Consider the following 72089-nt stretch of genomic DNA (forward strand, 5'->3'; position numbering starts at 1 on the left):
TGTTACTCTGGGATAAAGAGGTATGCACAAGGGAGGAAGTCTTAGCTGGTCACAAGAAATTCATTAGAAAGTCAGAAGATTACTCAATCGTTCCCCTCCTCTTTCAGATTTAATTCTGTGTACAATGTAATCCAATGAAAATTAGTAACTTAGTCGCTTCCTGCCTGTCACCAAGAGGTAGCCTAATGTATTTAAGAAAAAAGCTTTTCATTGATTCATTAATGTTTTATGAGGCACTGATTGTATGCTTCGTGTATAGCTTGCTCCCTTTTGATACAGATAGCCCGAGGATGGCGTGTAAATGGCCAAAATCGATAGTCCAAATAAATTCATATACGGCTGTGTTTTACGATGCAGTTTCTAACATTTATGAGAGGTGTAAAGCAATGCCTAGACAAAGTATTTACAAAATAGCAATACAACCAAGTTCCACGCAAATAGACATAGGGACAGGGGTCTAGTGTAGACACAGTGTGACCCTTCTTAAACTTCCCTTGTGTAGCTGTATGTAAGGTTTTCAACATCCAGCCAAACGATGCCTGATGTTCTTAATTAAATATGCAAACGTTTATACCCATGGGAATTTAGCGAGAGTGGGTGTTAGCTTACATTTTTGAACATTTACCATGTAACCTAAAGCCGTCGTCACATGAGCCGTGACACTGAACATGCAACAAGCTGAGTTGATCTCCACCGTGCTGCAAAAGGCTCAGACTCGACCCCGTAAGGTACTTTTTGCCTCAACGTGGTATACGCGATCGCAGCGCGCTCCAGCGGCAGTTATCGGCTGTATCAGGCTATCAAATCGCACGACTTGTTTACGAAATGGACAGGAGTCAAATTCCTAAATTAGCACAATAAAAACGCACATATGCTCTCTTGTCCATATGCCAGACATTTCGTTCCGGCTGTAGTGTACATAAGTAAATACTTCAATATAAGCCGAAGATTTAAGTTCTTTCTACAGTTAGTAAGAACATCAGCTTATAAAACTTCCTTTATACATAATGCAATACAAATTTACAACAGCTTTTCACATAAAATATAAATTATTTCACGATTCTCACTTTTTAATAAACCTCTAGTGTCACTGTTACTTGATTACTCTTTCAGCTCTGTAGCAGAATATTCAGAATAAGTGAAAATCAAGACTTTAAACAAAAAAGTGCAAAATATTTTACTCCAAGTAGTGCAAGCACTCGTGCATATAAAACCAGTCGAACAAACACATTCACGAAGGAAAGTGCAGTTTATTTTTAATACCATCGAATATTATAGATTATACTTACTATAAATTAATAAGGAAGTATCTGAACCCACTGGAAAATGCGAAAGTGAGTAAAAAAATTAGATATATAGAAACAAGATTTAATTAGATGTAGTGAGACACAAATCACCTAAGCATCACACAACACTTTGCAGCGCTACGTCTTTATTCATTACATTGTGGTGAACTGCTATTATGTGTGACTTGTACGTTACTATCTTTTAAAGGCTTTAATCGCCAATACGGTATTGTCATTAAATTACAGCAAATAGTGGTGAGAACACTTTGGGTCTAATGAATCTTCAATGTGCCTTTGCCTTGAAACGGCACGCTTTCATAACTTACAAGCTACAGTCCAAGGCTTCTTTAATCACTAAAATGTTTTTTCCGTCATTTTATTACAAGAAATTGTACCAATAAACGACTGGCTTACGACAGATCCATCACTTGCTAGCGTTTTGAAGCGGCATATATTCATAGGTCTTAAGATATAATATAAACCCAGCAAAATATGGGCTTCAAGTGAAAGCGAATATGGCGTCTCCCGACTCTGTACTGAAAAGAGATGGTGTTCATAATAACATATGTGCTTAGTTCGTTAATTAGATGTTCCGTAGATCATTTGAAAGATTATTTTATCGAAATGATGTGGAACGAGTCGCTTTACAGTATTCGTTTAAGTAGAAATTCGTCAATGTACTAGAAGGAAATGCCCAGGAGAAATGATTCCAAGTTAGATTTAAGACTTGCTTTACTCTTTGTCAAACATTTTATGTTATTGTGCAAATAATCAAAGATGTTTGTTGCTGCCTATTGAACTCCTTTGCGAGAGACTGGCAGCTTTAATAACGGGCAATAAAGATAATGTTTTCCTCTAGTGCTCCAGGTAACGACATCACTGTTCTTAAAACTGTGATGTTTTATTTATGGCGAATTTCATTAGCAAATTTTGCATTGTAACGGCACAGTTAAAAAGCCCAACTTCTTGAAGAACATGACGTTCTTGGATGAACACCACATATTACTCTTACTGCTCGGTTCTGTGCAGGTCAGTACTTTCTTCCTAAGTGATGAATTACTCCTGAAAATAATTCCACAAGACCTTGTTGAATGAAACTGTGCAACATGTGTAAGGAGGTTGATTCACTCGTTTCCAAGATTACCAAGTACAAGAACTGTAAAATTAGCTGAACTTAATTGATTGAGAAGCTCAGTAATATGTTACTTCCAGTTACAATTTTCATCAATATATACAACCAAAAATTTGGAACTTTTTCACCATTTACTGATTCCTGATCATGTGGTACATCACTTGTTGCCATGACTCTATATGTTGTATAGAACTGAACATAGCTCGTATTTCCAAAATATTGGGAGAGTCCATTTTCTGAGAACCATTTTATAATTTTTCGGAAAATATTGTTCTACATCTCTTCTGTTGCTTTCTCTCTAATAGGATTTATTATAACACTTGCATCGTCTGCAAAAAGTAGCAATTCTTCTTACTGAATGTTAATTTCAAAGTCATTGACACATATAAGCAGTAGGAGTATACCAAAAATTGAGCCCTTTCGGTCTCCTTTTGTGATTTCTCCCCACTCACTAAAACTTTCTACCCTTCCAACATTCTTTGAATTATTCGGTAAAAGCTTTTGAGTTCTGTTTGCTCTGAATAGTGATCACTTTCATGAGTTTCTCTAAGAGAGTAACACGACCCGCTCAATCATACGCGTAGGAAAGATGATAAAATATACTAACTGGTATGATTTTATTATTTAAGGCGCGTACTATTTGGTGAGTGAATGTATAAATAAAAATCTCAGGCGAGCAACCTTTGTAGAATCCATACTGTGATACGCTACATTATGCTACATAAATTGCTTTCTATTAATGTGAGAGAATACTCTTGTCTGAATTACTATTTCCAATATTTCAGAAAAAGATGTCGGTAAAGGGAGCGGACAATAATTATTTACGTTAAATGTGTTCGAAATTGCAAATGTGGACAAGCATCACCTACAGAATGGAATGACGGCAGTGAAAATTTTAGCAGGATCGGGACAACCCGAATTTCCCGTTTTTCGCGAGTGGTCACCTTACAATTTTTTTTTCTATTTTGTTCAGTATTGGTCCTTGTTTGGTCTTGGCGGACGTAACATGACATCCGTCCAAGTTGATCGTTGATTCCTTTACTGAGTTTTTTTTTTTTTTATTACAAAGAGTCAGCGCCTCTCTGACCGAGCACGCTGAGCTACAGTGCCGGCACCATTTGGCTATCAGCGGACGAATCACAAACCAGCCTCAAACCTCCATATGTCGTCAACCCTGAGTCTGCAGTCTGTACCCATACATCCGTTATATACAGAGAGGAGAAGAATTGTGTCACGAATCTTAACCCGGGTATCTGATGCCAGTAGGAACCAAAATTACTAATGTTGTGTAGGTCGACAATGCACCATTTCTAAACTACTGGAACTTGGCGCCACGCGCTCCGATTGGCCGTGGGATTGCTCTGTTGCTCTGTCCGGCAATTGGGCACTCCGGCGACCAATCATAACGCGTGGCACCAAGTTTCAAAAAATGGCTGTAAGCAGTATGGGACTTAACATCTGAGGTCATCAGTCCCCTAGGCTCAGAACTACTTAAACCTAACTAACCTAAGGACATCACACACATCCATAACCGAGGCAGGATTCGAACCTGCGACCATAGCAGCAGCGCGGTTCCGGACTGAAGCGCCTAGAACCACTCGGTCACAGTTGCCGGCGGCGCCAAGTTTCCGTAGTTAAAAAAATACGTTATCGCCCTACACAACATAAGCAATTTTGGTAACTACTGGCATCAGCTATCCAGGGTTGAAATTTCGTGACATAATTTTTCTCCACCTTGTATATTCCTGTATAGGGGAGAGATTTTACTTGTCGCTTGCCTGGTATTGGCTGATAAATACATGTGCAGTCGCTGTGTCATTCTGAATTAGGGTGTAAGGTTCCTTTGGACATGCGACGACTGCAGCCATTATGAAATACATTAAATGCATTCGCAATTCCGCCGACACCTGGCAAGCAACTTTCTAGTAAAATGTCTCCCCTGTACAGGAATACACACAATGAATGTACAGGGACAGGATGTAGATACATAACTGAAGACATGTGGAGCCTTGGGTCTAGCCATGAGTCGTGCACGAATACACCAATGGTAATGTGGCCGCTCACTACTGAGAAATCCAGGTTCTAATCCTAAGCCGGCACAAATTTTCACTGTTGTCATCCCACTACACAGTTGATGATTGTCCGTATTCGCAATTGCGATTACATTACTGTTTTTCATAACGGCTATAGTCGCCGCAGACCCTGTCCCTTTGGACATGCATGTGTGTTTCACCTACATCTACACCTACATTTATACTCCGCAAGCCACCCAACGGTGTGTGGCGGAGGACACTTCACGTGCCACTGTCGTTACCTCCCTTTCCCGTTCCAGTCGCGTATGGTTCGCGGGAAGAACGCCTGCCGGAAAGCCTCCGAGCGCCCTGGAATCTCTAATTTTACATTCGTGATCTCGGGAGGTATAAGTAGGGGGAAGCAATATATTCGATACCTCATCCAGAAACGCACCCTCTCGAACCTGGACAGCAAGCTACACCGCGATGCAGAGCGCCTCTATTGCAGAGTCTGCCACTTGAGTTTGCTAAACATCTACTACACAGTTGATGATTGTCCGTATTCGCAATCGCGATTACATTACTGTTTTTCATAACGGCTATAGTCGCCGCAGACCCTGTCCCTTTGGACATGCATGTGTGTTTCATCTACATCTACATCTACATCTACATTTATACTCCGCAAGCCACCCAACGGTGTGTGGCGGAGGACACTTTACGTGCCACTGTCATTACCTCCCTTTCCTGTTCCAGACGCGTATGGTTCGCGGGAAGAACGTCTGCCGGAAAGCCTCCGTGCACCCTGGAATCTCTAATTTTACATTCGCGATCTCCTCGGGAGGTATAAGTAGGGGGAAGCAATATATTCGATACCTCATCCAGAAACGCACCCTCTCGAAACCTGGCGAGCAAGCTACACCGCGAAGCAGAGCGCCTCTATTGCAGAGTCTGCCACTTGAGTTTGCTAAACATCTCCGTAACGCTATCACGCCTACCAAATAACACTGTGACGAAACGCGCCGCTCTTCTTTGGATCTTATCTATCTCCTCTGTCAACCCGATCTGGTACGGATCCCACACTGATGAGCAATACTCAAGTATAGGTCGAACGAGTGTTTTGTAAGCCACCTCCTTTGTTGATGGATTACATTTTCTAAGGACTCTCCCAATGACTCTCAACCTGGCACCCGCCATACCAACAATTAATTTTATATGATCATTCCACTTCAAATCGTTCCGTACGCATACTCCCAGATATTTTACAGAAGTAACTGCTACCAGTGTTTATTCCGCTATCATATAATCACACAATAAAGGATCCTTCTTTCTATGTATTCGCAATACATTACATTTGTCTATGTTAAGGGTCAGTTGCCACTCCCTGCACCAAGTACCTGTCCTCTGCAGATGTTCCTGCATTTCGCTGCAATTTTCTAATGCTGCAACTTCTCTGTACACTACAGCATCATCCGCGAAAAGCTGCATGGCCGGCCGAAGTGGCCGTGCGGTTAAAGGCGCTGCAGTCTGGAACCGCAAGACCGCTACGGTCGCAGGTTCGAATCCTGCCTCGGGCATGGATGTTTGTGATGTCCTTAGGTTAGTTAGGTTTAACTAGTTCTACGTTCTAGGGGACTAATGACCTCAGCAGTTGAGTCCCATAGTGCTCAGAGCCATTTGAACCATTTTTGAAAAGCTGCATGGAACTTCCGACACTGTCTACTAGGTCATTTATATATATTGTGAAAAGCAATGGTCCCACAACAATCCCCTGTGGCACGCGAGAGGTTACTTTAACGTCTGTAGACGTCTCTCCATTGAGAACAACATGCTGTGTTCTGTTTGGTAAAAACTCTTCAATCCAGCCATACACCTGGTCGGATATTCTGTAGGCTCTTACGTTGTTTATCAGGCGACAGTGCGGAACTGTATCGAACGCCTTCCGGAAGTCAAGGAAAATGGCATCTACCTGGGAGTCTGTATCTAATATTTTCTGGGTCTCATGAACAAATAAAGCGAGTTGGGTCTCACACGATCGCTGTTTCCGGAATCCATGTTGATTCCTACAGAGTAGATTCTGGGTTTCCAGAAATGACATGATACGCGAGCAAAAAACATGTTCTAAAATTCTACAACAGATCGATGTCAGAGATATAGGCGTATAGTTTTGTGTATCTGCTCGACGACCCTTCTTGAAAACTGGAACTACCTGTGCTCTTCTCCAGTCATTTGGAACCTCTAGAGACTTGCGGTACACGGCTGTTAGAAGGGGGGCAAGTTCTTCTGCATACTCTGTGTAGAATCGGCCGTCAGGTCCAGTGGACTTTGCTCTGTTGAGTGATTTCAGTTGCTTTTCTATTCCTTGGACACTTATTTCGATGTCAGCCAATCTTTTGTTCGTGCGAGGATTTAGAGAAGGAACTGCAGCGCGGTCTTCCTCTGTGAAACAGCTTTGGATAAAAGTGTTTAGTATTTCAGCTTTACGCGTGTCATCCTCTGTTTCAAAGCCATTATCATCCCAGAGTGTCTGGATTCGCTGTTTCGATCCAATTATTGATTTAGTGCAAGACCAGAACTTCCTAGGATTTTCTGTCAAGTCGGTACAAAGAATTTTACTTTCGAATTCACTGAATGCTTCACGCATAGCCCTCCTTACGCTAACTGTGACATCGTATATCTTCTGTTTGTCTGAGAGGTTTTGGCTGCGTTTATATTTGCAGAGAAGCTCTCTTTGCTTTCGCAGTAGTTTCCTAACTTTGTTGTTGAACCACAGTGAGTTTTTCCCGTCCCTCACAGTTTTACTCGGCTCGTACCTGTCTAAAACGCACTTTACAGTTGCCTTGAACTTTTTCCATAAACACTCAACATTGTCAGTGTCGGAACAGAAATTTTCGTTTTGATCTGTTAGGTAGTCTGAAATCTGCCTCTTATTACTCTTGCTAAACAGATAAACCTTCCTCCCTTTTTTTATATTCCTATTTACTTCCATATTCAGGGATGCTGCAACGGCCTTATGATCACTGATTCCCTATTCTGCGCTTACAGAGTCGAAAAGTTCAGGTCTGTTTGTTATCAGTAGGTCCAAGATGCTATCTTGTTTAAGTTTGACTTGTCGCTCTACAGTCTCATTGATCTACGTTCCAATGCACGTTTCAAATACCTGCCATGGTCTGCACTACACGTTCACGTTCGGAGGGACCCTTCAACGTACTTTTTGCACATTCTGACTTCGGAAACCCGGCACGCTTAACGCTGACGTTCGAATGCGCGGTCCATGTGTCGACGGCTTTACTCTTGATCGCGTGGCAAGTGCCGCGGCACTGGGTGTCGAATCGGTAACGTTGTTCGGGTTCCAGGACGAGATGACAGCAGCCACGGTGGCTGCTAAACCGCATCTGAAGAAGCGCTGATAGCGCAGGCGGGGAAGGGGGGCGGTGGCTGGGGTGGCGGAGCGTGAAACGAGGTTCCGCTGCCACCTCCGCCTCCACCTCCGCCCCGCCGCCGACACGGTGTGCAGGTGCGGCCGTGCCGCGGGCCACAGTAGCCAGTTACCGGCAGCCCTGCTACCGGCGCGTCGATACCGCACCTGCGATCCACTACTGTTTCGTAAATTCCTGCATCTACCTCCATACTTTGCTAACCACCTACGAGCGCATGGGAGAGGATTCTTCCTATTCTAAACATATTATGGTCTCTTACCATTCCATTCTTTAAGAGACAACTGCAGGAATAATTATTACTTAAGTACGAAGGGAAATTAACATAAGTAGAAAGATTTTTCTGTTCAGCAAAAGAGACAAAGAGCAGTTGTGTCAGATCCCAACGAGGAACTTAAAACATTCAGATCAGAGCAATAACTTGTACAGGAACTGTGGCTCAAGCAAGGAATAGGAGACCAAGCTCTGGATACATGTTAACAGCTACCATGTCTTGTGAAACACTGACTGAATGTTAAAGAGATGTTCTGATGAATTTGATGAAGTATAACCTTGACTTTTCTACCAAATTTTCAAATATGAAACCCTTGATTTGCAACCTGACTCTTAGAACCACGAGGGGCGTTCAATGAATAATGGAACGCATTTTTTTCTGCTTCAGTTCCGTTTAAAAAAAATCTGAAATTTATTGTGGAACGCCGTGGAAAATTCTCGCTTGAGACCCTATAGTTTCCTGAAATTTCGGTAGGTGATGGCGCTAAATGTGGCCGTCAAGATGGCGTCTGTAACGGAGGTGCGTTCCAAGGAGAGAGTTTTCTTCGAGGTTTTTTTTTACGAGAAACCGGATCATCGCAGATATTCATAGGTGCTTGCAGAATGCCTATCGAGACCTGGCAGTGAAAAAAAGCACGATGAGCCGTCGGATGAGGTTTCTGTCATCATAACGATAACATTGCGCAAATCTATCCGATCTTCCGCTTCCCGGCTGGCCGGACACAGCTGTGGCTACAATGCAATCGTGTTCGGGGCAATTGATTTCTCCTCTGCTCCGATACTCTTAGTGCCTTACAATCATTTCAGAATCTTTACGCAACTGAAGAGATGGTCCAGCTGATATATTACCAACTGTACTTGCTCCAACGGCGGGGTAAGGAGGTGTCCTTCTGCCGGGTGCCTGGTCATGTTAAATATGGGGCAATGAATAGGCCGATCGGGCTGCCTAGGAAGCCTGCAGAGAGCAGGATGTGGTCCATTGTCCTATTCTCTTGCAGTCTGTCATTTCTGCACTCCACAAGAAGTGCATGGAGTTGTGGGAGGAAGAATTGCTGGCGGTGACGGCCAGTAAACTGCGGTTGGTGAAATCAACAACACGGCCGTGGCGTTCCTCCTGCCGGTTGCTCAGGTGGAAAGAAGTGACCCTCACGTGTCTTCGGATTGGGCACTGTTCTCTCACACATAGCTTTCTATTACGGCGGGAGGATCCCCCGTTTTGTGATGCTTGTGGCGTTCACATATCTGTCGGCCACATTTTAACAGACTGCATTTTATGCCGTGATGCAATGGCACAAGCACAAGTTGATGGGGTTCTGCCCTGTGCTTGAGCTAATGATGAGACGTGTGTGTCTAGGATTTTAAAGTTTTGTGATGTGTCTGCACTCTGGCCAAAACTTTTAGGCTGGAGGTTTTAGTGTATTGCACAGTGGCTGGCTCCCTCCTCTTTCCTTGCGGTCAGCCAGCCACTTCCATCTGCTATTTTGTTTTAGCTCCCTCTACCACTTTCTTTTTGTGTTGTCCATGTTTTAGTGCTGACGGCATGCTTCGTTCCACGTTTCGTTGTAGGTAGGCACATATTTTTCCATCCTTGTTACCTATGTTTTACGTTCTGTTTTAACTTACTGTTCTGAGTCTTTTCTTGACACCCGTCTCAATCTGTTACTGAGCGGGAGCTGAAGACCTTGCCGTCGTGCACCCATACAAACCTCCCCATCATCCATCATCATCTTATAATGGAACGTGCAGGCACTCTCATTCGAGGTGATCGACGGATCACGGTCAGACTCCTCATTGCACAGCTGGACGTATCTGTCGGTAGTACTATCACACTCGTCCACCGGTTAGTGTACACAAAGGTGTGTGCCCGATGGGCTTCTCGCAGTCTAACAGAAGACCATAAAGAACAACGAAGGACCACCTGTGTGGAGTTACTCGCAAGTCACAAGGCTGATCGTGACAATTTTTTGTCGATTTTCGTCGCAGGCGACGAAACATGACTTCATAACTTCGAACCGGAACCATGAAATGGCGTCACACCACCTCTCCTCCGAAGAAAAAGTCAAAGACGCACCTTCAGTTGGTAAGTTATGACGAGGTCTTCTGGGACTCTGAAGCGGTTATTCCGTTTGATGTTCTACCTCATGGCGAAATGATCAACTCTGGCCTGTATTGTGCTACCATGAGGAAAGTGATGAGTCGACTTCAGCGTGCTCGTCGCAACAAAAATGGGAACGAACTACTCCATGACAACGCACACATATCCATACACCCGAGATGCGCTCGCAAAACTTCATTGTATTACTGTTCCTCAACCACCCTACAGCCCGGATGTCGCCGCACCTTCCGACTTCCATCATTTTCCTCAATAAAGATTCTACTCCGGGTGAATCAGTTCGTGAATGATGCGAAGGTTACCGATGCAGGCGTTGGCACAGACTTCGACGAGTGGAGTGGTACCGTGCAGCCATACAGGTCCTCCAAATAAGGTGGCTTAAGGCTGTCGCATTCAACGAAGACTAGACTGAGGGAAAAACAAAAGATTTTGTAGCCAGAAGAGTGGGAAAATATATCGTTTTGGAATCCTGAATAAAACTAAAACTGCTTTCAGAAAAGAGAAATGTGTTGAGTTACTTGTTGAACACCTCTCGTAGGTACTGACGTGGTGAGAATCTTTGCAAGAGCAGCAGGGATTTACCCCAAAGCATTTCTATCAGGCACAATTTCAATATTACTTACAAACGCTGTCCAAACAGAAACTAAACCTATTATTTTTTGCCTTATAGGGCCAGATCGTCAAGGACAAATTTACAGGCTTATTCTAAATGATGGACCCATTTTCCAAACTTCGTATTTATTAAAGTACAAATCCAGAATGAACAAGTTTTATACCAATCAGAGGAGGAAGTTTCAAATCTTTTCCATAATGTTTGATATATATTTAATAAATTTAATAATTTGTAATTATTACTTTTAATAATTATTTAATAATTAGAAATGTGATAAATGTTCGATGTGGCCACAGCTGGCAGCACGGCAAACACTGGGTCCACTGGGGACCGACCCGCACAATATCTCTGGATTCGGTGTGGAGCGGCGGTGGGATGAGTGAACGGCTGTAGCCTGTTGTGGGGTTGTGTACCACTGTGGGCTACGGTGGGGACGATGCCTGTCCGTCGTTTCTAGGTCCCGAGATCCATACAATACAATACATGGCTTGTGGAGTGGCGTTAAGGTATCTTCCACTGGCTTATAGGCTCACAGTGCTCGATACACAAATGTTAAATGTAATGTGTTTGGGGTTAAAAGTCCTATGTGTGAGGCCTTCAACGACTACCACTGCAGAATTTTGCAGAAAGAACTCGTAAAATAACGAAATAAATTCTGGTCAAATGTAGAGGCTCCCAGTGGCCCCTAAGTTGTGTCGATACACTCATGGATTACACAGGAAATAAAATTGTGGGCAGCAAAGCGAAAGCATAACCCATGAATTTCCTTTTAAAATGTTCCATTACAAAGGAGAACCCATGAGTATTGCCCCAGTTTAATTTACATACCACTACAAACATGTATAAGAAAGAGCATAGTGCCAGTGACGTTGATAAACAGCTGAAATTGCTAAAACTGAACTGAACCCCAAGGCCAGATGAAATTCTTGTCGGTTCTTTGAGGCTGACCTAACCCCCTTCCCTCCCACTCTACTTTTAACCATAATCTGATATGTCAAACGGAAAATTGTGCCTAGTAGTTGGAAGAAAGCAGAGGTCACAAATGTCTACAATATAGATAGCGCAACGAAGCTACAAAACTACAGTCCAGTACCTTTGACACCCATCTGTTTAGACCCTTGGAACATATTCTGAGCTCAAACGTAGTGGGGTGTGATGAACAGGATGCCAGTCAGCATTGCTTGCAAAGTAGTTGGTGATGTGAAACCCGACACATCATTACTCAAACATTCTGAAAGCCAAGAATCTCTACAGCTACACGTTTTGTTGGAAGTACGGTAGTATGGGATATCAAGCGAAAACTGAGACTGGATTGAGGGTTTCCTCATAGGAAAGACACAGATACTACCTTGAATGGAGATTCCCCGATAAAAATAGATATAACTTAAGGCGTGTCCAAGGTATGTTGGGACTTATACTTTCATGTTTTGTGTTAATGACGTGCCAGACTATATTAACAGGTACCGTACTGATAGGAGGTCGTGTTGAAAAGTAATGCCTCCGATTTTTTCTGTGAAAATTCTTAACGTATTTTTAAATAACACAAACGTTATTAACATTGTACATCTTTATTCTACAGGTCTTCAGATTTATATCTCGACATAGTGATCCTGGCGACGAACACTTTGTCCCAACGAGAGACCAGTTTGTTGATATCTTCACCGTAGAATGTTTTAGTTTGTTGACGGAGCTACAACCTCACCTCTGCTTCCACTGCTTCATCACGGTCATAGTGAAGTCCTCGATAATGTTCTTTAAGTTTTGGGAACAGATGAAAATTGGATGGGGCCAAGTCGGGGCTGTACGAAGGATGATCGGTAACAGTGAACATAAGGTGACGAAATATTGCAGATGTCGCAGCGCTCGTGAGTGGTTTCGTATTGTCACGCTGGAGGACATGTGTGGACGAACTCTTCTAATTAGAAACACAATTACAGTATGCTCTTTCTCATGCGACGATGGACTTACGTTACACACCGCCATGATTCACGCTAAAATTCGGAGTGCTTTGGTGGCAGAGACTGCAAATACACTGACGGAAAGAGTCCCAACAACAACAAAGTAATTAATTTAGAGTAATGAAATTTCAGAAATATATATATATCTAAGTAAAGTGTTTACGTGATTAACACTGTAATATCATAGGTTGATGTAAGCGCGACATAAACCATTGCAAATCTGAAAGGGTGAAACATTAATAACTGGTGTATCCGCCAGAAAGTTTAATGCAAACAGGACATTTGAAACGTAATACAATGAAAAAAAACGTGTATTTCCTATGGTATCTGACTGTTTAATAATTTTAATTCTTACAAAAATTATTATATTTATGATTATCGACGAGAAAACGATCAAACGCTTAAATTTTTTCCAGAAAATATGTACCTATCATGATTTGAGAAATCCCTTATACCTCCAATCGGATAGGCCGGCCGGTGTGGCCGTGCGGTTAAAGGGGCTTCAGTCCGGAACCGCGAGCCCGCTACGGTCGCAGGTTCGAATCCTGCCTCGGGCATGGATGTGTGTGATGTCCTTAGGTTAGTTAGCTTTAAGTAGTTCTGCGTTCTAGGGGACTGATGACCACAGATGTTAAGTCCCATAGTGCTCAGAGCCATTTGAACTATTTGAATCCAATCGGATAAGACATCCGGAACAGCTTTGCACCTGGACGCTTTGACCTGCACAAACTGGATTCACGAGCGAGGAACAAGCTTGGAAAGCCCAAGACAAATTTCGAGAAACAAAGGTGTAAATAACTTTATTCAGTAACGCAATGATTACAGTATGCCTGAAATAGCCATCGGATGTGCTTTCGAGAACGAATACTGTAAGTGTGAATGTTCTGAAACTCACAGAATTCGCATTTTTACTGCAAAAATATGGGTGACTCTTAATACTTCGACTACTGCGGATGGTGAAGGTCATAAAAATTGAATGCATAACGTACTCGAGTTGCAAAGCGTCAGTTAAAAGATGCTTTTGCGTGCTGTGATAGTCTTCTTCAGGAGGTAGACCTTATTTCCAGGAAAAATTTATGCGTTTTGTCGTTTGCTTGAAGATAATTACAGATATAACATTTTTTGTAATAATTACAATTAGTAAACAGTGAAGTAACATTGCAAATTCAACACAGTTTGGGCCGGCCGGAGTGGCCGAGCGGTTCTAGGCGCTACAGTCTGGAGCGGCGCGACCGCTACGGTCGCAGGTTCGAATCCTGCCTTGGGCACGGATGTGTGTGATGTCCTTAGGTTAGTTAGGCTTAGGTAGTTCTAGGGGAGTGATGACCTCAGAAGCTAAGTCCCACAGTGCTCAGAGCCATTTTGTAGAATCCAAAGTTGAAAACGGGATATTTAGGCACAAGTTGGCAACTAAATTTGGGTTTACTGGAATATTTTCATAGTTTTAACTAATGACATCTGTTGCAAAACAAACATCATCTGAAGGGTCAAACTGTTTGTCTTCTCCTAGTGGCAGATGTCAAACCAAACCTGTGTTGTCGTGTTGTGTTTTGGACCTGTATAGAATTTCACTGTCGTAAGTCGACAGAAGATGCGCCCTTTGTTAGACACGATGAGCTGTTCGTGCATGGACAGTATTGTTCGATCCAAATAAAGCCACTAAAGGTTTGTGGTTGGTGAAGAAAATGAATTTACGTTCGTATATGTAATCATGAAACTTCTTGATTGCAAATATAATTCTGAAAGTCTCCTTCCTGACCTGACTATAATTTCTTCGGGTCACTGTCAGAGTCTTTGAAGCGTTCGCAACTGACCGTCCAGAACTATGATACCGATTAGATAGACCGACACCTGTGCCATAGTCTGAAACATCCGCAACCCATTTGAGCATTTTGCTCAGATCATATGTCATAAGACATTTGGTTGATAAGCAAACACTGTTTCAAATTGTTACATACGCACTGGTATTCTCTGTTCCACTTTCATTTGGGGCCCTTTCGTAACAACTCGCACAGTGAATCACTGATGGAAGTTCATAAGGGCAAAAACTTCCGATGATATTTATTTGTCCTAGTATGGAACTTTGTTCTAATACGGAACCTTATTGTTTGACATCCTTGGAAGATGGAAGGTTTTTGTGGGCGGCAATGTGTTGCGGCATCTGCTCGATGCCGTAAGTAGACAGTATGGTCCTTAGTGTTGCAATTCGCATTGGAAGGTGACCGTTCGATTTCAGGTCTCACACTGGAGGAATACTGAAAATAGAATCCAAATTCTGTAAGAGTTCCTCTGGAGTAGTGCCTCAGACAATAATGTCGTCCAGATAGTTCACAACATTCGCTTTCCGAATTAACTGTTCCAAATATCTGCAAGAAAACACGGTGCGCTGGCTATTCTGAGGGGTAACCATTTGTAATGGCAGAGACCAAAAGGAATATTTGTCACCACAAATCTCTGTGTACCTTAGTCCAAAGAAATTTGCAAATATGCTTCTTCAGGCTCCAGCTCGGCGGAGTAAACATCACCAACTAATTTCGAATCAATTCTTCCGGTCTGGAAATAGAACATGAATCAACAACATATTGAAAAGTAACTGTCACCTTGAATCCTGGTGAACTGTTCAGTTTATGTAAAACTTTGATCATCGATGCCTATTGGCTTTTGGTCATGGCTTAGATAGCCTTACTTTATTCAACATGGTCGAGTTCCTGCTTCGCTTTATCTTTCAGTGCAAAGGAACCTTCGTGAAATAAGCGCTGTATCATTGTGAGAGATAAGGAAGCGAGCCAGTGTGCCGGCACTTATCTCAGTTCACTGATACTAGCACCACGTCATAGTAACGAGACTGTACATAGCATAAAAAGGATTGCACCACAATCTAAGAGTGAAATTAAAAATTAAGATAACTATTCCAAACTTTGTCAGTGTATACTTCAGTATATTAATGTTAACATTGTGAAGTCCCAGGATGATTAAATGAATGTTTCGATAAATACATTATTTCAAGAAAAAAAATAAGTGGTGTAAAATAGTGAAACTAGAAAGCGAAAAACTGTTCATATTGTGAAAATGTGTTTTACAAACGAAAGTTAAGCTCGATTATGGCCATATTTTGGTCAAAATCGGCGTTTTTACGAAAATTTGAGGGCACTAAACATTAGACTGAGAAAGATGAAAATTCGTATGTAGCTCCAGTTTTATAAGAAAACAGTAAATACGTGATTCCATTAAGGAAACTCTATTAGTTTTCAAGATATTTACTACAATCACTCTTGGAACGAAAACATCCTTATTAATAGTGGATTAAGTATCATTTGTATTTGTAATCGAAAGATCTAATTACAGTACTCGATTACATTGATAAAATAATATAGCTGAACCTAGTTTCAAGACCTTTCTGTGAGTAACCTTAAAGTGGCAGTTCAGAGGTTGTGTTCTACTGTCGCATCAATTCTAAAACTTCTAGCTGCCTAAATTCAGATGCAGTCAAGCTAAGCCTTTTCCAGTAACTAAAGCAAGCTTAACTCTATTCATGTATAAATTAAGAAGATTGTGAACTGTTACATAACAGAGATATTAATTAATACGTGTCCGAGAAAGGGGCTATTTAGCTGCTGCTACCTGTTTCTAAGGCGGTTGATAGCAGATGTTACGTCTAGCGGTCCGCTGCACTCATATATCACCCCGGTTCCCAGAACTCCTGAAGATAGACGTTGACTGTGGATACTGTATATTGACTGTTCAGAGATGTCACTAAACCCGCCCAAATACGTAAACAACCATGCATGAACAGCGCCTATTAGACGGAGGTGTTCCGACAGCCGATCAATTCCAGTCATTCCACCAGGAAGGAGGCCACCCAAGGGCTACTACTGCAGTTGATGACGGCTATCTACGGATTATGGCTCGGAGGAATCCTGACAGCAACGCCACCCTGTTGAATAATGCTTTTCGTGCAGACAAAGGACGTCGTGTTACGACTCAAACTGTGCGGGATAGCCTGCATGATGCGCAACTTCACTCGCGACATCCATGGCGAGGTCCATCTTTGCAACCATGACACCATTCAGCGCGGTACAGATGGGCTCAACAACATGCCAAATGGACCGCTCGGGATTGGCATCACGTTCTCTTCACCGATGAGTGTCGCATATGCCTTCAACCAGACTATCGTCGGAGACGTGTTTGGAGGCAACCCGGTCAGGCTGAACGCCTTAGACACATTGTCCAGCGAGTGCAACAATGTGGAGGTTCTCTGCTGTTTTGCGGTGGCATTATGTGGGGACGATCTACGCCGCTGGTGATCATGGAAGGCGCCGTAAGGGCTGTACGATTCGTGAATGCCATCTTCAGACCGATAGTGCAAGCACATCGGCAGCATATTGGCGAGGCATTCCTCTTCATGGGCGACAATTCGTGCTCGCATCGTGCACATCATGTGAATGACCTCCTTCAGGCTGGCTGCGGTGGCCGAGCGGTTCTAGGCGCTTCAGTTCGGAACCGCGCGACTGCTACGGCCGCAGGTTCGAATCCTGCCTCGGGCATGGATGTGTGTGATGTCCTTAGGTTAGTTAGGTTTAAGTAGTTTTAAGTCATAGGGGACTGATGACCTCAGATGTTAAGTCCCATAGTACTCAGAGTCATTTAAAGTATTAGAACTTCCTTCAAGATAACGACATCAGTCGGTTAGAGTGGCCAGCATGTTTTCCAAACATGAACCCTACCGAACATGTCTAGGATACATTGTAAAGGGCTATTTCTGGACGACTTCACCCACCAACCACTATGAGGGATCTACGCCGAATCGCCGTTGACGAGTGGGACAATCTGTACCAAAAAGGCTTTGATGAACTTGTGGATAGTATGCCACAACGAATACAGGCATGCATCAGTGCAAGAGGACGTGCTACTGGGTATTAGAGGTATCGATGTGTTCAGCAATCAGTACCGCCACCTCTGATGGTCTCGCTATATGGTGGTACAACATGCAGTGTACGGTTTTCATGAGTAATAAAAAGGGCGGAAGCGATGTTTATGTTGATTTCTATTCCAATTTTCTGAATAGTTTCCGGAACTTTCGGAAACGAGGTGACGCAAATCTTTTCTTGTTGTGTGTATAAATACGGCCAGAGAGGCAGTGGAAAGAGGCACTTCGCACGTAGATATTAAACTGTCCACATCAGTCAAACGCTTCCTTGCGCTGTGCCACGGATGACGTCACAGGCTGGTAACTACCAAAAGCCATTTTCCGTAAAAGTAGGAAGGGAACTCACGAAGTCTGTACACCGCTCTGTATCGCTTAGTTTTCACGGAAGTAACTGTTCGTGCCCCGCCTGTAGTGTTGATAAAACAGGGTGGTAAGTGATGAGATTATTTTCCACTTTTGTGGGGAGCAATTAACTTTCGGTGTTTAGAAGTCAGGGCGATAGACCATTTTATCTGGAACTTCCTCTGACCTCCTAATAGTCCTGTTTCCAATAGGGGCATTATTATTATTATTATTATTATTATTATTATCTCGAATATCATCACGTTTTGTGCGTGTGAACGTTTACTAAATAAATCAATTAGTTAAACCTCAAAACTTTTATTTACAGTCATAGGTCCTGATTCTGCTGAGTGAGTTGAATGATGAACATTTTCTTTCAGTGAATACAATGAATAATGTGGACTTGCAGACTAGAAATTATGGTCAGTATCCTCTCCATCGGCTTTCTGGCTGACCGCAAAAACAGTTTTCAGGTTCTTGCAAACGGCAAAGAGGACTGATTGATTTACCTGCCACCCCACAGAATGTGTGCCTTGTAACCTTCGATACTGCTTGCTGCTCTTGAAGAATATCATCACATCTGTGCAACTGCTGACTTAACTTTCAGAACGAATGTCGGTTTGGTTTGCACCATCGTGAATGGTGAAGCCCAAAACATTGAAGAGATTCCATCCCAGCCAATCAGATGCTTAATTTGAATTTACAACTACGAATGTAGTCTGTTTGGTAAATTATTTATACATAATATCCGTTGCAAACTGTCCTTTCACTGGATTCTCCTGACTGCTTAACACTGCACTTCGAAAGGCTGTTAATTTTGTCATTCCTAGCTTCCGACGCGACCACAGGTTAAATAGTGAATCTGACGACACTGCGTTAATTTGAAAACTGAGTGGCACTTCGTTAACTCGTGGAGATACAACTAACGTTCTGTTATTTACAACAAAGACGGCATTCAAGTGATTTCTGCTGAAAAATTTTCCGAATTTGCACTTATTAGTTATGGATATTACTTGACATTTTGCTATTAACCATAGCCGTATATCTGGTGTCTGCTGTTTCTGTCACGTGTGCTCTGATTTACACACCTCAGCACTTTGTCAGGTCTTTTTGCAGTAATTACAACATGCGTTGTGAAAGAAACAATCGCCGCTTAAGTTTATAATTAAGAATTTCTACACTTGTTTTCGGACTGTTTGTGTCGATCAACGTGCGCACACTATGATTTTCGGATCTGGCACTGCTGACTGCTTAGCTCTGCCAGCTGTTAACTCTTAATGAATACGCCACCTTCTTCTCAGTATATTGATTCCACCGATTCATGCATTAGTTTGTACGTCCAAATCAGTGGGAGACAGTTCATTAAAGAAGGCTTTGTTAGATCCTTCATTAATTTATATCCAGGGGAATGCATGAGAAGCGTGTTACTAAGCAGTGAGTCTGCATAAGGTTTCGCAGATTGATCATTTTCACAGCGAAATTTACATTCCCGAGTCAGGCCTGTAACTGAGTAGTCCAGCTCTTATAGCTTTTATTTGACTTCTTATAACACTAAAAAAATGCCTGACAGCAGCAACATGAACTTTCACTTAGAAGTACTTCGCAAGCATTTGTTTACTGTCGGTCTTCGGTCTTGCACTCCACCTAGAGCTCCTGTGTTGCCGAGAGTTGCTGCAATAAGGTTACGACTGCATGACGGACGAGGTCTGGTTGGGCCTTATCTGAAAAATATGACCAGAACAGTTTACAAATTTCACAAAATGTTTCCTGGAAAGGAAACGGATCAGCGGTCCTACAATGTAATAATCACAGAATTAAGCCACACAATGCTTCCACGAAAATGAACATGAATGATCGTGCTCTCAAAGATAGTAAAAACGAAAATTTTGCCTGATTCGTATATTTTCTGTATATTTGTCGCCTAATACGAAAAACTGCAGTGATGAGCAGTTTTCAGGTTTTTCTTCTCGGCATTGGCGAAAAGATGTCAATAATCTTTAAAGATTTTCCAGGGCTCCAAAAGTGAGCTGTGGTAAAAATTGCTGTTTAGAAAAGCGCGCTGCAGCGCGTAGTGTGAAGCAGTCGCCCTCCGTTTCTGGCGGTGGCGAAGCTGTGGCAATCGCAGCTTTGGTGTCTCCCTCTGGTGGGAAAGGGGAAAGATTGCCAGTTCACGTGCACTTACGGGGCGCTATGAGCTCGCCACTCGGCATCTCCGGCGGTAATTCGCTAGAATAGCGCCCTTCGATTGTGCCATTCGGGCACTATTCGAAGCGATAGGTTTTGCTGGTGCCAGCCAGCCAGCCACCCTGCAGCGGTCCAGCCAGCAGCCAGCAGCCAGCAGCCAGCAGCCATCAGTGGCCCAGCCAGCAGCGGTCCAAGCCAGCAGCCAGCAGCTGTCAATGCTAGCAGGCAGCAGGCAGCAGCGGTCCCAGCCAGTGGCGGTTCCAGCCAGCCAGCGTAGCAGCAGCAGCAGCGGCAGCGGCAACGGCATACCCGCCGGCCAGCCAGCCGGGTCGCCCCCCCGCCAGCAGCAGCATAGTGGGGCTTCGGCCCCAGTCTTCTACGTCGCTTTACATCTCTTTTCCTATGTTGTTCGTCGCCTTGCCTGTCCCTCATTTGCTTCTGTCCTTTTGTCCTGTCCTGTGTCTTTCTCCTTGTCACAATGTCAACCCCCACCAACACTGCCATCATCTACACATCTCCCTTCGCCGCCGCCACCACTATCACGTGGTGTGCCCAATCACCCCCCCCCCACCTCAGTCCATCACCCCACTCCTCACTCTCCCATTTCCCTCACTTTTTGTCGCCCAATCCCACGCCTCCGCTGATCCCTTCGCTCCACTCCCTCGCTCTGTTCCTTCTGTTTCTGTGGCCCCCGCTAGGGTGGTTGCCCGGAGCGCCACAGTTCATGCTCCACTCTCACCTTCGCCCTCCTCATCGTCTCCCTAATCGCCATCGCCATCGACTTCACCCTCACCATATCCAACACTGACTCCAGCACCAGGACCTGCCACTCCATGCCACGTTCTAGTTGCTCCCATCCCCCACACCTTCGCCACCGCCGTCAAACGCCCCAGTGGCACCCCTGCCTCCTCTGCACCTAAAAAGGCTGAGCCTCGTCCCCCTTCCCATGCCCAGGATGCCATGGATGTCTCCCTGCCTGTCCCTGCTCCCTCTTCCTCCCCCTCCTCCTACCACTACTTCCTCTACCATCCTGATCCCTCCCTTCTTGAGGCACAGAACCTCACCCTCTTCTTTCGCCAACATTTTCCCGGTGCCCCCATATCCCTCCTTGCCGTGACTCAGTCCTCATCTCCTCCACCAGCCCTACCCCTCCTGGCAATTCCCTTCGCCGCCCCCTACCGCTGAGGACATCATCAGATTCCTTACCATCGCCCTCCAAAATGTTCACCCATTCCAGCGCCCCCACACCCTCCAACAGGTATCCCTCACCGCCTGTTCCATCTTCCACCTAAAAATGTATGCCACCTACTCCCACAACCAGTCCTATTTCACCTTTTCCCGTCTTGACACCCTCATTTAAATCCTTGTCATGGTGCGACAGCACCGTATCCTGTTCAACGACATCCGCTCCCTTCCTGCCAACAAGACCCTCTTCCTGCACAACCTTGCCAACCACTATGTGGATGCCTTCAGCCTAAATGAAACCCTCCTCCAACCCCACCACACCATCCACACTTCGCCCTACCTCCTTCACTGCTCCGATAATCCCCACCCGATAGCGCGTGGCGGAGTTGCCATTGGTCTCCACTGCCAGATCCCGGTTCGACTCCAACCTCTCCTTCCCGACTCCATTGAACACCTGATCCTTAGTCTCTTCTTCCCCAGCCTTACCGTCACCTGCGCCACCATCTATGTCCGCCCTAACGCCCCTATTCCTTTCGTCTTCCTCTCCCACATTGACCATACCTTTCCTCCTATTTGATCACTGCCGACCTCAACATCCATAGTCGTTCAGCTGCCCAGTTACGACAGTGGCATTGGTTCCTCTCCTCCCTCCAAGGCGACCTTGTCCCCATCCCCCAGCACACCCACCCCGAATCCAACTCCACTCCCAATGTCATCCTCTCCTCCCCTAACCTCCATGGCCACATAGCGGTGGATGTACTGGACCCCATTGGTAGCGGCCATCTCCTGTCTTCATCACCATTTCAGATGGTCATCGCCCCAGCCCCAACCCTCGTAATAACCCTTCCCAAAGTACGTCCATGATTATTCCCATGCCGACAGGAATGCCTACTGGGATACCCTCTCCACCCAGGTCGATAGCCACCCCTTCGCCTATCACCACCCTGACGATGTTACCCATGCCGCCTCCTTTGCCCAGCAGACCTTGTCTGAGGCCGTGGAGGCCCACATCCGTACTGTCATCAACCACCCCCACTGTCCTACCTTACCCTCACAGGCCGTCCTCCTCCTCTGGGAATCCCGCTGTCTCTACCGTACCTTCCTCCACACGCATGACCCGGGCACACTATGACGCCACTGGCAACGCCAGCGGCACATCTGAAACTTGCTCGTGGCTAAGAAACGCTAGGACTGGCAACAGACGTGCACCTGTTTAAATGCTACCCTACGTATAAACTCTTCCAAGTTCTGGTCAGCCTTCCATCGCCTTACCGGAACTAAACCCTCCCCCTACTATCATCTTCTCCATGATAATCACCCCTTCCCTGAGACCCTTAGTAAGGCCAATCATTTTGCCTCCTACTTCTCCGATATCTTTACCATTCCTGACGATCCCCAGTTCGATTACTCCCTCTTCCCAGATGTACGCGATCCGACTGACACCTCTGTCCCTCCACTCTCACCTGGTTTCCAGTACTTGGACAACATTGCACACACTGAACTCAATGCCCCTATCACTACACAGGATCTCATTGCTATACTCCGCATGAAACGCAACACCACTCCTGGTGACGATTGTGTCACCTTCGTGAAGCTCCTGTCTCTTTCCTTTCCACCCTGGCCAGGCTCTACAATGTAGTCCTGTCCACTGGCTATTACCCCGCCTGTGGAAAACCTCCCATATCCTGATGTTCCTTAAACCCGGTAATCCGCCGTCCGCCATCTCCTCCTACCGTCCCATCAGCCTTACCTCGGTCTTCATCAAGGTCCGGGAATCCATCCTCACCTGCCACATCCACCAGCATCTCCACCAGCACCGCCTCCTTCCCGTTACCCAGTGTGGCTTTCGGCTGTCCTTCTCTTCCGATGACCTTCTCCTTCATCTCACTCATCTCCTTTCCAAACAGCTTAATTTCCGTCCCTCCGCTATTTTCTTCTCACTGGACCTCGAACGTGCCTATGACCGCGTATGGCATTCCGGTCTCCTCTTCAAGCTCCAAACCTTGGCCATTCCCATCAACTACATCTGTCTGATCGGCTCATTTCTCTCCCAACGTCCGTCCTATGTCACCATCCATAACGCAGATTCCTACACCTTTTTTCCCTCCGTCGGTGTGCCCCAAGGCTCCGTCCTCTCCCCCCTTCTGTACCTTTTGTATATGGCGGACATGTCGCCGCCGTCACCCCCCATCCACCTTCTCCAGATTGCTGATAACACCGCCTTCCTTGCCCTTGCCCCCACCCTGCAGCGTTCCCAATCCCATCTTGACCGTGTCACCGCTTGGTGCAACCAGTGGTTGCTTGAGGTCAATCCCGCAAAATCCAGGCGATCATTGTAGGCAAAACCACCCCTTCCTTCCACCTCCTTGATTTCTATCTAACCATCTATGGCCGTCCTATCGCCCTCGTCCCCTCCCTTAAGTACCTTGGCGTCACCCTCGACCGTCGTCTCTCCTGGACCCCCCATCTCCAGACAATCCAAGCCAAGGCACACCCCCGACTCTGTCTCCTCAAGCTCCTTTCTGGCTGTACATGGGGTCTGGACCCCTCCACCATACTCCACATCTATAAATCCCTCATCCGCCCTATCCTCTGTTACGCCCATGCTGCCTGGATCTCCGCCCCCTTACCTTTTACAAATCCCTTCAGATCCTTGAACGCCATGCTCTCCGCCTCACCTATCATATCCGTCTCCCCTCCCCCACGCCGATCCTGTACGACTTCATTCTGTTCCCCCACCTCCTCCTTTTCCTCAAACAGATATGAATCCTCTACACTTTTCATAAACTCGATCCTCCTCACTCGCTTGTATCACCCATCCTCTCCCACCCCCGCCTGCTGCCGCGCCTGTATCCCCACGTCCCACTTGCTCCCCATCTCTCCACCCTTCTTACCCTCTCCCAAGATGGCTTCCGCCAGCTCCCCCTCCCTGATGATGTCCTCCTGCCCTCCATCTACCCCTCCAACCAACTTTGATCCTCCCCTCCCCCTTCCTGTGTTTTTCCCTTTGGGCACCCTCCCTCCTTTCTCTCTCCTTTTCCCTGCATCTCCCCTTCCGCCACCCCTCTTCCCCAAGGCTTCCCCTACCCCCCTCCTCCCTTCCATCCTCCCCCCTATCTCCCCTGCCCTTGGCATCTCTCCCCTCTCCCTCTCCCCCCCGCCCCTCTTCCTCTCTTGGCAGGTCCCAGGACTCGTACACGCTCAGTGAACATTCGCACGCTGGAGATCATCGCCTTGTGTTTCTGTGTGTGACGTCGTTCGTGCTCAAGTGTTCCAGTGTTATTGGTTTTGTGCTCCTCCGTTCGCATGTGACAATTTTCGTCTCTGTGTGTGTCCACGTGTCTGAACAAATTTTATCTTGGACTCTACGCCCGTGAACGGCTCCACGTATTTTAAACGTGTATGCCTCCGTTTATATATCCACCATTTTTATTCTATAATTGTCTTCATTTGTCTTTTTTGTATTCTCTGTGGCCAAAGAGCGGCGTACTGTGCCGCTGATGGCCTACCTGCAACAGGTTTAAAAATAACAATAAAGAAAAAAAAACCACGCCACTCGGTCAGTCTGGGTCACTCTCTCGATCCTAGCTTGGTAGTCTGTCTCTCGTCCGCATTTGTTAGGCAGTTAGTGTCTGTCTGTCGTTCGGAGTGCTAGTATGTCGTTCGGATCAATCTTTAAAGCCGGCAAAATGAGAGTCTTTCCACTCCGCCAGTAAGAGATCTCAGCGAGTGGTCGCCCAGTCGGGGCTTAGTTCCTGCATCTGAGTCTGCGCATTAGGCCGCCAGTCTGCTCTAGTTTGCCCAGGCAATGGTCATTGGCGGTTGGATCGATCGGTTGGTCGGTCGCGCACTGAGACACAAGATGACTTGTCCGTCTTGAGCGTCGGCGCATGTGAGGTCGCCACGTGAGTCCAGTGGGCCGCGGCGTATAGCGAGGGGTAGTTACTTCGCGGGCCCACAACAGTCTGACCGGTGCGAGCTGCGACGCCGTGAGACGGGAGATCGGCGCGCCTTCCTGCGTCCGTTGAAGCGGCTGGCAGCGGACGGTTCGGGAGAGTGATTTGGGGGTGCTACATCTACATCTACATTGATACTCCGCAAGCCACCCAACGGTGTGTGGCGGACGGCACTTTACGTGCCACTGTCATTACCTCCCTTTCCTGTTCCAGTCGCGTATGGTTCGCGGGAAGAACGACTGTCTGAAAGCCTCCGTGCGCGCTCTAATCTCTCAAATTTTACATTCGTGATCTCCTCTGGAGGTATAAGTAGGGGGAAGCAATATATTCGATACCTCATCCAGAAACGCACCCTCTCGAAACCTGGCGAGCAAGCTACACCGCGATGCAGAACGCCTCTCTTGCAGAGTCTGCCACTTGAGTTTCTTAAACATCTCCGTAACGCTATCACGGTTACCAAATAACCCTGTGACGAACCGCGCCGCTCTTCTTTGGATCTTCTCTATCTCCTCCGTCAGACCGATCTGGTACGGATCCCACACTGATGAGCAATACTCAAGTATAGGTCGAACGAGTGTTTTGTAAGCCACCTCCTTTGTTGATGGACTACATTTTCTAAGCACTCTCCCAATGAATCTCAACCTGGTACCCGCCTTACCAACAATGAATTTTATATGATCATTTCACTTCAGATCGTTCCGCACGCATACTCCCAGATATTTTACAGAAGTAACTGCTACCAGTGTTTGTTCCGCTATCATATAATCATACAATAAAGGATCCTTCTTTCTATGTATTCGCAATGCATTACATTTGTCTATGTTAAGGGTCAGTTGCCACTCCCTGCACCAAGTGCCTATCCGCTGCAGATCTTCCTGCATTTCGCTACAATTTTCTAATGCTGCAACTTCTCTGTATACTACAGCATCATCCGCGAAAATCCGCATGGAACTTCCGACACTATCTACTAAGTCATTTATATATATTGTGAAAAGCAATGGTCCCATAACACTCCCCTGTGGCACGCCAGAGGTTACTTTAACGTCTGTAGACGTCTCTCCATTGATAACAACATGCTGTGTTCTGTTTGCTAAAAACTCTTCAATCCAGCCACACAGCTGGTCTGATATTCCGTAGGCTCTTACTTTGTTTATCAGGCGACAGTGCGGAACTGTATCGAACGCCTTCCGGAAGTCAAGAAAAATAGCATCTACCTGGGAGCCTGTATCTAATATTTTCTGGGTCTCATGAACAAATAAGGCGAGTTGGGTCTCACACGATCGCTGTTTCCGGAATCCATGTTAATTCGCCAGGTCTTCTCGAGAAATCGCAGTTTATTAGAAGTGGTGATATGTTGTTTGATTTACTTATGTTAAATTCTACTTGTTTTCTTGGTGAGGTCACCAGCCGTTTTGCTTTGGGGACGTCCCACCACTCTTCTCCGTTTGCCCACCCGCGGGAAGGTGGTTGTTTATAAATTGGGTGATTAGTTTTTCCCTTGTGGAGTAGGGGCGGGTTAGAGCAACCTGCGGTTCGGGTTGTTAGGTAATGTCCCTATCAATCTTCCGTACGTTAGTAGCTGCCTCTGTCATGTTTGTCTGATGTGGTGTGTTAACGAATTTATTGCTTGGAGTGTAACGGCCTAGTACCTGAAATATGTTTTGAGCTTTGGAAACTTTGATATTATTGCCTATGATCTTGAGAGGCGGTATCTGTGTACTGTAGAGCATCTTAACTATGTAACTTCCTGGCAGATTAAAACTGTGTGCCCGACCGAGACTCGAACTCGGGACCTTTGCCTTTCGCGGGCAAGTGCTCTACCAACTGAGCTACCGAAGCACGACTCACGCCCGGTACCCACAGCTTTACTTCTGCCAGTACCTCGTCTCCTACCTTCCAAACTTTACAGAAGCTCTCCTGCGAACCATGCAGAACTAGCACTCCTGAAAGAAAGGATATTGCGGAGACATGGCTTAGCCACAGCCTGGGGGATGTTTCCAGAATGAGATTTTCACTCTGCAGCGGAGTGTGCGCTGATATGAAACTTCCTGGCAGATTAAAACTGTGTGCCCGACCGAGACTCGAACTCGGGACCTTTGCCTTTCGCGGGCAAGTGCTCTACCAACTGAGCTACCGAAGCACGACTCACGCCCGATACCCACAGCTTTACTTCTGCCAGTACCTCGTCTCCTACCTTCCAAACTTTACAGAAGCTCTCCTGCGAACCATGCAGAACTAGCACTCCTGAAAGAAAGGATATTGCGGAGACATGGCTTAGCCACAGCCTGGGGGATGTTTCCAGAATGAGATTTTCACTCTGCAGCGGAGTGTGCGCTGATATGAAACTTCCTGGCAGATTAAAACTGTGTGCCCGACCGAGACTCGAACTCGGGACCTTTGCCTTTCGCGGGCAAGTGCTCTACCAACTGAGCTACCGAAGCACGACTCACGCCCGGTACCCACAGCTTTACTTCTGCCAGTACCTCGTCTCCTACCTTCCAAACTTTACAGAAGCTCTCCTGCGAACCATGCAGAACTAGCACTCCTGAAAGAAAGGATATTGCGGAGACATGGCTTAGCCACAGCCTGGGGGATGTTTCCAGAATGAGATTTTCACTCTGCAGCGGAGTGTGCGCTGATATGAAACTTCCTGGCAGATTAAAACTGTGTGCCCGACCGAGACTCGAACTCGGGACCTTTGCATTTCGCGGGCAAGCGCTCTACCAACTGAGCTACCGAAGCACGACTCACGGCCGGTACCCACAGCTTTACTTCTGCCAGTACCTCGTCTCCTACCTTCCAAACTTTACAGAAGCTCTCCTGCGAACCATGCAGAACTAGCACTCCTGAAAGAAAGGATATTGCGGAGACATGGCTTAGCCACAGCCTGGGGGATGTTTCCAGAATGAGATTTTCACTCTGCAGCGGAGTGTGCGCTGATATGAAACTTCCTGGCAGATTAAAACTGTGTGCCCGACCGAGACTCGAACTCGGGACCTTTGCCTTTCGCGGGCAAGTGCTCTACCAACTGAGCTACCGAAGCACGACTCGCGCGCGGTACCCACAGCTTTACTTCTGCCAGTACCTCGTCTCCTACCTTCCAAACTTTACAGAAGCTCTCCTGCGAACCATGCAGAACTAGCACTCCTGAAAGAAAGGATATTGCGGAGACATGGCTTAGCCACAGCCTGGGGGATGTTTCCAGAATGAGATTTTCACTCTGCAGCGGAGTGTGCGCTGATATGAAACTTCCTGGCAGATTAAAACTGTGTGCCCGACCGAGACTCGAACTCGGGACCTTTGCATTTCGCGGGCAAGTGCTCTACCAACTGAGCTACCGAAGCACGACTCACGCCCAGTTGGTAGAGCACTTGCCCGCGAAAGGCAAAGGTCCCGAGTTCGAGTCTCGGTCGGGCACACAGTTTTAATCTGCCAGGAAGTTTCATATCAGCGCACACTCCGCTGCAGAGTGAAAATCTCATTCTGGATCTTAACTATGGTTTGGCCAACCTTGTAGAATTTCATATAAGATTGCATTTCATGGGCTTTATTTAAATGATCATTTTAGTATATAAAGTTGCCACCCTTCCACCGTAAGGCTTTTATTAGAAGTTAAAATCAAGTTGCACCTTCGGTGGCAAGGTTAATATTTTAATTGTTAGAGTTTTGTACTATTTCCATCCGTCGTACGGTGAGGGGGGGGGGGGGGTGCATAGTTTGTGTGCTTGTATAAATTGTTAAAACTCTTAGTTTAAAGTTTTCTGGTGTGCTGCAGATTTGCACCAGTGTAGTCTTTCAGAGGCTGTTGTGAGCGGTCGTAACTACACCCGTGTCAAAAGGGAGCGGCAAGGTTCTCTGCCCAAAAGCTCATACAGTCAAAACTTGTTTCTTTCTGCCTCTGAATAAATTGTAACTTTGATATTTAGAGGGTGCTTTCTGATTATAAATTTAAATCTCTTTCTTTAAAAAAATGCTTTCAGGCACTATTAAAGCGAATAAAATTCCCATTTGTTAAAAGGAATTTGGTTATGATTTTATCAGCTACTCCCTGGCAACGACTTCCATGCTTACATAGTGTGATTGGCTCTGAGCACTATGGGACTTAACAGCTGTGGTCATCAGTCCCCTAGAACTTAGAACTACTTAAACCTAACTAACCTAAGGACATCACACACACCCATGCCCGAGGCAGGATTCGAACCTGCGACCGTAGCAGTCGCGCGGTTCCGGACTGCGCGCCTAGAACCGCGAGACCACCGCGGCCGGCTACATAGTGTGATTAAATGTGTTAATGTTCTTCATGAATCGCTAGTAAATAAAATAAATTCTTAAGAATATTCTTTGAAAATAAATCACGGTTCAAAAATGTTGGCGACAATTATTATCAGTTCTTAATGTTTTACCTTGTCAAAATGCTGTGAGTGTAGTAACTGAATGTCACTTTGGTACAATTTGATGGGTGGCACTTGAGACCTATACCATATATAATGACATCTAACGTAACATTGAGTCTCTTGGCAGTCTGTGATACATAACTAAAAGTAATGCTGGAGACACAATAATCCAGTTACTCCGTGACTAGAAACTGTTACGTCGGAAGGTAGTGTTCAGAGTACTGCGCTGTGTGGGCTGCAGTCACTGAGCTGAACTGTGTAACTGCTGGTTTGTAACTGTGTGAGTGTCTTTTGCTGCCTGTCGGTGAAAGGATTTCCCATGTCCGCTAGTACAAGGCGGAAGCAATATAGTCCACAGTTGACAGCGTTGACTATTGGCCGTCCACACTTTCGGTGGTCGTACATGACGCTCTGAAGGAAGTAGTACGGAAGAAGGAAGAAGTCCACGTTTTTGTGAGTGCCATCTGGAGGCTGCTGCACAGAACTAAGAGACGCCATGCAAGTGGTTGTGCCACAGTGGTGGCGGCCCCTCACAGTATTTACTGTGTACCTCTTTCTAGCTGCACGTCAATTAGTTTAATTGCAGTGAACACAGAGACATTCAGGCAATCATTCAAGCACTCTATACGCTCATGGAACAGGTATAAGCCGTGATGTGTGATACAATGGGATCTCCAACAGTCATAGAGTACTACCTGTGAAGAAGTAGGTGTACACACTCCACAACCACTGTGAAGTGAATAACACAGGGTACTTCCTGTTGTGCAGCAGGCTGGGGTTTCTGCTCATTCCATTTTGTATGAAGTACGGGAGAATAATTGTGTAACTGCGATTGTGTACGCTGTAATTAGACTATCTTGTCTTCACAGTGCTCGTGGTAGCGATACGCAGAGTGCTGTAGTCCATCCCTTGGCTCCTCACTTTGTTGCTTTACCCTGGGTAGCTTATGTCTCTCTCCAAGCATCTATCACTTCAGGGTTCTCAGTATTTTCTTCTTTACATACGCTCAATATCAACAATTTGCCCTCTTGGGTGTGGGCCTGTGCAGTCGCGCAATATTCTAGGATGGGTTGCACGACAGTTTCCTAAACAATCTCCTTCGTAGACCTACAGCATTTTCTCAGTATCCTACCAAGGAACCGATGTGTACCGCCTGCGTTACGTACGACGGAGCATATGTAATCGTTCCAGTTCATATCCCTACTAACTGTTTCAACCACTTACTCACGTCTGAGTTTTATGAAGAGGGAAATTTGAGTTTTCTGAACATTTAAAGCATGCTGCCAGTCTTTATACTATTTTCAAAAGTTTTCAAGACCTGGCTGAGTTTTTATGCAGATTTTTTAGATAATTTATCATTACAGATAATTATATTATATGCAAAAATTCTGGGGTTACAATTCATACCATCTGTCGAATCATTAATATAAAATCTTAAAAGCGAAGGTCACAAATATCCATTTGATGCAGCTCGGTGTGTCGTGCTATAAGTGTTTTCACGAGGTTATAAACGAGCATTCTAGGTATTCGACATAAACATATTTAATATGAAACAAGTTGTAAAACTTTTGGATGCCGCTATGCACTTGTCTCACAGAAGAGATGTTCAGTACTTCACAACCGACTATAAGATTGCAATTTTGTTCTCGAACTACTTTTTCCCCTTGTGAGAGGCAAGGTTTCGTCCGTCTCATGTCATCGTTCAATTGGCTGCAGAGAAATCCTTTCACGTAAATCAGTATCGTAAAAGAAGGAAGCTAGGACATAAAAAACGGCTGACTACCATGACACTGTGTAAGCTTCCAGTACCAAATGCTTAAGATAAGCTGGCTGTCATTAGAGTTTCTTGAATTTAATAAGCGTTTTCTGTATCTTGGAAAGTCCAGTCAGGTCACTTCTATATGAGTAGGTTTTATCGGTACATCACACTGACCTCCGAAAAGATGCTATTGTTGTTGCCTTGAGAACTTCCATTCGGCTCTTGTTTGTGTTTGTCGATGATTCAGAACCATGAGACATAGGACAGCACTTCTTCACATTTGAAACACAATGCTTGAAGCGCAGCGAAATTGGGGGTATTGTAAATGTATGCGCTTTCTAAAAAGTTGTAAATTTTAATGAACATACGATTTCAAAACTGGCATGAAAGTACTTCAACTTTATAAAGATCACAATTATAAACAGTAGGTATTATCACCAAACGAAACTCTATATGTACAGATATAATACATTCCCGACGACGAAATGCAGAGCTTGAAACAAGAACGAATTGTATCAAGCGTAAACAGATACTCCATTTCCAGTAGTAAAGGAAACGGGTACCATTTTACGCTAATAAAGAAAACGGGTTGGTGAATGTATTGAATTATTTAATAGGCAATGAAGGCTAAGACTATTAAACGTATGGAAACTCTTAATATTTTTCAAATGCCAACAAGTTTGTACTTGTGTACCAATGACTCTTGCGCATTCGGGTATGAACATAGAATTTCCTTATTTCGAACTGGTTGGGCCACTATCAGAAAACAAAAGTCTTATCGATGGCACAATAACCGGTAACAGGGTTCGAAAGAAACAAATGTTAGCAGTATTTGTTTGTCAGTCTTAAACTGATTAAATTGTTATTTAGACCCTGTTGCACGAATGCGAACTCATTGTATTTACTGTGCAATCAGACGTGAAATTTCACTGATGAACTCACCGGACCTAGTTTTCCATTCGTATGTTTGAATTTCACTCACATTAAACCGTAACAACACTCGATGCCCACGATTTACTTTCGTTTGTGGAGCAATGGGCATTAAATTAACTTTTTGGCTTGCACAGTCGTAATTTTTCGAATTTATATCCAGTAAAACGCACGGTGCTTTGGAGTGACGCCCGTACACCGTCATACAGACTGATCCAACGTTCGAAACGAATGCATGTGGCCGTTTAGCTCAGAGGGCATAGTAAATTCGTCGTAGAGTTCGCTGTAGCCGTAAAATAAATTGTTACGACACGAGGGGCGGATGGTATGGGTGGCAGACCGCCATATCAGCCCCACTGATAGGGAATGTGCGTCAGATACGGCTGGCTCATCGTTACGGCTATTTACGAGCCACTGCCGGCGGCCGATAGTTGGCTTTGCTGCTAGAAGAGGGTGGACAGTCTCCAATGTTTCACTCCGCAGGGAAAAGCGCCACGAATCTGAAAGTAAATAATAATATAATCCAGTACATTTTACACACTTTGCTGTCAAACATTACAATTTTCATTAATATAGCCACTGAGCCTTTGGAAGACCTTATCAGCATCTAAACAATACGTCGAAACAGCGTATTCAAAATGGGGAAAATTCATTGCAAATGTACCACAGGAATCAATATTCGTTCGCTCTTGTTCTTGTTATACGTAAATGATCTGCCATTATATTTCCGAGAAACAGAAATAATAATTCTCTTTCTTTGCCGCTGATGCCGGTACTACTGTCAAGCTTAATGGAGAAATATCAAGACTTGAAAGATTAAATCATGTTTAATTGAAAATTAATAACTGGCTTTCTGCAAACGGACTGTCACTGCACTCCTATACAACACAACACACGTATTTCAATTCTGAACATGGGTTAACCACACCATTAGAAATAATGCATGAGGGTAAATCAGTAAACGAAACAGAATATTTAAATTCTCAGGTGTTTGTAGTAATAAGCACCTGCACTAGAGGTCACTTGCTATGGACCTGAAGCGTGTAGCGTCTGAAACTTTCGCGGTAGGGAAAAAGATTCTGGAATCTGAAGTGTCAGAAACATTACTTGCTTTTTATCACATTTTTATTGGATTGCTTTCTTCTCTGTGTGCCTGTTTGGTACTCATTTTACAAATGACTTTAAACAAAGTATCCGATGAGCTAAAGCTCTGAAAATTTAAACATCACTCAGCACTGGAGGACAATGTTATATTTAGTCAGTTTCTTATAGGCGTCTTCGCTAGGAGTCGCTAGAAGAAAGGGGTGAGGGACAAAATGTTTGGGACAACATGACAGCTTGGTTGCCCAGCATGACTGGCGTGCTGTGTGCGTAGTGTCGAAGTGTATGCCACCTGGTTGCGAGTAACAGGCACGGCCTAGTCGAGAAAGACCGGAGGAGGGACGGGAGGGAGAGGAGACGCATATCAGTTTCTTGTATGTTCGTCTGTTCGGTACAAATTTTGCAATCGATTTGAAACCAACCAACCAATGAGGTACAGACTTGGTATTTTAAACATCGCTCAAACATGGCTTACAATTCAATATTAACTCGCTTCGTTAACTGGTGTGTGGTGGAGGGAACTTAGTGTCTCGCTGTCATTTCTACATTTTTCGATTCCAGTTGTCATAGGTTTGTGGGAAGATCGATAAGCCTCCAAGTCACCTGTAATATCTCTAATACTTATTTTCACGGTCTTTACGCGATATACACGTACAAGGAAGCAATATATCAGTTGAGTGAGGTGAAGAGAAACTCTAATAAACTTGCATTTATCACGTCTCTGTTGTAATTTCATCAAAGTGTTTGAGAGTCATTGAAGAACTTCACACAACCAAGACTAAAAATCAGAAAACGATTATTTAAATAATAAGAAAATTTTAATATACCAGGGTTATGATCAGACCAAAAGGAAAATGTCGTCCACCTGCAACAGATAACAGTGAGAAAGTGAACTATTCGTGAATCCGTTTTATATTGCACGCGCACCCCAGGTATCTTCACAGCTATTAAAAATTCACAGTCACTACTTTTTAGAACTGTGGGATCTGGAAACTGAATGAGACTAGGAGAAAATAATTTATAGTCTTCAGTCCGGTTTAAAAACATGATGTATTAAAAATTACTTTGTGTAAACCATAACTCTATTTTCATCAACTAATGTCCTACTGCGTCATACAATGGGATAACTCATCAATGGGGGAAAAGGGATTCGTTGGGAAGAAGAGCGTACTAATGATAATACGCTATGGTAACAGAAGTCATGGGATACCTTCTGACATCGTCTCGGATCCCTATTTTTCCCGGCATAGTGCAATTCGATGTGGCGTCGGCTCAAATCGCTGGAAACCCTCTGCAGAAATAATGAACCATGCTGTCTGTATAGCCGCCTACAATTGCGAAACTGTAGCAGGTGAAGAATTTTTGGACGAACTGACCTCTAGACTATGTCACATGAATATTCGATGAGACCCATGTCGGGTGGTCTCGCGAATTCTGCTGAATTTTCTTCAAACCAGTTGTGAACAACTGTGGCCCGGTGACGCAAGGCGTTGTTATCCATTAAAATAAAATCGTTATTTGGCAGCAAATGGTCTCCAAGTAGCCGAACGTAACCATTTCCAGTAAGTGATCGGATCAGTCTGTTCTATGTAAACGCAGCCCACACTACTGTGGAGCCACCACCAGCTTGCACAGTGCCTTGTTGACAACTTGGCTCCATGACTTCGGGGAATCTGTGCCAAGCTCTTACCCTACCATCAGCTCTTACCTACTGAAATAGGGATTCATGTGACCAGGCTACGGTTTTCCATTCGTCTACGGTCCATCCGATATGGTCACGAGACCAGGAGAGACGCTGCAGGCGATGTCGTGCTGTTAGCAAAGGCACTCGTGTAGCCCGTCTGCTGCCACAGCCCATAACGGCAGATTAAACCGCATTATCCTAACGGATACGTTCGTCGTACGTCCCAAACTGTACTTATCTCGGAAAGCGTTGCTTGTCTGTTAACACGGAACTCTACGCAAACACCCTGCTGTCGGTTGGCTAAGAGAAGGCCGTCGGCCACTACGTTGTCCATGGTAAGAGGTAATGTCTGAAATTTGGGATTCTTGGCACTTCGATTCTCGGAATATTGAATGCCCTAACGATTTCCGAAATGGTATGTCCCATGCTTCTAGCTCCATCTACAATTCCACGTTGAAAGTCTGTTGATTGCCGTCTTGAGGTCTCACGTCATAAACATTTTCGCAGCCAGTGCACTTTCCTGTAATACCTTTTGTATGCGATACTACCGCCGTATGTATATGTGCATATCGCTATGCCATCTCTAGAATTAGACAGAATTTAATTAAGTCCCATATGAAGTTTGTCTTCAATCAATTATACTTGAAAAACGACAGTAGCCGCGCGGGATTAGCCGAGCGGTTTTAGACGCTGCAGTCATGGACTGTGCGGCTGGTCCCGGCGGAGGTTCGAGTCCTCCCTCGGGCATCGGTGTGTGTGTTTGTCCTTAGGATAATTTAGGTTACGTAGCGTGTAAGCTTAGGGACTGATGACCTTAGCAGTTACGTCTCATAAGGTTTCACACACATTGTTTTTTAAAAAACAAAATGACAGTAACATTCATACAAATAACACTATGAGAAGAATTTACTTACGATTTACATCACTCAGCTCCGTGTGACACAGTAAGGATTCGGGTATTCAGTCAAAAAAGATGTCAGCATAGCTTAAAACAATTACGTAATGGCAGCACGTTGCCTAACTTTTAATGTAGAAATGATACCAATTTCTAAAACTGTATCGTTAACATCCTACTGAGAGTATACAATTATTGTCCACGGGACACTTAAATAACTTATCAACTGTCTGTATACGATGCAGTGAAAATTCCGTCCTGTGTTCGTAAACAGGGAAAGTAAAACAGTGAGCAGTGTCGTACGGTGACAGGAGTCCTCATTATGCCACTTATGGCAATAAATCAGTTTGAAATAACGGTTAACTTCATGTTTCGAAGGTGATGTGTCCGCTTTTTTATTATGTGCAACGTGCCTGGTGGTTTATTAACGTTTTCAGGGTGAAAGGATGTGTGATCTGCGTACGTATAAAGTACAGTAGTGAACAGTTTGAGTCTGTTTGGGGCACCATTCGCGATGCTGATGATAAGAGCACTTAGTACGTGATCACGTTCTTTAACCAATGTATTATTCGACGGATTTGCACAAGCATTATGTGGCATTAACATGCAACGAATAAGTGATGTTGCATTTATAATTCTGTGAACTAATAAAGGTCATATATGGCGGATATATATTGATACATTTTTCAGGAAATGACTTATACATGAATTTATGTGTGTGTAATAATAATAATAATAATAATAATAATAAAGGAAATACATAGTTGTAAATTGTTAGATAAGACATGAGCTGCCAAGAATCAATAAAGATATCCCAACAAAATATGTATAAATAAATAGTTTTCTTTATTTTATGGACCGCTGATAATACTAGCATGTGTAGGTGAAACAGTTTTGATAAACCAAAATTATCATTCAGTGGCAGTAGCAGCTCAGAGAAAATGGCTGCAAATATTTACAGTAGTGTAAGAATAAGGGCTGAAAATTTATGAAAAAATTGTTTTAAATAACGATAAAGTCAGTTAATAAAATTGTGAGTGTACAATCTTATACTGGCTATTAAATTTTAATTATTACATTTAGAAATTCTCTGAACAAGGTGTCAATTTTTTTACGTAAATAGTAGTTAGTTTCACATGAATCAGTTATTTCAGAATGTCACAGTGCATTTGAAAGATTATAATTATTACTGTTTTATGAAGTATTTCAGACAATGACACAGTTTTAACACAGAAGGAGAATGAATGACCTGCAAAAAGGTTGCTACCTTCTAAGCAAAAAAGCTGAAGACTAAGGTATGGCAGTATTCACAAAAAGCTAAAACCATGGCTTTCATTGGAAGGGACTCTCAGAACGAAAATACGGCAATAGAACACGTCAGTCATTTTAATTATTTTGGACACGATGTCACATACAAGGATTTAGACAAAAATGTGTCAAAATTTGGAAACAGTAAACACGTACTTTAGGAACAGGATACAACAATAAAGTGACTGAAAATTTAAAAAGTGATAGCCGGCGCCATAGTGTTCTATGGATGTGGCTCGTGGGTAATATACAGACAACAAATTAATGTTTAGGTGGCTGAATTGTGATGCGGTAGGCTATTGCGGAGTAGACGGACTAGTAAACAACGACATTAATTTCGAACAACAGAATAAAATACGCTGAAAATCTCGACAGAATGAACTGCGGCAGATCATCTTACAAAGTCAGAAATTATAATGCGTTATTCTGAAGAGGTCTGGAAAGCCCAAGGAAGAGATGAGGACAGTAACAGGCAAAACCGTAGCACCTGAGTGCAGGAGACTAGAAACTATGTGATGTTTCGTGCTTTACATGGAAGCATAATGGAAGTAGAGAGTATGTGCGGATGAACGAATTTCTAAAGTGCTGCTGGTAACACGGTTACATTCACATGGTTTCATTCGGAAAATGCCGAACCCATCCGTTCCCCTGTTTTCCCTTTGATACAGTAATTGAAAAGAAAACTGAGGTCGTGTTAAATGACGATCAAAAATGGTTCAAATGGCTCTGAGCACTATGGGACTAAATGACGATCAAAAATGGTTCAAATGGCTCTGAGCACTATGGGACTCAACTGCTGTGGTCATAAGTCCCCTAGAACTTAGAACTACTTAAACCTAACTAACCTAAGGACATCACACACATCCATGCCCGAGGCAGGATTCGAACCTGCGACCGTAGCGGTCGTGCGGTTCCAGACTGTAGCGCCTTTAACCGCTCCGCCACTCCGGCCGGCAAAATGACGATCAGTTTGACGTTGCGGTTGATAACGGAAGCAAGACTAAAAGAATCAAGACACGTTCATACGATTTGTCGATCTGGAAAAAGCGTTCGACAACGACAGATCATGCAAGATCGAAATTCTTGGAAAAATAGGGATAAGCTGTATGGAAAGATGGGTAAAAAAATAAAGAGGGAAAAATAGGAGTGGAAGACCAAGAACGAAGTGCTCGGATTAAAAAAATGTGTAAGGTAGCGATGTAGTTTCCCGCCTCCATGGTTCAATCTGTACATCGAAGAAGCAATGAAGGAAATAGAAGGAAGGTTCACGAGAGACATTAAAATTCAATGGTATGATGCGCTAGTGACATTGCTGTCGCTACCGAAAGTGAAGAATTACAGTATTTGCTGAATGGAATGAACAGAGTAATGAACACAGAATATGGATTGAGAGTAAAACGAAGAAAGACGAAAGTAACGAGAAGTAAGAGAAATGAGAACAGCGAGAAACTTAACATCGGGATTGGTGATCACGAAGAAGATAAAGTTAAGAAATTGTGGTACCTCTGCAGCAAAATAACCTATAATAGACGGAGCAACGAGAATATCAAAAGTAGATTGTCACTGACAATAAGGGCATTTAGGGCCAAGAGAATTCCGATAGTATCAAACATAGGCAGGCATTAATTTTAGGAAAAAGTTTCTGAAAATGTACGTTTGGACCACAGCATTGTAAGATAGTGGAACATGGACTGTGGGAAAAGCAGGATGGAAGAGAATCGAAGCATTGAGATGTGGTGCTGCAGAAGAATGTTGAAAATTAGGTGGGCCGATGAGGAAGAAGTTGGTTCTCTGCAGAATCAGCGAGGAAAGGAATATATAGTAAACACTGAGAAAAAGAAGGGGCAGGATGGTAGGACATCTGTTAAGATATCAGGGAATAACCTCCATGGTACTAAAAGGAGCTGTAATGAGTAAAGGCTGTAGAGGAAGACAGAGAGCAGAACACATCCAGCAAATAATTGGCTGGCTGGCTCTGAGCACTATGCGACTTAACTTCTGAGGTCATCAGTCGCCTAGAACTTAGAACTAATTAAACCTAACTAACCTAAGGACATCACACACATCCATGCCCGAGGCAGGATTCGAACCTGCGACCGTAGCGGTCACGCGGGTCCAGACTGAAGCGCCTTTAACCGCACGGCCACACCGGCCGGCAAATAATTGGGGAAGAAGGTTGCAAGTGCTACTCTGAGAAGAAGACGTTAGCCTAGGGGAGGAATTTCTGGTTGGCCTCATCAAACGAGTCAGAAGACAGATGATTTAAAAAAGAGAGAGAGAGAGAGAGAGAGAGAGAGAGAGAGAGAGAGAGAGAAAGATCGAGGGAGAAGGAGAGAGAGAGAGAGACATTAAAGTAATAAACCCACATTTGCCCAGGACAATCTTAGTGGTGTTCGGCTTTAGTGTCGAATGTCTCTGTGAGTCGTCTTGCTTGACAGTCATGAAACTGAATATCACGGCAAACGTACTTGCGGAAGATCCGCTTACCAAAAGTAAAATGCTGATTCCTAATTATGATAGCCAAGTGTATACAGCATTCTCTGATGCAGCCTATCTAACACTGACCGCTGTTTCAGGGAAAATTAGTATTTATACATTCAGCGGAATTACATCAAAACTAAGACAACCCGAAATACTTCGCATCCAAGGAATAAAGTGATTTAATTTCTGTCCCTGTCCTGTTACGGGCACTGAAGGAAAATCCTTATTCAAATTTTATCACTTTTTAATTAATACCGTATTCAATAAAAAAATCACACGTAAGTTCAGTCAAGAATCATAGTGCTGTAGCCATACACAGTGGTCAGAAACAGCCTGAAGAGCTCGTAAGGATGTTGCAGTGGAGACTGTGCTGAAAAATAACTGTTAAGAAAAAAATCGATACGTTGCGTTTCCGAGTTATTTACTCGTAGCTTTGAAGTTAGCCAATCAGATCGCTACGCGCCCAAGTTCAAGCGGGCTACCGGAGACGGAGTCACCAAACGCGGTTTCGTCAAACCGAACAAAGGTAACTTTTACTCGCTTAGCTTAAACTTTGCGCCTCCGAAAATGGTACGTTTTAACTGGAAATGAGGATTTGGACAAGCGGTAACTCACTGACCCACACATGTCTGTGAATTACCCCTTCTTATCATATGCAACTGCTTGAATTTGCGCGCGCTACCAGCTGATTGGCTAGCTTCAATGACAAGTAAGATGGAAGTGGCGCATCGTATCGATTTTTTTCTTAACAGTTACTTCTTAGCACAATTTCCCCTGCAACACCAGCTTTTCAGGCTGTTTCTAACCATTTGTATAATTATATCATATGTCAACGCCTTTGGATATACAAGGCTTGGGGGAGGAAACCAGTCAAGACCGTGTTGAAGGAACAACTTTAGCATTAATATCAGGATACCACGCCACGTGCATATCAAATTGTAGTCCAGTGTCTTAACCGTTGTGCGATATCGCTTGGTGTACGTTGTAGGGTACCTACCCTTAGTCACAATAACGTGGTAATTAATTTGACGGCCAAGTTCAGAGTATGTATAATGGCCCTTAATTATATTAGAGCTCTGCAATTAAGATTCCACGGAGAGGGGGACGGTTGCGCGAGCTTCAGAACACCTGAGATGACTCGCCTTGCCGATGAATTCGTGGTATGGTGCGACGTTCAGCCTCCCAGCTGAACAGGGAGCAGGATGCGTACAGCGCCTCCCGGAGGCACCGTAATTGGCATTCTGTCCCTTTTGTGTTTGCTACGCTGTCGCTCATTAACTTACCTCTGGCTGGGCACAAACAATGAGTGAGGCAGCGGCAATTCTGTCTGCAGACAAGCAGGGTCTAAGAGTCGTCTCTGACGTTCAGTAGGGAAGCAGAATGGTTCCAACAGCACTTGAAGACGACTGAAGGGGCAGTTAAGCATTTGTTTATTTTTAACTAGCGAACCGGCTAACTTTAAGTATCCACAGCCAGACGAATTGTGTGACGTACCGTATTTTGTTTGCTGGCCTCTGTTTAGAATTATGAATTAATTTCGCAGTAGACCTACATAGATAAGAAAGTAGATATCATCAATTTCATATATTTTATACGATGTAAACAGCGCACGGCAGGGAAGTAGTCTGGAGGCATGAATGTTACATGTTCTATACTGAATTAGGATTTAGAGATATTTCCCGGCAATGACGGAAGCACATCGTGATGTAGGTAATATGTTCACAACAGTGTAAATATTGTATGCGAATCATGGATGTATGTGTGTATGTGTGAGTGATTCAGCGTGTATTGGAGGCTGGTTGAGGGAGCACAAATAAAAGGAAAATTAAGAAAAAATACTCAAGATGTAAATGTTTTGCTCGCGTAATGTAACTCCTCTCGTGAAGCTCAATATGCGCTGTGATACATGATTGAGATTCACGCCATAACTCTTTGTCGTAGTCTCTTCATGGAAAACTTATTCGTCGTGCCTCGCAAAGAATCGTATTCCCAATCAGGTTTGATTCAAGGATGGCAGAAAATTGAACGTTAAATCATCTGCTGCAGTACTGAAAGAACATACTGTATGTAAACAGAGCAAAGTTGCTGAAATTGCTGAAGTAGTTTCTCGGAAACGTTTTACTTGTAACATAAAAAATAAATCACGACTTATTTTGGATACACCTGTTTATGCGCAATGCAGTCGTTCTCAAAAGACTGCAGGAATAATATTGGTTAAAAATACTCAATAATTTCAAACTCTAAGTCTCACACCATAGCCTGATGATCTGTTGGTTACAATTTGGTTATTATTCATATTTATTACGTCTAGAGTCGCCTGTGATCGAAAATCGACCAACTGAGTTTTCATCTGTGATAGAAATAGTCTTGTATTTAAAGTAGTACACTCCACGTAAAACTGTGACTGAAATTTCCGCCTCAGAACTGATCCATGTCAGATTCTGTATTGTAATTACGAGTATTTTTGAAATAATTCTTTGATATTTCTTTAATTGCGCAATCACTTGATACAGTGCGTTGAAAAATAAATTTTGAGAGAACGGTGGCAAATTAAATTTTCCCTTGTGACAAAACGATATGAATGCCGTTGTATCGCGTAAAGTAACCTCAGATGCGAAATGGTTTGCATTACAAAATCTGGACTGTGTATTCATCAAATAGCAATTTTAACTCTCATGGTTATTTGGAATTTCATTCAGTGCACTTTTAAATGTATCCTTCAAAACAACAAAAGAAATATCACTATGAACGTCCACATTCTTCGTGTTACTATGTGTATGGAAAAATTATGTCTCTCTGGCTCTTCTTCTTTCACTCCGACCTGTTACTGTTCATCTTCAAGCCTAAAAGAAAATGTAGTTGCTGTATAATACGTGATGTCATAGTTATTCAAAATGAAGAAACTGAAAATTAGGCGCACCTCAGATATTTTGGTGACGTCGGCAAACAAACACATACTTAGTTCCATTTGCTCCTGGACGAAAGTAACGGAGAAAACGACGCTAACAAACGTTTGTTGCCCGTGACAGCGTCGTTACTAAATTTCCTTTCCCACAGCTGACCACATCAACGATGTAGCAGTTGTGGCATTAGCTGCTCGTTACGCATGTGTTACTGCTAATGAACCATCTCCAACATTTAAACATGAACATCCCTACAATGCGGTTCCGCTAAACGTTGTTACTGTCGTGTGTCATTTCTACCATAGGACCTGTTCGGCACGTAAGAGACAGGAAAGATGTTCTCATGTACGTCTGCTTTCTTTTACCTCTTTTAATGACTACGCACGCACCTGATTTTTATGCACATCTGTGGCAAAGTACTTTACTAATTATGTAAGTTTCGTTGGCCTCCTTGTTTAATTAATTTTAAACATTGGAACTTCAATTTTCTACGTTCACGTATTAATATTATGATGGTTCAGTAAAACAGATGCATTATCATTATGAATGTCCACATTCTTATTACTTTCGCTACGCAAAAATTGTGTCTGCTTACCTTTGTGTCTTTCACTCTGATCTGTTAGTGTTCTCCTTCTACACACTGCCCAATACAGACTTTCCGTAAAATAAGGGAAATCGGAAGTTGTAGTTATACAAAGTAAAGAAATTAAAATTTATGAACTTACTTCAAATTTCCTGGTAAAGGCGGCAGATGACAAAAAAGTTACTCTTACAGAAATAACGACGCCAATATAAAACGTTACTTACAGACTTCGCCTCTACGATATTTTGGTTTCAACTGCTGACAACATCATTCACCTACAACTGTTGCATTGTAACTGTCCGGTATGCGTGTTACTGCAAATGAGCGAAGTAATCATGAACGTCCCTGGAATGCGATTCCACGATATTGGGTTACTTTTTCGTGCCGTTTATACCATAGCACTTGATCGGTACACATGACAAAAGCTGGCAGCCCTTCAGTTACTGATGTTCACATATTGGAAACTTTAATGGGGGATGGAAAAGGTATCATTAGAGTCATGAATATGAAAGTATCGACTTCATTTTACTACTCTTAACGCCCATGTCCTCCCATGAACCATGAACCTTTCCGTTGGTGGGGAGGCCTGCGTGCCTCAGCGATACAGATAGCCGCACAGTAGGTGCAGCCACAACGAAGGGGTATCTATTGAGAGGTCAGACAAACGTGTGGTTTTTGAAGCGGTGCAGCAACCTTTTCAGTAGTTGTAGGGGAAACAGTCTGGATCTGGCCTTGTAACATTAACCAAAACGACCTTGCTGAGCTGATACTGCGAACGGCTGAAAGCAAGGGGAAACTACAGCCGTAATTTTTCCGGAGGGCATGCAGCTTTACTGTATGTTGAATGATGATGGCGTCCTCTTGGGTGAAACATTCTGGAGGCAAAATAGTTCCCCATTCGGATCTCCAGGCGGAAGTCGTTATCAGGAGAAACAAAACTAGCGTTCTACGGATCGGAGCATGGAATTTCAGATCCCTTAATCTGGCAGGTAGGTTAAAAAATTTAGGAAGGGAAATGGATAGGTTGAAGCTAGATATAGTGGGAATTAGTTCGGTGGCAGGAGGAACAAGACTTCTGGTTAGGTGAATACAGGGTTATAAACGCAAAATCAAAAAAGGCCAGTGCAGGAATAGGTTTAATAATGAATAAAAATAGGAGCACGGGTGATCTACGAACAGCATAGTGAACATATTATTGAAGCAAAGATAGACACGAAGCCCACCCCTACCGCAGTGGTACAAGTTTATATGCGACCTAGCTCCGCGGATGACGAATGGATTGAAAAAATGTATGATTATATAAAAGAAATTATTGAAATGGTGAAGGAAGACGAAACCTTAATAGTCATGGGAGACTGGAATTCGATAGTAGGGAAAGGAAGAGAAGAAAAAATAGTAGGTGAATATGGAATGGGGGTAAGGAATAAAAGAGGAAGCCGCCTGGTAGAATTCTGCACAGAACTTGACTTAATCATAGCTAACATTTGGTTTAACAATCATGAAAGAAGCTTGTATAACTGGAAGATGCCTGGAGAAGCAGGAAGGTTTCAGACGGATTATGTGATGGTAAGACAGAGATTTAGGAATCAGGTTCTAAATTGTGCGATATTTCCAGGAGCAGATGTGGACTCTGACGACAATCTATTGGTTCTGAACTGTAGATTAAAACTGAAGAAATTGCAAAAAGGTGGGAATTTAAGGAGATGGGATCTGGATAAACTGACAGAACCAGGGATTGTATAGAGTTTCAAGGAGATCATTAGGAAACGACTGACAAGAAGGGGAAAGAAACACAGTAGAAGAAGAATGGGTAGCTTTGAGAGATGAAATAGTGAAGGTAGCAGTGGATCAATTAGGTAAAAAGACGAGGGCTAGTATAAATTCTTGAGTAACAGAAGAGATATTGAATTTAATTGATGAAAGGAGAAAATGTAAAAATGCAGTAAATGAAGCACCCAAAAAGTAATCCAAACGTCTGACAAATGAGATCTACAGGAATTGCAAAATAGTTAAGCACGAATCTCTAAACGACAAATGTAAGGATGTAGAGGCATGTATCACTAGGGAAAATTAAAGATACCTTTGGAGAGAAGAGTTGTATGAATATCAAGAGCTCAGATGGAAAACCAGGTCTAAGCAGAGAAGGGAAGGCAGAAAGGTAGGAGTATAGATGGTCTATACAAGGGCGATGTACTTGTGCGCAATACTGTGGAAATGGAAGAGGACGTAGATCATGATGAAAAGGCAGATATGATACTGCGTGAATAGTTTGACTGAGCACTCAAAGACCTAAATCGAAACAAGGCCCTGGGAGTAGGCAACATTCCATCAGAACTACTGAATGCCTTGGGAGAGCCAGCCTTGACATAACTCTACCATATGGTGAGCAAGATGTATGATACAGGCGAAATACTAACACGAATTCCTTACAGACGAATGTAAAAAGTGGTAGTAGCCGACCTCGGGAGAGATCAGTTTCGATTCCATAGAAATGGTGGAACATGTGAGGTAATAATGACCCTACGACTTATCTTAGAAGATAGATTAAGGAAAGGTAAACCTACGTTTCTAGCATTTGTAGATATAGAGAAAGCTTTTGACAATGTTGACTGGAATATTCTCTTTCAAATTCTGAAGGTGGCAGGGGTCAAATACATTGAGCGAAAGGCTATTTACAATTTCTACAAAAACCAGATGGCAGTCATAAGAGTCGAGGGGTATGAAAGGCAAGAGGGGGTGAGGAGGGAGTGAGACAGGTTGTAGCCTATCCCCGATTTTATTCAATCTGTATACTGAGCAAGTAGTAAAGGAAACAAAAGAAAAATTTGGAGTAGGAAATAAAATCCGTGGAGGAGAAAAAAATTTTTGACGATTGCCGACGACATTGTAATTCCGTCAGTGGTAGCAACGGACCTGGAAGAACAGTTGAGTGGAATGGACAGTCCCTTGAAAGGAGGATACAAGATGAACATCAACAAAATCAAAACAAGGATATTGGAATGTAGTCGAATTAAATCAAGGGAGGCTGAGGGAATTAGTTTAGGAAATGAGACACTTAAAGTAGTAGTTGAGTTTTGCTATTTGGGGAGCAAACTAACTGATGATTGTCGAGGTAGGGAGGATATAAAATGTAGACAGGTAATGGCAGGAAAAGCGTTTCTGAAGAAGAGAAATTTGTTAACATCGAGTATAGATTTAAGTGTCAGAAAGTCATTTCTGAATGAGTTTGTATGTAGTGTAGCTTTTTACGGAAGTCAAACATGGACGATATCTAGTTTACAAAGGAATAGAATAGAAGCTTTCGAAATGTGGTGCTACAGAAGAATGCTGAAGATTAGATGGGTCGATCACGTAGCCAATTAGGACGTACTGCATAGAAATGGAGAGAAGAGGAATTTGTGGCACAACTTGACTGGGAGAAGAGATCGGTTGGTAGGACACGTTCTGAGGCATCTAGGGATCATCAATTTAGTATTGGTGGGAAGCGCAAAGTGTTAAATTCGAAGAGGGGGACCAACGCAAGAATAAACTGACTCAGAAAGATGTAGGCTGCAGTAGTTACTCGGAGATGAAGAGGCTTGCACAGCATACACTAGCATGGAGAGCAGCATCAGATCAGTCTCTGGACTGTAGATCACAACAACAACAAGAACGCCCATGTATACAAATAATCTTTCCTCTGAGCACATCTATGAATTCATTTAACTTGAAACTTGGGAATACAAACAGAAGTCCGCGGAAAATATTTAAATGTAACGCGCAGTCTTATTTTTGTTATCAGGGTAGCAATTCTAGCGTTACTTTCAAACCAAGTGTGTAGATATTCTATACATTCGAAACACTAGTCAGCTAGTGTCACTTCTTTGATATGGTGGGAGTTGTTTCACCGCTTAACGCCGCTCAAAAGTCCCTGGATTGCCAACTGTATTTTATGATCTAAGAAATTGTATTTAATAGCGTCGGATAACAACTTTTGAGACTTGTGAAAAATCATGTGAGGCAGTTTCATGGTTACATTTCCAGAAAGCTCAGAAGGATGGATAATAAAAAGTGCCAAATTTATAGATAATTTAGATATAGATTGATATTAGCATGTTGGGCTACATTTCTGCTGAGTGTTGTTACATTGAGATGGAGAAGACTGGCGGTGTCTTGAATTAAGGTCACCGTACTTTCTAGACCCTAAATCGGGACACGTTATTAATTTTCGTATTCCAAAAGAATCACTTTACGTTTTGACACCGAAGAATCTATGTCACTGATAAATGGAACATCGTTCCTCAGTTGTTCATTGAAGAAGCACTTTACTTCCTTGAACTCGTTTTTGCGGGGTAGTACTGTTATTGATGAAGAAAAACAACCTAACTAATGAAATACAGCGTAACACTACGTACCCCACAGTTCACTGACGTGACAAGAAGTCGTGGGATAGCGATATGCACATATACAGATGGTGGTTGTATCGCTTATCAAGGTACAGAAGTATATAGGCGGGGACGTCTTTTCTGCTTCACTGATTCAGGTGAAAAGTTTTCAACGTGATTATAGCCGCAAAATGAGAATGAACGAAATCTGCACGAGGAGTGGTAGTTGGAGCTAGACGCATGGGGAATTCTGTTACGTAAATCGTTAGGCATCTCAACATTCCGATATGTACAATGTCAAGAGCATGCTGAGAATACCAGATTTCAGGTGTTACCTCTCACCACGGACAACGCAGTGACTGACGGCCTACACTTAACGACCGAGAGCAGCGACGTTTGTGTGATACTGTCAGTGCTAAGAAACAAACAACACTGCGTGAAATATCGGCTGAAATCAATGTGGGACGGAGGATTAAGCGGTGAAATTTGGCGTTCATAGATTATGGTAGCAGATGACGGACCCAAGTGCTTTGCCGACAGCGCGTCATCGTCTGCAGCTCTTCTCCTGCACTCATTACCATATCAGTAGTCCCCTAGACCTCTCTAAAACCGTGGCCTGGTCGGGTTAGTCCCAATTTAAGTTGTAAGAGCTGATGGTGGGATGGTGGAGTTCGAGTGTGGCACAAAGCCATGAATCCAAGTCGTCAACAAGGTACTGTGCAATCTGGTGGTGGTTCGGTCATGGTATGGGTTGTGCCTATATGGAAGGGACTGGGTCCTCTGGTCCTACTGAACCGATCATTGACTGGAAGTGGTTATGTTCAGTTATTTGGAGATCATCTGTAGGCATTTATGGACTTCATGTTCCGAAACAAAGTTTTTTTATGGATGATAACACATCACATCACTAGGCCATGTAAAGAACATTCTGAACAATTCGAGCTAATGATTTGCCACACAGATCGCCCGAGATGAAGCCCATCGAAAATTTATGAGGCATAATCGAGAGTTTTTTTGTGAGCATAATCCTGCACCGGCAACAGTTACTCGATTACGGACAGCTGTAGATGCAGCATGGTTCAATATTTTTGCAGAGGACATTGCTCGATGAAACTTTGACCGTAAATCGAAATAACTGCTACAGAATGTCGGAAGGTAACTAAAAGAAATCCACGCGACCGCTACGGTCGCAGGTTCGAATCCTGCCTCGGGCATGGGTGTGTGTGATGTCCTTAGGTTAGTTAGGTTTAAGTAGTTCTAGGTTCTAGGGGACTGATGACCTCAGAAGTTAAGTCCCATAGTGCTCAGAGCCATTTGAACCATTTTTGAACTAAAAGAAATACGCTGTAAGACGAACAGAATTCACACTTTTATTCAAAGAAAACAATTACACTGAAGTCACTGCAATTTATGATGCTCCCAGGCCGTACAAAAGACGGCACGCTGTTCTTAATAGTGAGTGCGATCACCACGGACGGCAATGCGTATTTTGAACATGCTCCCAAGCTGGCCACGAGGTTTGCAAGGAGTGCTTGTGGCAAGGCATCCCATTCCTCTACTGCTGCTGGATGGCCGTTGGTGCATGTGGATGTGTTGCAATGAGTTTTCTCAACGCATCTCACAAGTGCTTGATGGGATTTAGTCGTGGGAACGGGGAGGCTAGTCCATTTGCTGGACGTTGTCTCGTTTTCGGCTTTAAACCTGTGTTCAACTAGGCCGTATCATCACAAACGATTGTACCACAGTGCCACAGCGCTTCATCACCGTAGTAAACACAATTCGTATCCTGCGCCATACAAAATCACCACTTTTGTATATAGTTATCGACCGCTAGACGCTCCTACATATACCGCGAACACACACAGATCCCAAAACCAGAAGCACTTGCACCGTATACGGTCTCAGCGCTAGATATCCCCCGCCGACGAAAGCACTTTTACCCACGAGGTCGGTCGTTCATCCATCGCTGCCAGCCATCGCCAGGCAACTGCCGCTGCACGTGCTGACCTGATGTGCGGTCGGGTTATCCTCTGCAGACGGTGGCCACTCTCCGAACACAAACGCATCTGGTAACGGTACTATTTCCGCCCCGGCCTGTTTGCTGCCGTGGTTTCTGCAATGTCCTGCGACCATCTCCAGATTCTGGGACTACAAGAATATTTACTCTCTGAGCTCTGTCGATAAGAAATGCTTCGTCAACCGCGAATTAATTTACCGATCTGGAAAACAATATCAGCTGCAATATCTGACTTTACGCGCCGATAAACGACGATATTTGTGACACTTTCATGCCGAAATTCTCGAGTAGCATACGAAAATTTCCAGAACTTCATATATTTTCACGTGGTTTGGCGGAATATTATACCATTTGCGCGACTGTTCTAGATATCACCGCATAGCAGATGGATCGCCTGCACAGTATAAGTCTGAAGATAAAGAGTGGAAATCGCTGAATCTTTAACGGAGGTCATTACGGGAGACGCGCTTCAAACCATTGAGTAACTAGAAACTTACCTCGTCTGCGAAGATTTTTGCCTGAAAACCCCTAAATAGAGGAAACTGGCAGTTCCACTCATATTTTTCAGCGAATACTGACGTCAATGATATAACAGTTTGCAGATCATCCTCGTACTTTACAAAGTCATCTAGGGTTTTAATACTCTTAATCATATATGTTTCTCATGTCTAGAAATCCAGAAAATGTCTCTTCCACCGGTGTTTCACTGTCTCGATACAAAAAAATATTACAATCGATGTTCTGTCAACCAAATAAAGACGGGAAAGTTTAGAATGGCAGCATACCTCACAGCCGAAAAGAGGTTTCTGGAATTCTCTGAGTGTGTGAGCGGGAAGTCCACCATGGGTTTGACGCGGAAATTCTCCGACTTACGTGGAAAGTCGGTTATTCGCTGATCACAAAGTGTTATATAGTTTCGGCATATACAGAAATTTGTAAGACTGCGCATTCTTGCGGAAATTTCACGTTATTCGTTGATTTCACCGTGCAAAGTCGGTGACTTGCTGTATGTGTGTCACGCGATGTTATTTAGAAATTCTATGGAGGGGTCCGATGTTAAGTACACCCCATAAAATAGCGATGGATTCCAAGTTTTGCGTGAGAAATTCGAAATGTACCAATGTTGTTAGCAACACTGTCTTTTAGAGTAACACCGAATCGACGCTGTACTGTATACAGATATGCTACTCAACAGCCGTCCCCATTTTTCAAGAACTGACAGTAAATCTTACTTGTTTTCTGACTTCTGTGAAAACCATACCGCTTTGCTCCCGTAATCGACTCAGAAATCCAGTGGGAACATCTGATATCACTATACAACACAAGTCTTTATGCAGTGCATATGGAGTATGTCGTATACTGCTGTTGTCGTTGCCGTTTAGCTGGCCGCCCTCCAGACGAAGCCACGTCACGCTGCACGGTTCGCATGCCATTACTGTTTATTTACAGCAGAGCAAGGCTTTATTCGTAGTGAGACAGAGTGCAGGAGGGCAGCCGTCTCGAACGCGCTGTTTCTGGCAGGGCGCACGGCTTCCATCAGGTAAAGATGTTCGCTACTACTCTTGTAGGTTAAAGGGGCCGCGAGTCTTGTCAGCGGCGGGCGCGCGTTGCACCGTTACGTCACGTGTTTCGTGTTTCAAAAGACAATGGAATTCGCCGCAGTCCTACAGATGCGAAAACAGCGAAAGGAAATAAAATAGTGCATCTAAAACCCTAAAGCACCGTCCTACTAGGGAGAGAAAATAATCACGAAACATACCTCACTATCCAGGAGAAGCTTCAAATACTGTCCCGCTGAACAGTGTGCTTTTATGAAATTTAACGGGACCGAGCGTTGTACACCGTGTGAGCAGTCGCCGGCGCTCTCGCTGCTGAATGGTGTGCTTTTTAATGGACCACGAGTCTAGTACACTTGCTGTGTGTGTGTGTGTGTGTGTGTGTGTGTGTGAGAGAGAGAGAGAGAGAGAGAGAGAGAGTGACACAGGGAGAGACAGAGGGAGAGACTTGTCTCACTCTTACAAATAAATATGACGTTACGAATCACAAAGAAGTTAGTCACTGTGGAACTCTGCAGTCTACTATAAGTTATGTATGCCATAAAATTTTGATGGGTCGCTGTACAATTTAATTAAAATCGGGAAAATTTACTATAAGAACTGGTCTGATCACTGAATTGTTGAGCGTACCTATCGTGTTAATTTTAATAAAAATATTCAAGTGAATATATGGAATAAACATACTGGAACGCTAAATCAAATAATTCAGAGCAAGCAGAAGCTTAAGCCTCAACAAAAAAATGAGATCATCACACAAGTTATTATAATAAATCATCATATTAAAATTTCACAAAGTAATTGTAAGCTATTACTTTATTAATTAACTCACTTATACTATAATATTGAGTGCTGAGGTACATGGCGGTGATAAATGAAAAGGAAATCTTCGGCGGGCATGACAAAAATTCACACAAACATACAAGATTCACACACAAAAGAATGAAGATGAAAAAAATTTTGCCCATCATATTAAGTCAAAGACTCAGAGGTTCGCCCCCGTTGGTATGATTAAAGTATTGTGAATGTGAATACTATGGAATACTTTCCGACAAAGAAATTTATCTGCATCACCTTGACGTATACTAAGGTACCCTGGCATGAAACACCCGCAAATGCGGGGAATATTCATGAACAAAGAAAAGTTACTGAGAGTCGTGAAAACTTGAAGAACACAAATGTAAACAGTATAGACACAAATACTGATAAAATATGATGCGGAATTAAGAATAAAACTTGATCAAGATGGTATTGAAATGACACACGGTGAAACCACCACCATGTTGTTGTTGTGGTCTTCAGTCCTGAGACTGGTTTGATGCAGCTCTTCATGCTACTCTATCCTGTGCAAGCTTCTTCGTCTCCCAGTACCTACTGCAACCTACATCTTTCTGTATCTGTCTAGCGTATTCATCTCTTGGTCTCCCTCTACGATTTTTACCCTCCACGCTGCCCTCCAATACTAAATTGGTGATCCCTTGGTGCATCAGAACATGTCCTACCAACCGATCCTTTCTTCTGTTCAAGTTGTGCCACAACCTTCTCTTCTCCCCAATCCTGTTCAATACTTCCTCATTACTTATGTGATCTACCCATCTAATCTTCAGCATTCTTCTATAGCACAACATTTCGAAAGCTTCTATTCTCTTCTTGTCCAAACTATTTATCGTCCACGTTTCATTTCCATACATGGCTACACTCCATACAAATACTCTCAGAAACGACTTCCTGACCCTTAAATCTATACTCGATGTTAACAAATTTCTGTTCTTCAGAAACGCTTTCCTTGCCATTGCCAGTCTACATTTTATATCCTCTCTGCTTCGACCATCATCAGTTATTTTGCTCCCCAAGTAGCAAAACTCCTTGACTGCTTTAAGCGTCTCATTTCCTAATCTAATACCGTCTGCATCACCCGACCTAATTCGATTACATTCCATCATCCTTGTTTTGCTTTTGTTGATGTTCATCTTATATCCTCCTTTCAAGACACTATCCATTCCATTCAACTGCTCTTCCAAGTCCTTTGCGGTCTCTGACAGAATTACAATGTCATCGGCGAACCTCGAAGTTTTTATTTGTTCTCAATGGATTTTAATACCTATTCCGAATTTTTCATTTGTTTCCATTACTGCTTGCTCAATATACAGATTAAACTACATCGGGGAGAGGCTACAACCCTGTCTCACTCCCTTCCCAACCACTGCTTCCCTTTGATGTCCCTCGACTCTTATAACTGCCATCTGGTTTCTACACAAATTGTAAATAGCTTTTCGCTCCCTGTATTTTACCCCTGCCACCTTCAGAATTTGTAAGAGAGTATTCCAGTCAACATTGTCAAAAGCTTTCTCTAAGTCTACAAATGCTAGGAACGTAGGTTTGTATTTCCTTAATCTAGCTTCTATGATAAGTCGTAGGGTCAGTATTGCCTCACGTGTTCCAATATTTCTACGGAATCCAAACTGATCTTCCCCAAGGTCGGCTTCTACTAGCTTTTCCATTCGTCTGTAAAGAATTCGTGTTAGTATTTTGCAGCTGCGACTTATTACACTGATAGTTCGGTAATTTTCACATCTGTCAACACCTGCTTTCTTTGGGACTGGAATTATTATATTCTTCTTGAAGTCTGAGGGTATTCCGCCTGTCTCATACATCTTGCTCACCGGATGGTAGAGTTTTGTCAGGACTGGCCCTCCCAAGCCTGTCAGTAGTTCTAATGGAATGTTGTCTACTCCCGGACCTTTTTTGCGACTCACGTCCTTCAGTGCTCTGTCAAACTCTTCACCGCCATATGGTATGATGAAACCTTCACAATCTTAAAGTTGAAACGAAAAGAAGAGTAGAAGAGATAAATCACACACAAACAAACACACGAGAAAAGTTCACACAAACATTTAATTTAAAATAGAAGTCAGGCAACTGAATTTTAAACCTGTGCTGCAGTAACCAACTTCCTTCACCATGTGTTCTAGTTACACCAAACAAGGACCGGAGGAACTTACTAAAGACAGAAAATATACTCGCGACTACACTCTGAAAAAGTAAGGATTCGACTACCGAACTTTAAAGATAACTAGAAAATCAAACGTGTACATCAGACTAGGTACACACCATCACACATTAACGCACTCACGCCGGATGCTGTGGCCGAGCGGTTCTAGGTGCTTCAGTCTAAAACCACGCTGCCACTACGGTCGCCGGTTCGAATCCTGCCTCGGGCATAGGTGTGTGTGATGTCCTTACGTTAGGTAGGTTTAAGTAGTTCTATGTTTAGGGGATTGATGATTCAAATGGCTCTGAGCACTATGGGACTTAACTTCTGTGGTCATCAGTCCCCTAGAACTTAGAACTACTTAAACCTAACTAACCTAAGGACATCACACACATCCATGCCCGAGGCAGGATTCGAACCTGCGACCGTAGTAGTCGCGCAGTTCCGGACTGAGCGCCTTAACTGCGAGACCACCGCGGCCGGCGGGATTGATGACCTCAGATGTTAAGTCCCATAGTGCTCAGAGCCATTTTTATTAACACACTCACCAATGCCAGGTCGCTCTTAAGACTACAATCTCCACTCACCCAAGGTCCAGTCCCGAGTGCCGAGACCACGCTCTCCCTGTAAGGAATTCCTCCAGGTAGCTGGAAGAGACCAGAGCGGTCCTTTCCGCCACAAACTTCACTACTGTCAAATGCACCGTAAGGGCACAAATGTATTTACATCGACTAAGAAAGCTATGACCCGCATTTCAGTCCCGGCGGCAGCCCAAATTTTAATTCATTTCTTCTGCTTCAATCGTTATCGTAAAAAAGCTACTCTGGCTACACTGTTGCTATCACAGTACACAGCCAGATGCTCTACTGCAACCATATAAAAGTCAAATTCTACATACAAGCTCACTCACTCATTCATATAGATGATAAAGAGAGAAAGAAAATTTGGGTGCACAAACTGTAGGTAGTGAACACAGGATCAGGTGCTTCCTGGGCAAATTGAAACTTTAATGTAAATGTTCACCACTGAATGGGGACAAACACGAAGTACAAAACCAAAGCACTAATTATTGAGCGTGACAGCACGAAATAGAAGTTAAATAGTATGAAACGAATCTAACAGAGACGTTTCAGTCACACCACCTTACAGTCGAACAAGGGGAACTTTCGGTCAAAGTTTGAATCTCACTAGTTCCTGAAAACACTCCTTTGGAAATTCCCATCAGCTGCCCTTCCTGATTGGGTGTCCATTAAAAATGAGGCTCTCTGACTGGATGCCTGTGAAATGGCCAGCCGCGGGGGCCGAGTGGTTCTAGGCGCTTCAGTCCGGAACCGCGCGACTGCTACAGTCGCAGATTCAAATCCTGCTTCGGGCATGATTGTGTGTGATGTCCTTAGGTTAGTTAGGTTTGAGTAGTTCTACGTTTTAGGGGACTGATGACCTCAATGTTAAGTCCCATAGTGCTCAGAGCCATTTGAACCTGTGAAATGTGATGAGTCCATACCAGCCCCGACCCCCCTCCCTTATCTTTACTCGTATTCGCTGTAGTGACTATAGTCATTTGTCTGACTGTGCGTGTCTGTCGTTAAAAATGAAACGCAGTACCAACACCTCCATCAGCGGCATGCGCAGTAGATCTGTAGAAAACTAAATACCACTAAGTAAATACAGTAATGGCCATTAAAATTGCTACACCAAGAAGAAATGAAGATGATAAACGGGTATTCATTGGACAAAGATACTATACTAGAAGTGACATGTGATTACATTTTCACGCAGTTTTGGTGCATAGATCCTGAGAAATCAGTACCAAAGAACAACCACCTCTGGCCGTAATACCGGCCTTGATACGCCTGGGCATTGAGTCAAACAGAGCTTGGATGGCTTGTACAGGTACAGCTGCCCATGCAGCTTCAACACGATACCACAGTTCATCAAGAGTAGTGACTGGCGTATTGTGACGAGCCAGTTGCTCGGCCACCATTGACTAGACGTTTTCAGTTGGTGAGAGATTTGGAGAATGTGCTGTCCAGGGCAGCAGTCGAACATTTTCTGTATCCAGAAAGGCCCGTACAGGACCTGCAACATGCGGTCGTGCATTATCCTGCTGTAATGTAGGGTTTCGCAGGGATCGAATGAATGGTAGAGCCACGGGTCGTAACACATCTGAAATGTAACGTCCACTGTTCAAAGTGCTGTCAATGCGAACAAGGTGACCGAGATGTGTAACCAATGGCACGCCATACCATCACACCGGGTGATACGTCAGTATGGCGATGACGAATACACGCTTGCAATGTCCGTTCACCGCGATGTCGCCAAACACGGATGCGACCTTCATGATGCTGTAAACAGAACCTGGATTCAACCGAAAAAATGACGTTTTGCCATTTTTGCACCCAGGTTCGTCGTTGAGTACACCATCGCAGGCGCCCCTGTCTGTGATGCAGCGTCAAGGGTAACCGCAGCCACGGTCTCCGAGCTGATAGTCAATGCCGCTGCAAACGTTGTCGAACTGTTCGTGCAGATGGTTGTTGTCTTGCAAACGTCCTCATCTGTTGCCTCAAGGATCGAGACGTGGCTGCACGATCCGTTACTGACATGCGGATAATAAGCCTTTCATCTCGTCTGCTAGTGATACGAGGCCGTTGGGATCCAGCACGGCGTTCCGTATTACCCTCCTGAACCCACCGATTCCATATTCTGCTAACAGTCATTGGATCTCGACCAACGCGAGCAGCAATGTCGCGATACGATAATCCGCAATCGCGATAGCCTACAATCCGACCTTTATCAAAGTCGGAAACGTGATGGTACGAATTTCTTCTCCTTACACGAGGCATCATAACAACGTTTCACCGGGCAACGCCGGTCAACTGCTGTTTGTGTATAAGAAATCGGTTGGAAACTTTCCTCATGTCAGCACGTTGTAGGTGTCACCATCGGCGCCAACCTTGTGTGAATGCTCTGAGAAGCTAATCATTTGCATATCAGAGCATCTTCTTCCTGTCGGTTAAATTTCGCGTCTGTATCTCGTCATCTTCGTGGTGTAGCAATTTTAATGGCCAGTAGTGTATTTTTTCCCCTGGATCTGTGGTTATGGTGTGGAATTCGAAAAATTCCACGAGTTAAATTCTATAGTGATTTTCCAATCACTAATTCCGTTTGTCTTCGCTGATTACAGCACAGTTCTAGGATTTTGTTCTGGAGTGTGAGGAGAGACAGGAAGAGGAGGAGGCTGAACCACAGTAGACTCTTCGGCCTGTTCCTGTTGAGGTCCAGCCTTCTGTTGAAAACCCACAACCAGGGCTGCCTTATAAGTATAAAAAGATCTATAATTTGTTCTGATAGTAGTAGCAGTGGTAGTAGCGGTGGTTTGACTTTCAAAATTTTATTTCTTGCTTGTTCTTCTTGCAGCGTACATGACAGAAATGCAGTCTGAATGGAGGTAATGCTGGAGGCTGAAAAAAAAAAAAAATAATACTCTGCACCAACAGTCACACAAGTATAGACAAAAGGTATCTGAAGCACCTGTGCAATCTTTCTGTATGTATATCTAATTCAACGTTAAAAGAATGTTTCGACTTGTTGCAGCAACCATTGTAGAGGCGCTTGGCTTTATAGACAGGCAGTTGGAGACTTCACCAGTAACAACAGGTGCTGGAACAGCTTCCAGCAGCCAGTGAGATGTCGGAGCAGCCTTGTAAACAGAAAAAAAATTCTGTAGTGGTAGAAAGTATTTCGTTTGTGCCCGTAGTATGAAATAGAGGAGATCTTTCTTTAACAAATAGCTATATTGTTACAGCCCACGATTTCGGCAAAGTTGTCCAGCAGCTGCAGGATAGCTCGGACTCGGAGGTATCGAGATTACCTGAGAGGCAGCTCGAATGGCTTCAGCTGCCTCTACCTAAATGGGTGCCATGCAGTACCTGATGACTTGGGAGAGGTTAACTCTCCTGGCACCAGAACGACGACATTAGCGGCACTGCTGACTCGGGTAAATTATTATATTCACTCTTTTCTCTCTTTGCAGTGTTTTTTTTTTTAACCAATGTATTTTTTTCTTCTTCCCTCTTCAGCTGACGTGCCCAAGTGTTTACCAAGTACTTTTTCATCCTACAGCTAGTCAAGCAGTAGTATCTCGTAGCGGGCTACCTCCGTACTTGACCCCTGTGCGGTCGGCATCTCCGCAAACTGGCTGCTCGTTCTGGCCGAGCCTGGAGGGACCCGGTGCTCCTACCTCATCGCCACCACTATCACCTTCGGCTAGTTGTAGTAGTAGTAACAGCGATAGTGATAAGGCACCTAGCAATCCATTCCTCTGTCCTATTACAGCACATCAGATTACAAACTCATGCCATACGCAGTAATCGAGGACGCCATTGATGATAACATCTCGTTTACAAGGATCGAGAATCTGGCAGGGCATAACAAGAATGTTACAAGTTTCTGGTTGGCGTGATCAGCTGTCATGGTGAGAGCGCTCGTCAAACTTTTAAATGATCCTTGATATCCCTCTGCGAAATGCAGCGCCTTACTATGATGCGAACTATCGCGTCCTCCTAAGGAGGAAGGCGCTTTCAAAGAAAAAAGTTTTGTGTATCTTTCAGGAGAATACTTTGTGATATCGCAGGGCATCTCGACCACTGAATGGTTCCATGACCTTGGTTGCTATTAGTAGCAGGCTTTCCGAGATGGCCTACAAAAGGATCTGGTAAAGCACTCAGCTGTGTTCTACATGTCGACATCCACTCACATCTCCACGACCCAATAACTGTAGAATCCAATCACATCAAGCTGTCGAAGGATATAGCTGACAAGAAGGTGTGTAGTAATATCCAGCAGAAAGCGGACGATACCTGTTTCGTGTGGTCCATCCTGGCCTGTTATAATCAGCATCCGGAGCGTCCTAAACAATGCAACGTAGGTGATAACATTCATGCATATTAAAACTTTGGTGGTACTGTTTTATCCGTGAAACTTCAAGACATATCTAAATTCGAGGGACAGAGAGAGAGTGTATTTTTGGTCTGAAGGAGAACAAGCCAGATTATGAAGATGATAACAACGGCGTAATAACTCACATAGTCGTCGAAACCCTCCATTTATCCGATCTTACAAGTCAGCGCAAGCTGTATGTTAACAGGCTGCTAGTATCAGATTAGAATCAAAATCAACACTACGCGTGAGTCAAGGATATGTGTCGACCCCTTTCCTGCCATCAGAATAAACACAAGAATAAAATGCAGATTTGCTGCAGGTTGCTCAATTACTTTTCCTCAAGGGAGTCATCAGCAGGACATACTATTGGTTACTCTTCGATGATTGCGGTACACGTTGAAATGCCGACAGTGGAAAACAAATTTTTGAAGTTTAAGAACCACCACCATCAGGAGCAATGTCCCTTCGTAGTGTATGCTGACTTTGACAGCCTCTTCGCTCCTGTGACACGATGTGAAGGGGATCCTACAGCCTCACATGTGACCTTCTTAGAGGAACACGTACGGTATTCAGTGGCGTATCAGCTGGTACGTAACTTTGACTTCAGTCTCAGTCGCCACAGATCACACGTCGGGGATAATCCTACGATTTGGCTGCTCACTTTCATGGAAGGTTCATAAGCTTTACAGCAACAACATTCCCGTCACCGAATCGCAGGATAATATTAATCTGTACAACAACGCGGTTCACTGTTATATTTGTGGGTTGCCGTTAGACTGGAATGTGGAAACTCCTCGTTGGGACCGTTGTCATCTTAAGGGGAAAACTCTCGGCGCAGCTCACAATGAATACAACCTTAAGTATCAGAATTCCCCCCTCCCCCACCCGACTGGAATTACGTTCCGCTTCCTCGATTCGATACGTTGCAAGCACCACTCCAGAAACATGTTGAAACTCTATCTCAAAAGAATATGCGTGTTACCCGATCTGCATTTCCCGATGAGGAAATGATTCACCTTGTAACTGGCAACAGGGTTTTCCCATGCGAGTATTTGGATTGCATGGCAAAACTCGATGAAACAAGACTACCTGACGTAACAGCGTTCTTCACTAATTTCACAGACGATGCCATAACAGATGCAGAGTATGAACATGCTGTGAATTTCTGCCAACAATGTAAATTGCACAAAACTGTACATGGACACAGACATACATTAGCTAGCGGACGTTTTCGAGAAATTCCGGATTGTAAGAATGACCACGAACAAAATGGACCATCTTCATGTATATGTAGTTGAGGCTCACCGGCCATTTGACCATCTTCTTCTTTGCAGATGCACAAACAGTGCCTGAACTCTTACGGGAATCGGTAGTAAAGCCGAGAGTAATGAGTATGATGGCAGGGGCACTATGAATATAGTGCAGGACAGTAAGTTGCGAATGAGGGTCTCACGGGAGGGGTGCCAGAGATAAGTCCCTGCAGTCGCACTATCCTCTGTGTCCTCGGTGGCTCAGATGGATACAGCGTCTGCCATGTGCATTACCTTGTAATAGTACGTATGTATCATTGATTTCAACTATTCTTTATTTGTTAATAGGTCACATTGTTTCTTCATTCATTTTGCTACTGTTTTATATTTTATATTGTACGAATATGAATGTAAATCTTTGGTTAGGCTAGGAAAAGTACTGTGTCAGAGAGAGAGCGAACGACTATCGATAGAGATAGCGAGCGTGTGAGTTGTTATGGTATCGTGGCTGGTTCGCGGGTGGAGAAACGTTGAAAAGTTTGGCGAGAAAGACGGTGATACTCGAAGGAACAACTAATTACAGTTCGTCCGTTGTGTTAATAGGAGATCGTGCATTACTAAGTGAACAGCAAAACCTGAAAAGTATATCGAGTGTTTTTTACATACTGTGTGAACTTGTGACACCATTGTCGTGTGGAGACACTAACTGCTAGGATTACGTGAAAGTGGATCAAACCAAAATGTCAAGTAAAAGAACAGTGCTGTGATTTGATCAAGAAACATTAATTATATTATCCAAACTGTCTTAAAGACGACGACGTAAATTGAACTGATGTTTAACGGACTGTTATAGTGATAACCACATGTGACTGTTTTCCTGTGGCAACACAGTTAAAGAACTGTGCGAAGTATTGGCATTAACCGGCTATATACCGTAAATACTAAAGACATTTCATAATTCCGACCTACCCGCAACGCGTGATTAATAAACTTTTAATAATAAAACGTCGCGCGCATACTAGAACTTTTATTATCGCGCCAGTGCTGCCAGCTGATTCGACTACAACGGAGACGTGGCCAGCGCTGTAACTGGAATATTAATGAAACAAGAGGAGCCATCATTATCTACACCCCACGAACCAGGATTAGCTTCACACGTCGTCCGCAAGGAAGACCGCTCACGTCATCGCACTGCCTGCTGCAACAGTTAAGATATTAAAAGAAAATTATTACGCTCTCTCTCATTTCAAAACTAAAGACAATTGCAATTAAATTATCTATTTTAAAAATACTGTCACAATATCAAGGTTCAGTTTTTTTTAGTTCCAATAAATATTCTTTCCATTATTTCGTCTTGTTGACTATGTTAAAAACCCGCCAAATTAAAGTTCAATTAATATTTTTTTTTTCAAAATTCTTCTCAGACATTTTGCTGCTCACCATAATTTTATTTTAATGTTTGTGTGTAACTTCTATTTGAGAGAGTACATATTTTATTTTTTGTGCAGTAAAATTAGCTACCATAAAATTACGTATATTACCAGCTGATGCTGTCCGCCATTACTGCTTGAAAACTGACCAATAGTATTTTTGCACCTATTTTCTCATTTGCTGTCAGCTTCAAAACAAAATTACGTATTTCGTGGGCGCGATGTTTATGTAGGACCCTACATTTTTTTTTTTCAGGTTTACTGGAATTATATTGACTTTACTTGTTCATTTGGCCCCCATTAAAGTGATTTATCGCATCTATATAATAATTGTACTGAATTACCTAATTTATTTTTTTATTATGTAAACATTGGCATACCATAATTAGAATAAGATTGACGTATTGTTGGCCCCACGTAAGATTTTGCACGTTCTGACAAAGACTATGCCAAATTTTGTTTTCGTCCATGACTAACAGGGGTAGTCAGTTTCCTTGTATAGGTCATATATTATAATTTAAAAGTTTTTTTTTCAGAAGTAGAGAACCAGTTTCTTTACAAATCTAACATCAGGCTGTTGCCTCATGTCAATAAGGGTGTCATTTATGAGGATCAGGTTGAAATCCGCCCATACTCGGACTATTCATTTCATGATACAGCTGAAGTGAATGGTAAGAACTGAATCAGGGTGTACAAGGAATAAATGAGTGTGGAATGGTATGAGCTGTTTATCACGGTATGTAAATAGTGATAAATTGCACACCATATTAGGTGTGGTGTGAATAGCTTTTTCTTCATGCACATTGCACCATGTAAATAGTTCTTTTTTCGTGCACACCATATGTGTCACACTTTGTCTACACACCTTGTGTGCCTTGTATATAGCTTGTTGTGTCTATAGAAAAAATGGCAAAATTATAACAAAATTATAAAAATATCTATATGAAAAAAATGAACTGCAATGTATTTTATTTTCATAAACTATCTGACAGCACATCACATTAAATGTATCCCTGGTACTCATGTGAATAGTCTAGTTTTTAAGTTTAACCTACTACTAGCCATTCCAGTCTGATTAGCTTTTAGTATTTCTTTTTCCCAGTCTAATGCAACTTGTAGATATTTTGGATACATCTGTTGCTACTATTGTAATACTGTCCATGGATGCGTGGTTCATTGTAAAAAATTACCAGTGTGCTAAAAATTGCTTGGAGTTGGCTATGGTTATTACTGGTAATAGTACAAATTGAAGGAAAGAAAGTATGTCTGCCTGACTGTTTGATTTCATTGTAAAATGCGGAAGTATCTGTTTTCTAAAAGAACCAAATTGTAACTGTTTCGCACAGTATCAAAAATGTATATGTTTCCAAAATAAGAACTGAATTGTATCACGTGAAATAAATTATATCTGTGAATGGTATTTCAGGAAACAATGTGTAGGAAGAACGAAACTATATCACTGAGTATTGATATGCATCTCTGCTTGTGTTTAAAAGAACTGAATTGTATCTCAAGGACTAAATTGTCAAAAATGAAATTGCGCCTGTAGGAATTGAATAAATGAAAAAATTCGGTACCAAACGTCTTTGTTGTCTTTATTTTTACATATAATGAGTGTGTATGAGACAAGTGATGTTAGTTTTGAACAAGAGTCCTACTATGGAGGTGAAGTTTAAGATGTAGAATAACGAAATATATATAATAGTTGCACGGGAATATGCCTTTCATGCCGCACATGTTACATTGTGGGAGCACGTGGCACGAGACCATGTCTACTTCCAAAGTTGTATAGCAAACATGTCTACAGTTATATCTCCTGTGCTTGAGGGGAACCACAGACGTGATATCTGGGTAAAGTTACATACTGAAAGCCCGCCGTTGTGGCCGAGCGGTTCTAGACGCTTCAGTCCAGATCCGCGCTGCTGCTGTGGTCGCAGGTTCGAATCCTGCCTCGGGCATGGATGTGTGTGATGTCTTTAGGTTAGTTAGCTTCAATTAGTTCTAAGTCTGGGGGACTTATGACCTCAGACGTTAAGTCTTTTAGTGCTTAGAGCCATTTGAACCATTTACATACTGAGTAAGTGTGAAAGAAATAAAGTACACACAGATTATTAGGTTAAAATTCATTTATTTCTCATCCAGATCGAAAGTAATTTTACATTTTAATATGCAGACACAACTTCTTCTTCTTGAGTCGGTGGAGAGCAGGGCACTCATAGACTTTCAGGTCTCGAATAGCAGCAAAGTGGAAGATTCGGTCCATCCATGTGACATTCTCCGCGTGACATGATGCTGTCCATGTAGTCAAATAATCGAAGGAATGTCACCATATCCTCATAGGATGTAGTAGGATCATTCCAGTGAATGCCTCACGAGAAATGTGTTAGCCACTTTCCACTCCTCCATGTTTTAAAACAGTCCACATCCTTCAAAGACCTCGGCGATGCAATTCATGCTGAGAATGTCTCTATTATACCACCATCTACTGGGTACTATGAACTATGAACTGTACATGATCTATTCATGCTCTTCATCACGGAAACCCTGAACGTTTGCAGTGATATTCACACCTTGAGATACCATTGTGAAATGCTTCGGGTAGGGCAAAGCACTTACTCATTGATACAGCTCGTTGCAGAACATCAGTGAGTGGGCAGCAGTTAATCACAGAGTCACGTAGAACTAGAGCATATACTACAGGGAAATTTACCAAAGATTCAGATTCAATTTTCACATCTGTAGGCCCATGTTTAACTATCTTGTTCTGTTCTGAGCAGCCTAATCAATGTTTGGTGCGTTCCTCTTCATAGTAGTAAGCACGTAACGGTGTGTACATGCAAAATGCTAGATTGTATGTACGTTCGTCCACTGCAGGTGTAAATTATCATACAGGTAGGATTCGGAGTTCAGGTAGACTCTGGCATCAGTTAACCCACAGTTATCAAATTTGGTGGAATCATTTGCTACATTGCCTCTTCCGCCGGTCTGGAATGGAAGTGTGATGAATCTTGGCATCTCCAATTGAGCAGAGGCTTTAACAGTCCATGCCTGACAGCTTGCAGTCGGTAGCGCTGGGTACTGGAAGATCTCCCATGAACGGAAAGATAACAGTAGAAATGCACAGACATTCAGAACTTTTAAAAGCATCAAACGCTGCTCATCCGATACCATGGTATGTAGTATTTTCCAATTATTTTATTCATGGTGATCTCGTTCTCCTCGCGTGCTCTATGAATGTGTGAGTTATCTGTTGCACTCCGTACCAGAATAAGTTCCTGATTAGCATTCAAAATAAGTCGTTACATGTCTTCAAAGTATCTAATAATCTGTTTTAGAGGTATACTTGCAGTAAATCTCTTGTACCCTTCAGCTGTTCTATGTTCCTTTCATACCATATTTGATGAAACAGGAACACTATAGCATTACGTGTAAGCTTCAGTCCGACTGTAGCGGTAGCAGTCGTTTTCATACATGATGCCTCAAGACATATGAAACTCCTGCATGGGAGGATTAAAGCGTCTTGGTGTTGGATGCCAATCCTAATTTTATCGTTCTTGTTAAACGTAGTTGAAGCTTAAGGTTTATGTGAGAAGTATTCCTGACGTATAATACGCTCATTATATTCTACTGGTTTAGTTATATCGAATGATGTCATTGTGAAGTTTCAGACCTACTGATTTAAGAAACTGGCAGTTCACATATTTATTACCTTGTGGTTCTGTTGTGAACTGTCACGCTGTGTGTTGTGCACATTGTTTTTATGTCTTATCCCCATCATTGCTTTCTGACCACTGGCATGTCTCAGGTCTCAGACCGCAGAAGGTCACCACTGCCACTCCCGGCCTTCCGCCAACAGTGTGTCTTTGTTGTCACTGAGAGGTTGGGGCCGGGTCCATTGCAAGTCCCGACCAGTTTAAGGTCATTTCTGCTCTCTGTACGTTCGAGGTCACTGGTGGTTCCGCTTTAGATGTAGTTCTACAATGATTTCCTCACTACGAAAGTCAAGAAGCTGGTTATCCTGCCCATAATACGCAGCTCCTGATAGTCCAATGTCTGGACTGTTGCTGGGGGGTATGTAGCGTTGGTAGGGATCTCAGTAATCTTGTGCCCAGTTATAACTGATGGGAAGAGTCCATAAATTGTATGAATCAGTTTATTGTTGAGAAAGGAGTTGCAATATTACACTCGGCACGAATTGTACTGGCAGGAATTGTAACTACTGATTGATCGAATCTGTAAAATTTATTAGGATCCTTTTTCAAAACCTGTCCTTTTGTGAAACGCAGTAGTCATCCTACTGAACATTTCTGGTTGAAGCCAATGGTTGAATTCACTTTCTTTTTTTCATATTTAAGTGTATTGAAGTTTGCACGTAGCACAATCCCTTTTCCAGACTATTTTAAAATTTAGTTTAAATCATTAATATCGTATGTACCAGGTTCTATTTCCTCAATTACTCTTCGACCATTAATTTTCAGATGAAGTTTATTTTGAGCCTCTGCGATATTCGGAATTCTGTATTATGACTCCAGTCCAATCAATGCAACAGTCAACGCTCCATTGCTTGCATCAATTTGTAGGAAGTAATTTGCGCGTAATACAGACGATCATTCTTTTAAAGTCAGTGTGCGACATTGCATCTGAACCTCAACTGAAGACTGGATGCTTAATCCACATCCTTACATACCCTGCTTTGTAAACGTTAGAAGGAACATGAAGCACAGAAACCACACAGATAAATAGTGGAATCTTGGCAGCGACGAATATTGTATCACACACGCCTCATGTTGGTGAAGTATTTTTGCAACTCTTCTGGTGGTTGCAGGCCCCAAATGAGTCAAAATAGTAGACTTCATTCGTATTTCTCTAAACATATGCCACCCAGTTGGTTCCAAGCCTTCCAGCAACATCCAAATTCCCAGTACCATGTTCTCTGGATTTCCAAAGTCGTTGGTAATGTGTCCTACATAAACACATCGAGGAATCTTGGTTCTGCTGATTTTTTTTCAACAACCTTGAGTAGCCCTGTATTTGTAAGCAGTCTATCCGCTAGGATGGCTTACGAATTTTTTCTTTTTGTTTATGAAGAGACCTTGTCCTTTCTTACAGGGTTTCAGGTTTCCCGACGGCTGCTGCTTCCATCACCTCAGTTATGTCTCCTAGCCTCTTCTACCTGCTACTGTGATGCGTTCTTGACTGGCCAGGCAATAGCCGCAGCACCACCAGCCAGTGAACCCATCGCAGAGAGACCTGCAAGCACAGGAATGAGAAAGGGCATAACTCCACCTGATGTCTTGGGTACTGGGAGATCCAGGGGTGTTTTAACCGGTCATTTGAGCTTTAGGGTGCCTTTAGTTTCGTACATCGCTGTCAGGATAGTTTTATAAACACCCATGCCCTGGCCTCTTCATCTTTATCATTGTCTTCTTCCTCTTCAGTGAACGACGTGCAGCGTTCATAACTTGCCTGAAACTGACGCTCAGGTCAAACTTAATTCTATCTAATGGTCTTAAGGAATGCAATTGCTACAGTGCGCTGTCCTATACCAGTGTCTTTTCTAAGACCTATTACCTTGGCTTTATCACCTAAAACTCGTTCTGCAGCGTGATTTTCTGGGAGATCTTTAGGTTTGCATATGCAGTGTCGTGTTCTAAACACGTCTCGTCAAGCAGGTTACTCCCCTTATCACCATAAGCCAATAGCTTTGTAGCAGATCCACAGTAGTTACGCACCGGAATGGGAATACACTTGGAATTTTCGATAGTACAACCACCTTGTATGACGTGTATCCTATTGTGCTTGTTATGCTACTATGCTGATTGTGCTCTGTGCATCCATTATATAGCAATTCGTCAACATCAGTGCACCTGTTTCATACTACAGGAAAACCAAGCCCTTTAACAAGTGCTCTATTTTCTCGACGTCTTATGACACGGTCTATGAGAAACACATGCATTTCTGAACTCTTCTGCATTTCCTCTGTCTAAAAGCATCCAGAAATTTCAGTGCCATTGCCATGCTTTAGGATGTAAGTTCTGGGGTTTGTTCTCTGCACTTTGGAAACTGTGAATATCTCACTCGATCAGTATTGGACGTATGTCTTCTCAAATGGTGTCTTGTGTTTTGAGATAGGTACCAAATCACCAACATTAAATTTCTGTTTATATGGACCCAGCATATTAGTACGATACTACACTATATCCATTAGTTCATTGTCATGAATATCAATTAACCTCATTTTTATTGTGTTATGTATGGATCCATTATACTGTGAAATTATTTTTGGGAGGATATCTGTCCACACGTCTGGGCCACAAAGATTAAAACGCATCCACATTTCTCCTTTTATTGTTGTGTTCAGGTGTTGAATGATACTCGCCTTCAGGTGAGTGAATGTTGAGCAGTAATGCGTTCTATACGCTGCATCATGGTCTTCAAATATCTCTTGTAAGACTCTCCACCATAATCAGTTTAAAGGTTCCCTGGACATTGACTCGTCGCTGTCTGCAACAAACGCTCGAACACCCGTCCAAGATACGTCTCTGATTTTATTTTAACAGGTAATGCCCCGGTGAATTTAGAGAGTGTATCAATGATTTTAAAATATATTTGAATCCATTATTGGCTAATGCATGTTCCCTCAGATCTATAATATCATCCTGCTGCAAGTCTGCCAAACCTTCAATCATAACATGTCTACGAGGGTATGTTTTACGGGCTGGTTTCTGCAATTCTCAAACTACTGTCTCCAATATTATTCGATTGTACCTCTCTCTCTCTCTCTCTCTCTCTCTCTCTCTAAGCTCAGAACTTACTAAAACAACCTAGTTTGAATGAGCAGTATTCCTGACAGCAGCTGATGCCATGAGGAGTCATAGTTCATCTATTAGCTCTTTGGGATCACTGCAGTATATTTACTGTGGGGGTAGATTGCTGACTGTGTTATTCTGGATGTCAATACCGTCATGAGTGCTCTATCGAACAACTAATGTAGATCATACATCGGTTTTCTGTTTCGCACTGCATCAGTTTCCTGCTTCCCAATGCACAACGGTCATTGGTAATATTCACCGTACATCTTTCGACTTTTGGGTCAATAATTTACAGTTTTTATGGGATCTAGGAAAATGAGGTTCATTAGCCCACTTGTTCTATCAAATTCCCTATCACCTATCTGCATTGTTTCTCTTATAAACTTATAGCCTGTATGCCTATCATGTGTGATTTTTCACAACTGACACCAAATATTTTGTCTATCCTGTTGTCACTATAGTGGTTAATAAATCATCGTCAATGTGTAATTTTACTGAGAGTTCATCGAAAGATTATGTAATTGGTTTAAAGGTTTGTGCCAGTGTATACTCTCGATTCAGTTGCCCTAGACTTAGCAGTCATAACTTTCCTCGAGCTGCCTCTATGCAGCTATGACCATATCCTTAGTCGACATCTTATTATGAACGAAGTGGACCACTTCATAGATTGCAACTTATATATGTTTCATCCAGTTCTATCAAAATTTACAGTTAACTCATGTACTTCCTTTACAGTTCCATTAGTCTTTACAGTTATGTCATTTACATTCTTTTCAAGTGGAGAATCCCTAGCATCTAAGTTGAAGATCAGTCTCAGAATGGTCTGGGCTTATATCTCTAGGCCTGTAACATTAGGTTTGAGATGCTGAAGCTTTTCATCTACATATAGGCGAATTCTCTTTCTACATATACTGATCCGTCTGGGTGGAGTGCCGGGCATGAGTGCAAATTAGTCGTGGTGTGATATATACTAACATACCCACCTCATTCGTAGCTATATATAGAGAAATTCTTGGAAGCTTAGCCTATACCTACCATCATTATTCAGTTTTCATGTTTTATCAATAACAAGAAACCTGTCATGTGTGTGATTCTAGCAAACTCCACATATCCTAAAAAATTCATTGAATGACATATCAGTTCCTACATGTACTTGGTAAATGCGCTTTAAATTCAAATTGTCTTCATTGTATGCTATAACAAATGGTTCAAATGGCTCTGAGCACTATGGGACTTAACATCTGTGGTAATCAGTCCCCCAGAACTTAGAACTACTTAAACCTAACTAACCTAAGGACATCACACACATCCATGCCCGAGGCAGGATTCGAACCTACGACCGTAGCGATCACGCGGTTCCAGACTCAAGCGCCTAGAACCGCACGGCCACACCGGCCGGCATGTTATAACAGGGTCTGGATTATCCTTCACCAACTGTTTCAGGTTTCTCGCGTATATCTGGCTCAAATAAAATACGTCAAGAGCCATATGGCAACCAAAACAGAAATATCAGAGAATTTGATCCTGATTTTCCACAATACTGTCATCAGATATGAACACAGTGTTTGGTTTTACTTTTTCTGGAGGAGGGATTTCATTGTTTTGATTGAATGTCGTTTATGTTATACCGCTGATATCGTGCAGAATCTTTTCCAACAGCTAGTACCAGGGCTGAAACAGTGTTTCGGAAAATACACACATATGCGCATATTGGTCTCCATTCAGATGTGTCGACAGTGACATGAGAACATTTGTCTTCCCGCAACTTAATGGACCTAAAATTATTGCTCGTATATTATCAGGGAAGAGTATCCCATTCTACTTCTTCTTCTTCTGGTCTTCTTTCACACAGGACCAGCCGCTTACAACGAAATACTGATGCTTCACCCGCCCTGCGATGATACGGACTACATCAGGCATTGGGGTGTAATGGGTTTTTATAGAAAAACACTTGTAATAATATATGTAGCCACTATGCTGCAGTCAGCACCCAGCACGTTACTGAGTGAGCTGCAATCGTTACATTATATTAAGAAGGTTACGAAGTAAGAAGAACAGAAGCTTTATGATAATAAATTTTATTTAGACTTTGGTAATCATACGTAGGATGCAGTACATCAGCAAAATGCATTGGCTTTTTCGTCTTATTTAGCAAATAAATATTCCTTGTATGCACAGAATTCAGCGTGTATTTCCCTCCAGTTGATGGGTATTTCTTTAGATCCTTCTTTTGGCCTTGTTTTACGCACTGTTATACTCATCTACATGCACGCTATACATATGGAGATAGTTCAAAATCTCTTTATATGAACCTTGAACATAAGGCAACTATTTGTTCAGTCTTCCATCCAAAATGAGTAGCACCATACATAATCAAAACAAGTTTGTAATGGTTGTTGTTGTTGTGGTCTTCAGTCCTGAGACTGGTTTGATGCAGCTCTCCATACTACTCTATCCTGGGCAACCTTCTTCATTTCCCAGTACCTACTGCAGCCTACATCCTTCTGAATCTGCTTAGTGTGTTCATCTCTTCGTCTCCCTCTACGATGTTTACCCTCCACGCTGCCTCCAGTACCAAATTGGTGATCCCTTGATGCCTCAGAACATGTCCTACCAACCGATCCCTTCTTCTAGTCAAGTTGTGCCACAAACTCCTCCCAAATTCTATTCAACACCTCCTCATTAGTTATGTGATCTACCCATCTAATCTTCAGCATTCTTTTGTAGCACCACATTTCGAAAGCTTCTATTCTCTTCTAGTCTAAACTATTTATCGTCCATGTTTCACTTCCATACATGGCTACACACCATACAAATACTTTTAGAAAAGACTTCTTGACAATTAAATCAATACTCGATGTTAACAAATTCCTCTTCTTCAGAAACGCTTTCCTTGCCATTGCCAGAATAAATTTTATATCCTCTCTACTTCGACCATCATCAGTTATTTTGCTCCCCAAATAGCAGAACTCCTTTACTACTTTAAGTGTCTCATTTCCTAATCTATTTCCCTCAGCATCACCAGATTTAATTCGACTACATTCCATTATCCTCGTTTTGCTTTTGTTGATGTTCATCTTATATCCTCCTTTCAAGACACTATCCATTCCGTTCAACTGCTCTTCCAAGTCCTTTGCTGTCTCTGACAGAATTGCAATGTCATCGGCAAACCTCAAATTTCTTATTTGTTCTCCATGGATTTTAATACCTACTCCGAACTTTTCTTTCGTTTCCTTTTCTGCTTGCTCAATATACAGATTGAATAACATCGGGGAGA

Source organism: Schistocerca piceifrons, chromosome 2 (assembly GCF_021461385.2).
Source record: "Schistocerca piceifrons isolate TAMUIC-IGC-003096 chromosome 2, iqSchPice1.1, whole genome shotgun sequence".
Lineage (NCBI taxonomy): Eukaryota > Metazoa > Arthropoda > Insecta > Orthoptera > Acrididae > Schistocerca > Schistocerca piceifrons.